Genomic DNA, 66,383 nt, shown 5'->3' on the forward strand with positions numbered 1-66,383 from the left:
CATGTTAGAATATGAAAGAAACTGTTGACAGTGTTACAAAGTTTACAGTTGCATGGCCTCTTGTCAGTAACATATCTGTTGATCTCACCCCCACGCTTTTCCTGGAAATGTTCAATCTTTGTCGCACAATAATACTGCTGCGTCAAAGTAAGAAAACAATAACCTCAAACATTGAAGACATTTTTTTTACATTTTCCCTGATCTTTCATTGATAGCTTCTTCTAGATTTTCCATCTGAATATCTTTAATAGGCTTCATTCCAATCTGCCTATTTCTCAGAAACAAGTAAATATAAAGTCCTAATGATTCCTTCAAACAGTTTGAACATATCTTACTACTACCTCACCTGGTCAGTGTGTGCTGAGTATCTACTCCCACACCTACCTGGGTGTGACAAGTGGCTGTATACTATATATAACTCCAGCACAAAAGTCACTAGTCACTAATACATGTAAGATATGAGAGGACATCAAACACATTTGCATCAAGTAGAACACAAGGTAAGAGAAATCTTTATGGAGTTTTTGAGAAGTTACACTTGTAAATCTCTGTCCAGACACAAAAAGTGCTACATATACAACAGCAGTGATTACATCTTAAATCAACACAGACTTTCTGCTCAACAGTCTCAGAGTTTGGTATGAAAATTGATCAGATTTGTTTTTCTCAGAAAAATATATATTGAAAAGTATTTTATGTATGAATGTAAAATTTCACACCAATCATTATATACATGTTTAAAAAAGTTGAAGATGCTTGAGCAGATTTTTTTGTAAAGATTTGATGATATGAGATGGAATGACCCTACAGTCAATCTGTGGTTAGACCTGGGAAAAACTGCTTGGACATAATGATTCCAGGTTTTAGAAGATTCCAAGGGCTTGTAAAAGTACAATACATAAAATATATTTAGTGGATGAAGATAACTTTAGGGGTCAGAATTACAAGTTTGATGTAGAAGTACTTATCTCCAAGTCTGCTTTATTTTCTAAAACACTTACTACATGCCAAATTTTAATTAACCCTTTAAACCAGGGGTCCCCAATCCCAGTCCATGAGGGCCGGTGTCCCTGCAGGTTTTAGATGTGTCCTTGATATAACACAGCTGATTTAAATGGCTTAATGACCTCCTCAACATGTCTTGAAGTTCTCCAGACGCCTGGTAATGAACTAATCATGTGATTCAGGTGTGTTGACTCAGGGTGAGATCTAAAACCTGCAGGGACACCGGCCCTCGAGGCCTGGAGTTTCCTACCCTTGCTAAAAATGCTAACCGTCACTGGTGATGGGTTAGGGTTTAAAGCAGGGGTCCCCAATCCGAGTCCACGAGGGCCGGTGTCCCTCCAGGTTTTAGATCTCACCCTGAGTCAACACACCTGAATCACATGATTAGTTCATTACCAGGCCTCTGGAGAACTTCAAGACATGTTGAGGAACTTCAAGACAGCTGTGTTATATCAAGGACACATCTAGAACCTGCAGGACACCGGCCCTTGAGGCCTGGAGTTGCCTACCCCTGGTTTAAAGGCTAAATTAGGTCAGCGTTTAAAGGGTTAAAACCAGTAATTGGAGATTATGTATCGGAATTTCAGGAGCAGGACCACGCCTCCAAACACGCTCCTTCCGGCTGTCATCTATATAGGTACCCCCCAGTACTGCAAGCTGATCCCTTGTTCTCCATTCTTTAACTTCTTCACTTCTATTTAGTACATGGGGATTTGCCCAGCCCGGGAGCCATCGCCAGTCCCCTTCAAGTCCTCCCCAAACCGCAGCTCAATTCATGTCAAAGCATTCACTTTTACCTACTAAAACGCTGTCAAACCTAAAATGAGGACGTGGGCCCAGCTAGTGAATAATAACAATCAAGAATAAAACTAACGCAGTAGGTATAATTTGATGAATGTAAAATCCTAACCCTTAGTAATGTACATTTCAAATGTGTGTGTGCTACTGCCATTTAGCCTCAGAGAACAGTTCAGACTAAAAATCTTTTCACACGTTTATTATGCTGCAGGACACTTAAAGCTAAAGATGGCAAATGGACCAGCATGGTCCACTAAGGAAGGGGAATTGCATATGGGAAGCCTCCCATTGTTGGATATTCTCCATGCAGATCAGTTTGAAGGAAAATATTCAGATGAAGATCTCCTGGAATGCACAAAAAAGGCTGAGGAAAACTTTTACAGAGGGGCCCCACCTGAGTGGTTAAATTTCTACATCAGTGAACAGGCAGAGTCCCTAAAGACTGGAACTACTTTTATCAAAAGAGATGGATATGAAGAACTCAGGGAACAAATTAAGAAAAATAGAAAATTCCCAGGGATATCAACTGTAAAACTGACACACCAACCAGGATGTGGAGGAACTACAATGGCCATGCAGGTGTTGTGGGACTTGAGAAAAACCTTCAGGTGTGCTGTTTTAACTGGCTCCACCTCAGATATTACAAAAGTTGCAATGGAGGTTGTCCAACTTTTCACAGCAGGCAGTCAAAACCACCAGAGAACTGTGTTGTTGTTGCTGAACAATGAGTCGATTCTGGAAGATCTCGAAGTCAGCATTATGAGGATAGTTGCTGAGCAGAAGATAGTTACTCATATGCCTTTGGTCATTTTCCTCAGCTGTGTGAGAAACAATGCACCTCAACAGAGTGACCACGTTGTCCTAAAGAACACACTCTCAGACAATGAGAAGAAAAATTTTGATAAGAAGAAGGAAGAGCTTAAAAAGAGGTACAAAGATAAATGTGAACAGTTTCATGGCTTTAACATAATGCAAAGTAATTTCTCTCAGGACTACGTCAGGGAGGCATGTGCTGCATTAGAAAAAAGGAAAAAAACAAATCAGTCACTGAAGCTTGCTGCCTTCCTGTGTCTGCTGAACGCCTACGTACCAGGGTCATATCTCCTGGAGTCTCAGTGCCTGGACTTCCTCAGACAAGACAAGTATGATGACCTTTCACTGGAGGATCAAATGCAGCCTTTAAATCATCTCATTATTACCTTCCAACAAAATGAAAGTTGTGAGAAAAAAGTCCGCATGGCTCACACTATGATAGCAGAATGTTGTACTAAACTGTTGGCAAAGACAGGTGTGACCAGAAGTGACACAACAAGAAACTTCTTGAACAGTTTTTGCAGATATGAGATTCCTCTGTGGTTGCTTGGTTTTGTCAAAGACATGCTAACCAAAAGAGAAATGAAAAAAGAAGTGGACCAAGTCAACAGCACAGAAATGAAACAGGAAAAGTTTTCTAGACTAATTCTAGACATCCAAACGATGGAGGGGAAATGTCAGTGTGCAACAGTTTTAGAGAAGGCCTCATGTAAAATCTTTCAAAATCCATTTTTTCCACAAGCTCTTGCTCGTTTTTATTATATAGAACTAAAAGACTACAATCGGGCAGAAATGTGGGCAGTCGAAGCACTAAAAAGAGATCCTCAAAATTCATTTGTTGCTGACACACTTGGCCAAGTCCATAAAAACCGCCTAATGAAGCAAAATGTTTCTGCCAAAACAAGAGAAATTTTGCAAATGGCTCAAAAAGCGATTAAAGCTTTTGAAGATGAAGAAAGATTAGCTGAGGATGAAGATGGACCAGACATGAAAGAACATGGCAAGAGGAATGTTTCAAGACTTTTTAATTCAAGAGGGCTTTTTGGTTACCTGCAGGTCTGCAATACTCTATATGACAAACTTGTTAGTCAAAATGAAACCTGGGAAAAGGTTCTCACAGAAAAAGTATCGGCGACCTCTTTCCTGAAATCACTTAGAGGCTACAAACTCCTCGGATTCATTGAACTACTAGAAAGCCTCCGAGATAAAGTTGAAAGAAAATGCTTTTTTTTGGAACAATATCTGACTTACTCAAAGCCTAACACAGAGAAAGATGATCCTGAATATATATCTGAAGACACCTCAGAGTGCTACCAGAAGTATGTTGGAGACACAACTGCAAAACAACTCATCCAGATGTTTCAGGAGGGAAACCTAGATGACCAGTCTGTGGAAGTGCTGTCATTTCTTGTCAAACAATACACTCAATCAGAGCTCGAATACATATCTACAAAGTGTAGAGAAATGCATCCAAGTGCAGATTCAGAAACGTCTCTTGTCAACAACATCCTCACACTATTTAGACGGAAAATGCCCCCAAGTGACACAGACCCACCTGAGCTGCACATGTTCACCCTTCTCTTGTACTGGCCTGAAAATGAAGGCCAGTGTGTTTATGACATCAGTCAAATAATTCAGCAAATGCAGAACACTTACGAAAATGCATATAAGAAGTACTTTCGTGCCAGGTATCTTCTTCCTGTGTTTTTCATTGGAAAAGGTGAAGGTGTGAAAAGAATTGTTCACAGAACAATTATTGAAAATCATCTGAAAGCAAAACCAGATTGGAGCGATAACTGGAAGAAAGAAGAAATCTTCAGAAGTCCTGATGTCCAAGAGCTCCTTCTTAGACTTGATGGAGTAGTAAGAGACTACGGAGTATATACAGGAGTTGGTGGTAAAGAGACTAAGATCAATGCCAATCTGCAAAACAGCCTTTGGAAAAAACGTCAAGTTACCTTCTACCTTGGATTTACTATCAGAGGTCCTGTGGCCTTTGGCATTCAGAATAAAACTGCAGACACAGGTAAGATAACATAACAGTAACATTGCAATGAAGTAAAATGCTCTGCAAACATTCACTACTAGTTAGTAGTTGTTTCATGCTTTGCCTCTCCAAAATGTGAAATGTACACACATGTAGAAGTTGCATTACCAGCAGGGCGAGATAACATATTAAGCCAAGAAGTCAGGATTGAACAAAAAAACATAGAGTACATTTCAGCTAGGTGTTAATAATGTCCATTTGAACACTTTCACTTGATTATTGTCATGTTAGCTTGAAATAAAATATCTCATTCTGCAGTTACTACAGCGTGCAACCTACTGCAACTTCTGCATGTGTGTCTTTTTCATGGTTTGGAAAGGGAAAGCGTGAAATGGACACGGTGCACTGGCAGGTCTATTACAAGTTTTGACATGATTCACGGTGCAATAATAACATAAAGTACATACACATAAATGCAATATTACAAAATTAAACAGTGCAAATGAGAATTTATTTGGCTACATTACAGTAATAGTTACTTATTGGACTTTTTAGATTTACACCATAGCATAATATTGTATTGTGTTTTTTAACCTGTATTATCCATTTTTCTGTTGTTTTACTTTATTTTTTGTTTGCTGATTACATCAGTTATTGCAGATCAGAATGGGAAAACTCTGACCAACAGTGTGAAAGAGACCAAAGCTGCCCCTTAAGCTTTAAACATCATACAAGATAATGGGGGACATCCAAGTTTCTGAATCCTGGTCAACATCCCCCCCAATAGGAAAGTGATTCTGAAGCTTCCTTTATAGTATTTATGTCTTTTTATATGTAGGGGCAAAAACTAAAAGGAGAAAATTGTGCTGTAGCGTTGATGTGATGCATGTGATCCAGCACTTTTAGTCATGTATGTATTGTCTATGCTAACACCTAAACAACAGACTTTCAGACTTTCTGATTCTTAGAGATGATTTACTTCCTAAAATTTGGCTTCTTTGCATAGTGTCTATTTAATATTTTGTTTATACATTTCTAAAGACTTTGCTAATCAACATCTGAAGAAAAATGTCTCCTCAAAGTATCGTTTTAAATTGTTGTTTTGCTTCCTGTCTTGTTACTCCTGTTTTTTTTCCTTCCTGTATTCCCAGCTGTCTTCACCTCCCTGATCACCCTCGCTGTGTATATACTGGCCAAATCTGCCCTTGTCTGGTGCTGGAACGTAGGTTCTTTCTCCATGCTAGTACTTTCCAGGTTATGTTTCCTGCAGGCAAAGTCTTAGTCTACGTTTGCCTTTTGTTTTGTATTTTGTGCAACCTCTATAAATGGCTTGCTTTTGTTAAGTCCCGTATACAGGCATCTGCATTTGGGTCTTCTCAATTAAAGGTTGCCTTTTTGTGTTTGTTTTATGTGTTAGATTCTAAAGTATAAAAGAGGATGTACATGCTGTTAAATAAAGGTTCGATAATGTTATGGATTTATCTAAGTTTAAATGTGAAAAAGATTTATATTCAGCTTTTTGTTTGTTTGTTTGTTTGTTTGTTTGTTTGTTTGTTTGTTTGTTTGTTTGTTTGTTTGTTTGTTTGTTTGTTTGTTTGTTTGTTTGTTTGTTTGTTTGTTTGTTTGTTTGTTTGTTTGTTTGTTTGTTTGTTTGTTTGTACCCCTGTCTAACCAGTGTTTGATTTCGTTTTACTTATTGTTCTTGTCTAGTTTTGGGGGGCTGTTTGTTTTATTATCCGAGTTTACTCAATAAAGTATTTAATTGCACATTTACACACATTTGGTACTGATTTCATAGACATATTTGAAAAATTATATTTCATCCATCTTCTTCCGCTTTATCCGGGGCCGGGTCGCGGGGGCAGCAGCCTAAGCAGAGAAGCCCAGACCTCGCCACCTCCTCTAGCTCATCCGGGGGAACACCAAGGCGTTCCCAGGCCAGCTGAGAGATATAATCTCTCCAGCGTGTCCTGGGTCTGCCCCGGGGCCTCCTCCCAGTGGGACATGCTCGGAACACCTCAGCCAGGAGGCGCCCAGGAGGCATCCTTGTCAGATGCCTGAACCACCTCAGCTGGCTCCTTTCAATGTGGAGCAGCAGCTGCTCTACTCTGAGCCCCTCCCGGATGGCCGAACTTCTCACCCTATCTCTAAGGAAGAGGCCAGCCACCCTAATTAGTAAATTATATTTACTATTAATTTAAAGTTTGTTTGCAGATTATTTAGTACATCTGAAACAGTTAGTTGTTTAACCTTCCTGCCTTCTTGGGACCTTTTTGTGCCACTGCTATGTGTTAAATGGCTGCCATTTCCACTGTGTTCAGTGGAATATAACCAAACTTGCCACAGGATAGTTTTTACCTGTCAATGTTAATATTCCAGTGTGAATTCCTTAAATCAGCCTAAAATGGCTGAGCAGCAGAAATCCCCACACCCATCACCCTGGGGACCATTTTCTGCCCATTGACTTCCATTATAAACGCTATTTTTCAACCCCAAATTATCATCATATGATTTTATTTTTTCTTCTTTTCTTGGATGTCAATGAAGACTCAGGGCCTTGAAGTTTTAATTTTTAAATTGCAAAAAAAATGCAAAAAAAATAATGGCAGGTCAAAATGTATGTTGGTGCCAATCTTTGGTCCATCTAAAGGCCTACTTATAATGACAATCACATATTACTTCAACTGGTTTTTTGTGGAAATATTTAGTTTCGTTTTTTGGTTTTTGGGGCTTATAACACAGGGCGCTCATGTAATAACACTGGGATTTGAAGGGTTAAAACAACGAAAATATAATTAAAACTTTACATGAATATTTCAGGGAGAAGTAGTTTTACAAGGTTGGCTAATTTAAAGTGGAATAAAATATGGATATATGGTCTTTTTATGGCGTGGCTGAGAATGGTCCCTAGGGTGATGGGTGTGAGTTTTTTAAAGGATGGCAGGAGGGTTAAAGCCCAGCCTAACAGTTTTGCACGTCTGGCCTTTAGTTTTGTGAAGTGCCACGTCTTATAAAATTATTTCAAAGTGAAATATTGGCATCATTTAATAACACACATAATACCATAAATTGTTAAACATGCTTTTAATTTATTTTGAGACATGATTAGTAGTGAAATAATATTAACATTAATTAATAATAAATCACTGACAATCCCCACTTTAAATGCCTGGGACTTTCCACCTTTTGGTTTAAGAATTGAAGAAGCCTCTTGGATACCAGGAAAAAAATACTCATGTAAAGTACAGTAACAAAGTGTTTGTACTTCATTGCTTCCCACCTCTGGATATAGCTGCATATTAAGCTCTATGGATTAAAAATAGGATCTCACTTAAGGCAAGCCGATTATTTTATATATAGCACCAAATCACAACAACAACATAAAGAAAACAGTGAACATATGTATGTGAAGGCAGACAAGGGAATACTTTTGCATATATATGTACATCTCTGGAGCAGGAGTCATAAGTTTGATTCCCACCTGGGGCACCTGATTCCCACCTGGGGCACCTGGGGCATCGGGTGGCTGTAGCTCAGATGGCAGAGCAGGTCAGCCACTAATCAGAAGGTCGGTGGTTCGATCCCAGGCTGCCTCCTGGCTGCATACCAAATATCCTTGGGCAAGATACTAACCCCATGTTTGCCTACTGGTGGTGGTCAGAGGGCCCGGTGGCGCCAGTGTCCGGCAGCCTCGCCTCTGTCAGTGCACCCCAGGGCAGCTGTGGCTACAATGTAGCTTGCCATCACCTGTGTGTGAATGACTGAATGTAGTGTGAAGCGCTTTGGGGTCCTTAGGGATTAGAAAAACGCTATACAAATGCAGGCCATTTACCATCTGTATCCAGTAAGAGTCCTAGGCTTATCAACAAAGTCCGAGACAGGTGTCTAGGTACCAGGGCACCCTGATGAGAAGTGGGGAAACCTGGATCCCCCGTAGCCAGTTACCAAGACTAGGTGAAGTACCCTCAGAAGATCTACTAGATGATGTGATTGCAGCACTAAGAATGATACCTGTATGCTAAGCGGAAAGGAGGAGGACGGGGACTGGTGAGTGTCAGTACCACGGTCCAGGATGAGACAACGAACATCCACAAATACATCAGGAAGATGGCAACACATAACAGCAGGGTGCAAGATGCTAGCAGGCAGGGCATACATGGAACGCCATAACCAAGTGGCCGGCATAGTGTACAGAAACATCTGTGCCAAATATGGCCTGGAAGTCCAGAGGTCAAAATGGGAGACATCCTCTAGGGTGGTGGAGAATGACTGAGCTAAGATCCTGTGGGACTTCCGGATGGAGGTGGCTAACCAACCGGATATAGTGGTGGTGGCCATAGACCACCAGTAGGGGTGAGAGGAGTTTTTTTTTATAGAGTGACCTCTATATAAGTCTGTCATGTCCTTTTACCCTTTTTAAGACCAGAACCAGGTTATGTACACATGATTTTATAAAACATAGGTCAGCATTCATTAAAGATAAAGTGTGTGTGTGTGTGTGTGTGTGTGTGTGTGTGTGTGTGTGTGTGTGTGTGTGTGTGTGTGTGTGTGAAAGAGAGTGAATGTGACAGAAAAAGAGAGTGAAAAACATTTTGGATAATAGAGAACTGTCTGTGATCAAGCCACATAAATATTCTTTTTTGATGCGCTTCCAAACACTCTTCATTGATTATTTACATTTGCTTACATCCTAACCTATTTTAATGCCCTCCTTTTATTTGTTTAAATGTTTCCAAATACTCAAGCACTGTTTAATTGCAAACTGAGACCTGAACAGCAGCCACATGAGTGAAATAGAGACAGAAAGAATTGTTATCTTTCATCATTAAACCGTTCATAGTAAAGCCTTAGTATTTCCTGTTGTGACAAGCATTTCCTAATCAAATGAAGTCACCCTGCCCTTTAAACAAATGTAGGTAATGTTTCAAAATAGGACAATATTAACATATATCACATATTTTATTATTTTGTTGGCCAAATTTGCAAATTTCCAATCTTTAGCGTCTGATTGTGCAATATTTTATGCCAGCTTCACGTGTTTATTGACTGAACACGTCAAGCGTAGCCTCTGCTTTTTTTAAAAACCAGGAAGAAAATGTGCTGTTAAATTGACTCATTCCTTTTTTTAAACTACTCTGAAACTGGAACTGCTCTAACATTCAAACTGTAGAGGTGTACATGTCTGTACCTGATTATCCCAACCTGCTTTGGGTGTGACGACTACCTTCCGGGTTACATGACACATTCACGGTCCCAGTGCTTGAACACACACATAATAGCAGGTCTTTAGAGCTGTCCGTGTAATTTGGGAGAAGGTAAGAAAAATCTCTTAAGATCTGCAAATGACAAATGGAAGTTTTAATTGAAGTTAGTGTCTGGTTCTTTACATGGAGAAGGCTATATTTATTTTATGTGATTGACCAGCAATGAAATGGCTATTTAAATGTATCACATTCCATAAAGTGAATGTAGGACCTAAATTACAAATAGTTTAAGCTAAGACATAAGACGGACTCATGTTTGTTTTGTTTAACATTCATTAGGGTGAAGCAAAGTGAAAGTGTGAAGATGGCAAACAGACCAGCCCTGCCCACTGCTGAAGGTGGACAAATACATGTAACGAGTAAAATCAGTGATTCCTTCTCATTTTTGGATGTCCTCTACACCAGACAGTTTGAAGGAGAGTTTGTTGAACCTCAACACGCTGAGCAAGTGGAGGAAAACTTTTACAGAGGGGCCCCACCGAACTGGTTAAACTTCTATATCAGTGAACAAGCAGTGTCAGATGGCAATGCAACTCCTTTTATCAAACGAGATGGATATGAAACCCTTAAAGAACAAATTCACCTGAGAAGAAAAGGCCCTGGGACATCAACAATTAAACTGTTTCATCAACAAGGATGTGGGGGAACCACACTGGCTATGCAGGTGCTGTGGGACTTGAGGAAAACCTTCAGATGTGCTGTTTTGACAGGCTCAACATTAGATATCACAAAAGTTGCGCAAGATGTGGTCAGCCTTTTTACAGCAGGTAGCCATGGCCACCAGAAAACGGTACTGTTGTTACTAAATGATGAGTTCATATTGGACATCCTCCAGGACAGGATTATGGAAGAGATTGCTGAACAGGATTTAGAAATTGATTTGCCTGTGGTAATTTTACTGAACTGTGTGAGAAGCAGTGACGGGATTATCCACCAAAAGGCGCGTTCTTATGAACTGAAACAAAAGTTCAAGAGGAAAATGAGAAAATCTATTATTCTCAAAAAATCTCTCTCAGACAGAGAGCAAGCAGACTTTGATATGAAAAAAGAGGAGCTTGGCAGAAGATTTGGTGATCGATGCAAGCAGTTTCATGGTTTTAACATTCTGCAGTCTAATTTCTCTCAAGCCTACATCAGGAACGCATGTGCTACATTAGAACATATCAAAAGAACAAATAAGCCACTGAAGATGCAGCTTGCTGCCTTCCTGTGTCTGCTGAACGCCTACGTACCAGGTTCATATCTCCTGGAGTCTCAGTGCCTGGACTTCCTCAGACATGAAGATGAAGATGACTTTTCACTAGAGGATCAAATGCAGCCTTTCAGTCATCTGATTGTCACCTTCCAACAAGACAGAAGAGCTGAAAAAAAGGTTTGCATGGCTCACAATATGATAGCTCAGTGTTGTACTGAACTGTTGGCTAATGCGGGTGTGACCAGAAGTGACACAACAAGACACTTCTTGAACAGTTTTTGCAGAAGTTATGTTCCTCCATATTTACTTCGGTTTATCAAAGACATGCTAAATAAAAGAGAAATTACGGTAATAGAGGACCCAACTCATGGCATTAAAGAATGGAAAGAAAAGTTTTCCAGACTGATTCAAGATATTACAAAGAGAGAAGATGAGGGCAACAGTCTGTCAGTTTTGATCATGGCCTCAAATAAGTTTTATGAAGTTTCACTTTTTCCACAGACTCTTGCTCGTTTTTATTATATTCAACTAGAAGACTACTACAATGCAGAAATTTGGGCAAAAGAAGCAAAGCGGAGGGCTCCTTGGAGTTCATTTGTTGCAGATACACTAGGCCAAGTCCATAAGAGCCACCTAAAGAAGATGCTCGTTTATACCAGACCAAGCGAAATTTTGCAACTGGCCCAAAAAGCCATTGAAGCTTTTGAAGATGAAGAAAAACTTGCTAAAAATGAACATGCAAAGGGTAAACAAGGAGATGGGAATGTAAAAGTCTTGCGTGCTTTAAACACCAGAGGGCTGTTTGGTTATCTGGAAGTTTGCAGCCTGTTGTATGACCATCTTATCAGACATGATGAACTTTGGAAGCAAGTTCTCACAAGAACCGTGTCACTGGACTCTGTCCTGAAATCCACCGGAGATAGGAACATTGTCAGGTTTAAGGAGCTAATAAACAGCCTCAGAGATTTGGTTGAGAAAAGATTTGAATTTTTTGACACGTTTTTAACTTATTCATATTCTGTTGTTAAAAGAGACGATTCATCCTACATGTCCAGAAAGACAATAGAATGCTACAAAAAGTATGTTGGAGTCACAGAACCAAATGATCAACTCCAGACAGCCTTCCACAAACTTAAACAAAAACTGGCTGTCACTTCTCCGGGAGTACTTTCATGTCTTGAAAGATGCACTAGATCAGACACCAAGGACATTGCTGTATGGTGGAGAGAAATCTGCCAACACAAACATTCTGCTACACATGCCTTACTCAACTACGTTCTGGCCAATATCATGCTGATAAATCTGAAAGAACCTCCGTCCAGCTCCGACTACCAAAGCAGCTTTAGAGAGAAAATGCCATTGGCTCCTGAGATGCAACCCGAGTTTCACATGTTAGCTCTGCTGTTGTGTTGGCCTACAGATGGTGAAGACGAATTGGCCTCTGACCTCCCTCATTTAATCCAAAATATTCTGCATTCCTATGAACAAGAATATAAGTCACTCTTTCGGTCAAGGTACCTTCGACCCATATTTTTTCTTGGACCGGGTCAGGGTCTGAACAGACTTGTTCACAGACGCAACCTTGAAATCTTGTGGACTCAAGATGCACTGAAAGCCTCAAACACAAACTGGAGGAACGACGATATTTTCACTGATCCGACAGTCCAAGGCAAACTCCTCAGAATTGAAGGTATAGTGCAAGATTACAGGCTGTATGCAACATTTGGTGACACAGAGATCGAGTTAGATGCCAACCGAAAAGACAGCCTCTGGAAAAAAGGCCATGTGTTCTTTTATCTTGGATTTACAATCGGAGGTCCTGTTGCTTACAACGTTCACAGAGCTGAGGGTAAGAGAATTAAGTTACTAAAGTCCTCATCTTTACAAATGTCATATGTGTTAATAATACACATTTTGTACTGTCATTATCAAAGTGAGTTAGTGCTGCGTACAAAGTTTTCCTGTACTAAACTGGTTTTATTGTTACACTTAAAGATTCTAACAATAGAAAATAGATATCTTATATGTACTTAATGTAATTTTGTTATGTAGAAATCTCACACAAGATAGCACTTGTGGTAAAGGGGAAAAAACCAATGTGTCTGAATGATATGTTGTTGGCCAGCTCTTTAAAATTTAACTTTGCTTTACAAGAACCATCAGAGAGACTTCTGAAGACTTTTGACAATGAAACAGTAAGTTTCTACTTCTCTGGGATTTTGTTTGTTTCTCATATATTGTATGTCACATAAAAATTCTAAAGTCATAATGTAAATGTATAATTATATTGTAAAAATATAATGAAAAAAATATCTTGTACAACAGGACTCCAGTCAGTGGACGAAGCTGAAACCTGAAGTTGAGATAATGGAGGAGGTTCATACTTACAGGTAAAGGTTATCGATAACTACAAGACAGAACATAAAGTAATTCATTACAAGTGCCTTTTTATATTATTTGCAGTTTTGCTGTTTCTGTTCGTGCATGTGAACAGAGCATAACAGAGCATTTTGTCTTGTCTATTCAAATTCAGCCTGCAGTCTGAAAGTGGCAAATATGAATGCAGCGAGTCTGCCTTGCGGTGGGTTTGTAAGGAAACCGTCAGCTTCAGATACCAGTTTAGCTCATGGGAGCGATTCATGAGGAAACCTGTATGCATGGACTACATACCAGCAGGACCCCTAATGGACATCAAAGTCACAGATGGGAAGCTAGAGGAAGTCCGTCTGCCGCACTGGATCTGTACAGGTGAGCAGTCGTAAAACACATATGATTGTTTTATTACAGTAATAAAGATATTTATGCACACATGACTGTTTGTGCTTTGCAGGTGAAAATGCAGCGATGTCAGACATATTTCGAGTTCTGCATGTGGACAGCAGTGGAGGTTATTTGGAGCAAGTGTCTGAAATGACATCATCCCATGTGAAGTTAAACAAGCCGGAGTTCTTTCTAAGAGGAGCCATGATCCTAAAGAAACTGGGCCTATATCTAAAAGTTTTTGCTGATGTCTTGATATACATGCAAATCACATCTGGCCTCACTCTGCACGTTTACCTGGTCCCACATGATCCTCTAATACAACAGGTAATACAATGCCACGTACTGGAGCAACAATATGAAGTAGAAGTGAGGAAAAATATCATCAAGGTGATATATAATAACACAGAGAAATAAAATGCTCTCATTGATAAATACAAAAACACAGTGACACTACAAGGCAGCAAATTAATAGAGTTTGGTCTCTAAATGTTTTGACAACCCAACTGACAACATTACTGACTTTCAGGCAGAGAAAACTGCATTAAAAGTTAAGAACTTACAGCCATCTTTATGCTAATGTAATTTAATCATTCTTTCAAAAGCTGTTTTTTGAACAGCTTTGAGCTTTTTTTAAACTTTGTAGTTGTTACTTGTGTTTGCTTGGCATTTTCCCTTTTCAGTTACATGGATTGCAGTAGTGCAAATCAATGTTCTCATCTTGATATAAACACAAACACATATGTTCATTAAAGACATGAATAGATGTGAACACGATTCCCAAAGATTTCCAACCATTACTTGTATGTGAAGAATGGTCCATTTTTCCATGTTTCAGGAAGTGGAGAAGAAGGAGAAATCTGACGGATTCAGAAAAATCCGAAAGACAAGTCCTGTTGACCCTGTACAGCCGGAGAGTTATTTCTACCTCTCAACAGACTGGGACACAGCACAAATCTGCCCTGAGGTTTGGACTAAGCTGTACTTCTGTTCATTGCACCATAACATAGAAACAGCAAAAATCCTCAAGTTTCCATAAAACGTTTTCTCTGCAGAAACAGCAGTTCATGTTGGAGTGGAGCGACACTAATTTCTTTGAGGTGGTCATTGGAAATGAAAAAAGCGACTTCGGAAACTTGAAACTGAAACTTGAAGTTGAGCGCAGGGGAGGAAAGGAAAAGGACACCGTGTGGACGTGCACTATCGGAACAGGTTAGTGTTTTATATGTTGTTACCCTAACGCAGCTCATCTAAACTATAAACAGCCACCATCTGACCAGCTTGAACCCTTTTATTCCAGATGACTATTAAACTCAAGCATTCACCAAGAACAGGGTAAGAGGTTCGTTTTAATCCATAATTATTAGATTATTATTGTTATCAAAGTAGATCCCTTTAAAAAAATAGTCATGAAAAAGAAGGTACACCACTTTTTTATTCTAAGGTTTTACTTATCCAGCTATAATTTGAAGGGAAAAAAAACATCTGGTTCCAATCGGATTCTGAAAGAATCTAAATACAAACCTGAGATGAGGAATGTGTTTATATTTATTCATTTAACAAAACTAGGCCAAAGTGCAGAAGTAGTGTGTGAAAAACTAAGCACAACACAAGATTTAGTGGCTTGTAAAACCACATTTAGCAACAATAAGAAGCAATCAGTGTTACTTTATCAGTCTCTCACATCATTGTGGAGGTATTTTGGTTCACACTTCTTTACAGCACCGCTTCAGTTCATTGAACTTTGCTGTCATTCATTTACACACAGCTGTCTGAAAAAGCATTTCAGTCCGGTTGAGGTCTGTACTTTGACTGCTCCATTCTCCTGTGCTTGGGATCATTGTCCTGCTGCATGATTTAATTTCAGCCAAGCTTTATCTGTCAGCAGATGCCCTTGCATTTTTCTCTTGAAAACTTTGGTATACCGAGAAGTTCAACTCAATGACTGCGGAGTGTTTAGTTCCTGTGGCTGCAAAACGAGAAGAGAACATGTGAAGAGACTTTCTTCAACATATAACATGCTAATTGAGGCCTTTAGGGTCTTTTGGGGTTTTTGTAGCTTCCCTGAGCATTGCACGGTCTGACATTTACTGGGTTGGTGACTCGTGTGAACACTGGAAGCCGTCCTTGAATGTTTTCTTTTTGTGAATAATAATTCTCACCAGACTGTTGGGCATCAACACTTGTTTCTTTAAAATTATTACTACTTTCTTCCCTGGAAATCTGTCAGCTGTGGTGATTTCTTGTAAAAGAAAAGAGAGCAGCTTCGTAGCTTTGTTTAGTTTGCAGCACCAGGCTGCCATTTACCTTCTCTATTAATGGAAGCATTAAAGTCTATTTAGTTTTTCAGCGTTTTGCCATAATTTTCATTAAAAAATGAGTGAGTTGATCTTTTACAACCTGATAAGGACAAAGCGATATTTATTATATTCTGGTAAGTAAAACCTTAGAACTGAAAAAAGGATTTACTTCTTTTCTCACAACTATAATCCTAATATAGATCATCACTGTCTAGTATTCAACAGTGATGATCTGAACACTAGACTTTTTTTTCTTTTTTTAAATTTTCACCAACTTCCTCTGCTCAGGATTTCGTGGTTTGCCATTGGACAGCTCTGATTGGCAGAGCGAGTGAGGCAGCAGCTGTTGTAGACGAGCTTCAGGAAAAGGATGTGATCTCTGAGGACAAACATGGTGATGAGAGAAGTTCAAATGCAACATGAGACCAAATGAGAGAGATTGTTTAGTCTGTGACGCTGACACAACAGAGCAGAGATGTCTATAAAATCCTGAGAGGGATGAAGTCTGAGGTTTCTCATGTATGAGCTTGAAGGATCTCAGTGAAAGAACATGACTGTAATGACTGCTTAGAAAATGGAGCCGATCTGTACATTTGATTAACATGCGGCCTTTCCGTACCTCCTGTGCAAGAATATGATGTGAAAGAATGATTAAACCTAATTTTATCTAGTTAGTGGCATAAAAATTAAGGGTTAAATCTATTGTTTAAGGTATATAAACCTATGAACATTGCAGAATCTTGTTTTCGCAACCAAATAATTGTTTTTTTCTTTTTTCAAAAATTTAAAAAATGCCTTTTTTAAATAATATTTTACCTTTTTTTGTCTTTGTAATTTTATGTGTTTTATGTTTTCTACAACATGGGAAATGGAAGTTAATCTTTATTCAGAAGATGAGAAAATATTTAAATAAACACACTTAATTATAATAACTCACATTTTATTATAACTACTTTGTTTTAATTAAAAGTGAAAAATGATATCGTGCCTACGTTTGGTGTTCAAACTTTTCAATGAAGCAGAATAATTTGTAGATTAAATAATAAAAAAAAGTTTTGAGCTGGAAAAAAAGTGAGTATGGTTTTATTTCCCCCAATAAGACAAATAGAAATGTGCACACGTTTGTTTTTCTTAAAGCAGAAAATCAGTTTTTACGGGATGTTATTGAGGAATGAGCAATGCGCTATAAATTAGTTGTCGTACAAGTACTGTAGTGTTGATACTCGGTGAAGGTTATTGGTTCATCTGAGCGATGAGCCCCTCCAGCTCTGGATGCGCCTTGAACCGTGCTTGGAAATCAGCTTCGGTGTGCTGAGAGGTACAGAGGGAGAGAAGTGGATTAGTTTTAAAAATTATGATATGACTAAAAACTACACATGCACATTGCTTTTAAGAGTAAGATGGAGTTTGGTTTGTTATAGTGAGCACTTCTAATGTTCTCCAACAGTTATGGACTAAAAGATGAAGATGCAACAGCTTACTCACACGGGACACAGCGCGGCGTTCAGAGTGCTCAGCTGGACACTGTTAACAGTTAGGTCTTTAAAACCTCTCAGTACACCTGCAGTTTGAGCTGAAAGCACAAACAAAACCCCAAAAAACACAACAAGCCAGGTCTTACCTGAACGACTCGGTGGTGAGTCTTGAGGACAGCATCGACGTACGTCTTGGTGCCTTGCTCCTGCATCAGCATGACCTCTGTGCTCTTTCTTGGTAAAGCATAGCTGTACTTGGGAAGCATTAAAGAGTATTAAAGCTAAATTTTCAGTCTACTACAAAGGAAAAAAAACCCAAAAAACAACAAACTTGTTGTAATATATTTGTCAGATGAGAATTGGGCAGGTTATCTGTATCCATGAATCTTTTCACATTTGTTTAGAAGCACTTACATTTTCAGAGCGCTTTCTTCTTCATCTCTATTTGTAAACAGAAAAATACCAGGGCTGTTTGTTCTCTTAACTTATGATGATGAATTTCTGAGGAGTGAAACATCATAAAAAAGCTCATTCAAGAGAACAAGAGTGGGATTTTTTTTAAGTTTTCATCTTACACACTGAGGCAATGCAGAGGAACTCTGCTGCCACCTAGTGACCAATGTCTGAAATATATCAAGGTTTAAAACTTGATCGCCTACCATCATTACTGTGGCTTTGACAGTTTAACGTTTTTGATAACTACGTCAGCGCCTTCATGTAAAACACATCTAAATTAATTTTTATTCCTCCCTTTAGAGGGAGAAAAACAACTTTTACAAACCTGCAGTTCATCCTGGCTAAATGTTTCTATCTGCTATAAACACACAGAACCTGCCCCATTCTGATCATCAGCTATCATTCTTGCATATTTTGTCTCTGTAAAAACAACAACAACAACCAATCAAAAAAGGCTAATGTGTTCAGCAACAACTAGTCAAAATCTGTGTGAGAGTGTGTGTGACTGGTATTCTGGGTATTCCCTTATGTAGTTTTGTTGGTATTGCTACGATAAGGTCTTTTGGTTGTAATGTGGTATCGAGGATATGATGCTGCTGCTAGTAGTGTGAACTTCATAATTCTTTTGTTAGGCCACCCACCCAGCTGCCACTGCTCTTAATTAATTTGTCTAAAAATGAAAGAGAAACCCTTCTGAAGTAAATATCAGACCAACATAATTTCATAAATATTTTTGTCCATAGTGATACTTAAGTGAAAATGTGATATATGACAGCATAACAAGCAACTGGAATTTGCCTACTTAGCCTGATGATTTGTATAAACAGAGCAGACTAAATAGGAATCAAACTCTTGGCCTGAATTATTTTTTTAGTGCCCATCTGCTGTCGACACTTACCGTAACGCTTGCAGGGATGTGTCTGAATAGAAATTTGGTGTCTATAAGGAGACAAATGCCACATTAGTAATTTCCACTTTTGGTGGTCATGGACAGTTCATGCAGAAGAAGTGAGCGTGATTCATCGAGCTATAGAATTCATTTAGGCTATTTGGCAATTAGACATCCGTGACCCATCATAGCAGAATGAGATCCCAGCAGTGGGAGGAGTGAGGATTACCCCCTGGAGTCTAGATGCTGGTGGTAGTGAAGATGAAGATGAGGAGGAGGTGGGAGGCATCAATGGAAGTCTGAAAGACAGAATAATGGAAAAGCACTAAGATTTCAAACACAGAGAACAGAAGACAGGCAGGAAAATGATTGGACCAGAGTAATGATGTCAGCACTGAGTTTGCAGGCCAATGAGTGATTACAGATGTTCCTTACTCAAGTTACACTTGAGCTTCATTATTACTGAAGACCAGAAATATGTGGAGCTCAACTCCCAGAGGACTGTGTGAAAAAAGACAGTTTTGCCACTGCGCTCACAGCTGTGAACATTACACCTGCATCAGTTGCACCGATCAAAATAAAAATAACAAAATAAACCTGTTGTTTTCAAAAGAAGAAATAAACAGCCTTAAAGAAGGTGCTGTTATTGGTTCACTGTAAATGTGGTCACATCCTGCCCTCTAGAGCCTACATCAAAAAACACTACATTAATATCATATATGAAACATTCTCTAACCCGACAGAGCCGCTGGTCCATTCAGTGGATGTCACGCTTTGCCTCTCCCAGGCGTGAAATTGACACGTGTACCAGCAGAGGTCTGTAATTTATTTAAAGCTAACAAGACACTTCTGAGAAAGGATGTTATGAAGTACACTCCAGGCTCCTTCTATGTCACATTATGATTAAGCTAAATGTCTGATATGTATTTACGTGTAAATGTGTTCGTAATGTTTCTTTAAGTTTTAAGTTTCCCCTGACTGTTTTCGTGATGCTTTAAATACATTTTTAACCTCTGCTGGTTCTGCAAAGTACTGTAGCTTAAGCATGCATAGGCGAGGCAAAGCATGACATCCACACAATAGTCCAGCTGGCCTATTACACACTTTGCAGTGACATTGGGTTGCATGCTCCTTATGAGGCACTATATTCACAAAGTGCAAAAAAAAGTCTTTTATATTACAGACAGTCTGGACCCATTGTGCAAACACAAACCAATGAAAGCAGAATAAACAGGCTTTAAGTGACTGTAACGTCACCACACAAATGTGATCAATACTGTATTGTAAGCCCCAAATGTGAGAAACTAAATAAATACATTTTTATGACATTAACTTCTTCATTAGTTTAATTATGTAGTGGAAATATCGGTCAATCCTAAATAAAATATGAATGTAACTCCAGTACCTCTGTGCTGTGCTGGTTATTTCCAACTGCTGCAGTCATTCCTCCTGTGTTGTTTTTATAATAAATGATCTAAATTTAAGAATTAATAAACATTTCTAGAAAAAATCTAAAAAGTTATCAATTAAATGATCTCATAATGAGTTAGATGATTTATGCTACATTCATGTGTTCAGAATGTTTTTATATCAGTTTCATTTGCTTTATATGTGTTAATATACAAACGTAATACCTTAGACATAATTTAAGTGTCTAAGGTTAAGATTAATCGTTATTAGATGCTTTGTGAAGTGATACAGGGCCATGAAATGAGTTACAACAGTGGAATGTGGCAGGTCTTGCAGAAGAATGCTATGTTGAGATGCCGGTGACGACAACGAGAATGTTGCAAATGTAGGAATGCTGAATGTGAGATGAGATGACGTGCAGCAATGTTGTTTGTTTTGTGTCTTTGAACTGTCAAAGGGAGGCTGAGTTGAATGAAATTGGACTTTCTTCAATGTTGTGTTTTGCTTCTGTACTTCATGTGATTGCATTTTTCTAGAGGTGCACAGCAAAAATATAAAATACAAAAGTACTTTTCATTGAGACCAATATTCCCATGCACACAAAAAGTCCCAATTAGATTTCGTTACAAACTGCTGGTGTGGAGGACCCATGTGTCATGACGTGTTTGACGATAAGGAATTTCTGGTGATGTTTGAAATGATCAAAGTTCATTTCTAGGCATGTATGTTTTGCTGTAGCAGGCAATAGAGGCATCTTTGAAACATTTTTAATATTAATGTTATCAGTCTTAGCGTATAGCAGCTATGGCGCCATAAGAATGGCGTCCTATGGCTTTGATTTTGCTTTCATAATAATGATATGTATTATTATAATAATACATATGAAAGCATTCTAAATAGAGTTAGCATGAAAGAACATGCACACTAGACAAGTGTTTTACTTGTTTCCAGCACTTGAAAAAAAATCTTATTCTGTTCAGTAACTGTGTGTTACTGTCTTTTGAGTCAGTCAGTGGGATGTTTTGTCTAATATTCATATGGCCTCTTATTTTTGTAAAGCACACAGTTCTTAAATAATGTGGCAGGTGTGGTTGTTTCATAGTTGATCCACCTCGTTATGTTTGTCAAGAATTGTTGCTCTTAAATAGATCAGATTACGAGTTACGCCTGTTATTGTGCACATGGTTAAATTTAGTTTGAGCCTGAAGTGAAGAGATTGAGCGCACTTGCCCTGAGGAATTAACCATTTTAGTTGCAACATTAACAACATGTTTTAGCACACTTACACAACATGTTGAGTCAGCCTGGATGTAGAACTCATGCATTGTTAATTTAGGCAAGAAGTATTTCTGGATTCATGATTTATTTTGGACTGACTCCAGCAAAATATCATGGATATTTAGACAAATATAAGGATTTGGCGTTTTGTCACAATTTAAATGAGACTGAACTAAAATTGTGTCACTTTTTCACTGTACTAAAATTACACATCAAAACACAGTCCGGCTCAAAAGTTGAAGACCACTTGAAAAATGGTCTTGAGCATGCAAGTTATTAAAAACAACACTTAAACTGAAACAGGCTGTTTTACAGCTGATCAAAAGTTTAGGACCTTTAAAAGGTCAAATCTGTGCAAAAATGTGGATTCATTGTCATTTTCTGTCAGGTAGCCAGATTGTAATGACGTTCTGATGGCAAAGGCAAACTAAAACGTGGTTCACGTTGTGAACGTGGTCGGTCTGTTGAACTGCATAAGCAGGCTCTCTTGCAACATGGCAGGACTAGAACATAAATAAAACATTTCCTTTGTTTTCTTCATATATAACTTTATTCTTTCAGTGGCAAAAGTAAAACTGCTCCTGCTTATTCCTCACTTAGAAGAAAAATATAAAATTTAAAAAAGGCACCAAAACCTATATCAACAGGGCTTCTTTCACATTTTTCTATATTACTGCTAATTAACCTCTGCAGATCTATGAGATCCATATTTAGCTGGACAGAGTGCATTTAATAGAAATAAAATTTAAACTCTTTCACTCCATTCATCTACATGACAGATGGGACTAAACTCGTAGAAAAGTACTCGACAGCTGCGGGATCCTTCTACATTTCCCCTTTTCAGCTGGTTGAAAAAATTGTCAGTTTAGTTCTCTGCACAGACACACATTATTTAAAAATCAAGCATTTCCACACGTTGTGCCAGACATTTTGTTTTTTGTTGTTCTGATTTTTGGCAGTGTTACTTGTACTGACAAGTCCAGGAAACTTCAAGCTGTGTGATGCAATGAACAGCTGTGCGTGTGTGGTACATGAAAGCTTGTGATCAGGCATCGTTTAGGGAGTACTTAATCTGCTTTTGCTTTGTTTTTTAAATAACAGATCATTTTCAAGATTGTGTTAATTTAATCGTGGGAAGCCAAAATTGTGATCAAGGTTACATTTCGTGGAGCCCTGTCATTTAGTTGTAATAACCAAAAGATCCTAAAAATGTCCTTATTAAGCATTATATGCACATCTGCAACCTTAAAAGTGCATTACACCGCACTCCAATGTCAGCATGACTATGTCATAACCTAAAAAACACTGTTAACATTTGACAGTCAGATAGTAAGAACAGAAAACATTGCAGTGTTACAAAGTTTACAGTTGCATGGCCTCTTGTCAGTAACATATCTGTTGATCTCACCCCCACGCTTTTCCTGGAAATGTTCAATCTTTGTCGCACAATAATACTGCTGCGTCAAAGTAAGAAAACAATAACCTCAAACATTGAAGACATTTTTTTTTTTACATTTTCCCTGATCTTTCATTGATAGCTTCTTCTAGATTTTCCATCTGAATATCTTTAATAGGCTTTATTCCAATCTGCCTTTTTCTCAGAAACAAGTAAATATAAAGTCCTAGTGATTCCTTCAAACATTTTGAACATATCTTACTACTACCTCATCTGGTCAGTGTGTGCTGAGTATCTACTCTCACACCTACCTGGGTGTGACAAGTGGCTGTATACTATATATAACTCCAGCACAAAAGTCACTAGTCACTAATACATGTAAGATATGAGAGGACATCAAACACATTTGCATCAAGTAGAACACAAGGTAAGAGAAATCTTTATGGAGTTTTTGAGAAGTTACACTTGTAAATCTCTGTCCTGACACAAAAAGTGCTACATATACAACAGCAGTGATTACATCTTAAATCAACACAGACTTTCTGTTCAACAGTCTCAGAGTTTGGTATGAAAATTGATCAGATTTGTTTTTCTCAGAAAAATATATATTGAAAAGTATTTTATGTATGAATGTAAAATTTCACACCAATCATTATATACATGTTTAAAAAAGTTGAAGATGCTTGAGCAGATTTTTTTGTAAAGATTTGATGATATGAGATGGAATGACCCTACAGTCAATCTGTGGTTAGACCTGGGAAAAACTGCTTGGACATAATGATTCCAGGTTTTAGAAGATTCCAAGGGCTTGTAAAAGTACAATACATAAAATATATTTAGTGGATGAAGATAACTTTAGGGGTCAGAATTACAAGTTTGATGTAGAAGTACTTATCTCCAAGTCTGCTTTATTTTCTAAAACACTACTACATGCCAAATTTTAATTAACCCTTTAAACCAAGGGTCCCCAATCCCAGTCCATGAGGGCCGGTGTCCCTGCAGGATTTAGATGTGTCCTTGATATAACACAGCTGATTTAAATGGCTTAATGACCTCCTCAACATGTCTTGAAGTTCTCCAGACGCCTGGTAATAAACTAATCATGTGATTCAGGTGTGTTGACTCAGGGTGAGATCTAAAACCTGCAGGGACACCGGCCCTCGAGGCCTGGAGTTTCCTACCCTTGCTAAAAATGCTAACCGTCACTGGTGATGGGTTAGGGTTTAAAGCAGGGGTCCCCAATCCGAGTTCACGAGGGCCAGTGTCCCTGCAGGTTTTAGATCTCACCCTGAGTCAACACACCTGAATCACATGATTAGTTCATTACCAGGCCTCTGGAGAACTTCAAGACATGTTGAGGAACTTCAAGACAGCTGTGTTATATCAAGGACACATCTAAAACCTGCAGGACACCGGCCCTTGAGGCCTGGAGTTGCCTACCCCTGGTTTAAAGGCTAAATTAGGTCAGCGTTTAAAGGGTTAAAACCAGTAATTGGAGATTATGTATCGGAATTTCAGGAGCAGGACCACACCTCCAAACACGCTCCTTCCGGCTGTCATCTATATAGGTACCCCCCAGTACTGCAAGCTGATCCCTTGTTCTCCATTCTTTAACTTCTTCACTTCTATTTAGTACATGGGGATTTGCCCAGCCCGGGAGCCATCGCCAGTCCCCTTCAAGTCCTCCCCCAAACCGCAGCTCAATTCATGTCAAAGCATTCACTTTTACCTACTAAAACGCTGTCAAACCTAAAATGAGGACGTGGGCCCAGCTAGTGAATAATAACAATCAAGAATAAAACTAACGCAGTAGGTATAATTTGATGAATGTAAAATCCTAATCCTTAGTAATGTACATTTCAAATGTGTGTGTGCTACTGCCATTTAGCCTCAGAGAACAGTTCAGACTAAAAATCTTTTCACACGTTTATTATGCTGCAGGACACTTAAAGCTAAAGATGGCAAATGGACCAGCATGGTCCACTAAGGAAGGGGAATTGCATATGGGAAGCCTCCCATTGTTGGATATTCTCCATGCAGATCAGTTTGAAGGAAAATATTCAGATGAAGATCTCCTGGAATGCACAAAAAAGGCTGAGGAAAACTTTTACAGAGGGGCTCCACCTGAGTGGTTAAATTTCTACATCAGTGAACAGGCAGAGTCCCTAAAGACTGGAACTACTTTTATCAAAAGAGATGGATACGAAGAACTCAGGGAACAAATTAAGAAAAATAGAAAATTTCCAGGGATATCAGCTGTAAAACTGTCACACCAACCAGGATGTGGGGGAACTACAATGGCCATGCAGGTGTTGTGGGACTTGAGAAAAACCTTCAGGTGTGCTGTTTTAACTGGCTCCACCTCAGATATTACAAAAGTTGCAATGGAGGTTGTCCAACTTTTCACAGCAGGCAGTCAAAACCACCAGGGAACTGTGTTGTTGTTGCTGAACAATGAGTCGATTCTGGAAGATCTCGAAGTCAGCATTATGAGGATAGTTGCTGAGCAGAAGATAGTTACTCATATGCCTTTGGTCATTTTCCTCAGCTGTGTGAGAAACAATGCACCTCAACAGAGTGACCACGTTGTCCTAAAGAACACACTCTCAGACAATGAGAAGAAAAATTTTGATAAGAAGAAGGAAGAGCTTAAAAAGAGGTACAAAGATAAATGTGAACAGTTTCATGGCTTTAACATAATGCAAAGTAATTTCTCTCAGGACTACGTCAGGGAGGCATGTGCTGCATTAGAAAAAAGGAAAAAAACAAATCAGTCACTGAAGCTTGCTGCCTTCCTGTGTCTGCTGAACGCCTACGTACCAGGGTCATATCTCCTGGAGTCTCAGTGCCTGGACTTCCTCAGACAAGACAAGTATGATGACCTTTCACTGGAGGATCAAATGCAGCCTTTAAATCATCTCATTATTACCTTCCAACAAAATGAAAGTTGTGAGAAAAAAGTCCGCATGGCTCACACTATGATAGCAGAATGTTGTACTAAACTGTTGGCAAAGACAGGTGTGACCAGAAGTGACACAACAAGAAACTTCTTGAACAGTTTTTGCAGATATGAGATTCCTCTGTGGTTGCTTGGTTTTGTCAAAGACATGCTAACCAAAAGAGAAATGAAAAAAGAAGTGGACCAAGTCAACAGCACAGAAATGAAACAGGAAAAGTTTTCTAGACTAATTCTAGACATCCAAACGATGGAGGGGAAATGTCAGTGTGCAACAGTTTTAGAGAAGGCCTCATGTAAAATCTTTCAAAATCCATTTTTTCCACAAGCTCTTGCTCGTTTTTATTATATAGAACTAAAAGACTACAATCGGGCAGAAATGTGGGCAGTCGAAGCACTAAAAAGAGATCCTCAAAATTCATTTGTTGCTGACACACTTGGCCAAGTCCATAAAAACCACCTAATGAAGCAAAATGTTTCTGCCAAAACAAGAGAAATTTTGCAAATGGCTCAAAAAGCGATTAAAGCTTTTGAAGATGAAGAAAGATTAGCTGAGGATGAAGATGGACCAGACATGAAAGAACATGGCAAGAGGAATGTTTCAAGACTTTTTAATTCAAGAGGGCTTTTTGGTTACCTGCAGGTCTGCAATACTCTATATGACAAACTTGTTAGTCAAAATGAAACCTGGGAAAAGGTTCTCACAAAAAAAGTATCGGCGACCTCTTTCCTGAAATCACTTAGAGGCTACAAACTCCTCGGATTCATTGAACTACTAGAAAGCCTCCGAGATAAAGTTGAAAGAAAATGCATTTTTTTGGAACAATATCTGACTTACTCAAAGCCTAACACAGAGAAAGATGATCCTGAATATATATCTGAAGACACCTCAGAGTGCTACCAGAAGTATGTTGGAGACACAACTGCAAAACAACTCATCCAGATGTTTCAGGAGGGAAACCTAGATGACCAGTCTGTGGAAGTGCTGTCATTTCTTGTCAAACAATACACTCAATCAGAGCTCGAATACATATCTACAAAGTGTAGAGAAATGCATCCAAGTGCAGATTCAGAAACGTCTCTTGTCAACAACATCCTCACACTATTTAGACGGAAAATGCCCCCAAGTGACACAGACCCACCTGAGCTGCACATGTTCACCCTTCTCTTGTACTGGCCTGAAAATGAAGGCCAGTGTGTTTATGGCATCAGTCAAATAATTCAGCAAATGCAGAACACTTACGAAAATGCATATAAGAAGTACTTTCGTGCCAGGTATCTTCTTCCTGTGTTTTTCATTGGAAAAGGTGAAGGTGTGAAAAGAATTGTTCACAGAACAATTATTGAAAATCATCTGAAAGCAAAACCAGATTGGAGCGATAACTGGAAGAAAGAAGAAATCTTCAGAAGTCCTGATGTCCAAGAGCTCCTTCTTAGACTTGATGGAGTAGTAAGAGACTACAGAGTATATACAGGAGTTGGTGGTAAAGAGACTAAGATCAATGCCAATCTGCAAAACAGCCTTTGGAAAAAACGTCAAGTTACCTTCTACCTTGGATTTACTATCAGAGGTCCTGTGGCCTTTGGCATTCAGAATAAAACTGCAGACACAGGTAAGATAACATAACAGTAACATTGCAATGAAGTAAAATGCTCTGCAAACATTCACTACTAGTTAGTAGTTGTTTCATGCTTTGCCTCTCCAAAATGTGAAATGTACACACATGTAGAAGTTGCATTACCAGCAGGGCGAGATAACATATTAAGCCAAGAAGTCAGGATTGAACAAAAAAACAGAGTACATTTCAGCTAGGTGTTAATAATGTCCATTTGAACACTTTCACTTGATTATTGTCATGTTAGCTTGAAATAAAATATCTCATTCTGCAGTTACTACAGCGTGCAACCTACTGCAACTTCTGCATGTGTGTCTTTTTCATGGTTTGGAAAGGGAAAGCGTGAAATGGACACGGTGCACCGGCAGGTCTATTACAAGTTTTGACATGATTCACGGTGCAATAATAACATAAAGTACATACACATAAATGCAATATTACAAAATTAAACAGTGCAAATGAGAATTTATTTGGCTACATTACAGTAATAGTTACTTATTGGACTTTTTAGATTTACACCATAGCATAATATTGTATTGTGTTTTTTAACCTGTATTATCCATTTTTCTGTTGTTTTACTTTATTTTTTGTTTGCTGATTACATCAGTTATTGCAGATCAGAATGGGAAAACTCTGACCAACAGTGTGAAAGAGACCAAAGCTGCCCCTTAAGCTTTAAACATCATACAAGATAATGGGGGACATCCAAGTTTGTGAATCCTGGTCAACATCCCCCCCAATAGGAAAGTGATTCTGAAGCTTCCTTTATAGTATTTATGTCTTTTTATATGTAGGGGCAAAAACTAAAAGGAGAAAATTGTGCTGTAGCGTTGATGTGATGCATGTGATCCAGCACTTTTAGTCATGTATGTATTGTCTATGCTAACACCTAAACAACAGACTTTCAGACTTTCTGATTCTTAGAGATGATTTACTTCCTAAAATTTGGCTTCTTTGCATAGTGTCTATTTAATATTTTGTTTATACATTTCTAAAGACTTTGCTAATCAACATCTGAAGAAAAATGTCTCCTCAAAGTATCGTTTTAAATTGTTGTTTTGCTTCCTGTCTTGTTACTCCTGTTTTTTTTCCTTCCTGTATTCCCAGCTGTCTTCACCTCCCTGATCACCCTCGCTGTGTATATACTGGCCAAATCTGCCCTTGTCTGGTGCTGGAACGTAGGTTCTTTCTCCATGCTAGTACTTTCCAGGTTATGTTTCCTGCAGGCAAAGTCTTAGTCTACGTTTGCCTTTTGTTTTGTATTTTGTGCAACCTCTATAAATGGCTTGCTTTTGTTAAGTCCCGTATACAGGCATCTGCATTTGGGTCTTCTCAATTAAAGGTTGCCTTTTTGTGTTTGTTTTATGTGTTAGATTCTAAAGTATAAAAGAGGATGTACATGCTGTTAAATAAAGGTTCGATAATGTTATGGATTTATCTAAGTTTAAATGTGAAAAAGATTTATATTCAGCTTTTTGTTTGTTTGTTTGTTTGTTTGTTTGTTTGTTTGTTTGTTTGTTTGTTTGTACCCCTGTCTAACCAGTGTTTGATTTCGTTTTACTTATTGTTCTTGTCTAGTTTTGGGGGGCTGTTTGTTTTATTATCCGAGTTTACTCAATAAAGTATTTAATTGCACATTTACACACATTTGGTACTGATTTCATAGACATATTTGAAAAATTATATTTCATCCATCTTCTTCCACTTTATCCGGGGCCGGGTCGCGGGGGCAGCAGCCTAAGCAGAGAAGCCCAGACCTCGCCACCTCCTCTAGCTCATCCGGGGGAACACCAAGGCGTTCCCAGGCCAGCTGAGAGATATAATCTCTCCAGCGTGTCCTGGGTCTGCCCCGGGGCCTCCTCCCAGTGGGACATGCTCGGAACACCTCAGCCAGGAGGCGCCCAGGAGGCATCCTTGTCAGATGCCTGAACCACCTCAGCTGGCTCCTTTCAATGTGGAGCAGCAGCTGCTCTACTCTGAGCCCCTCCCGGATGGCCGAACTTCTCACCCTATCTCTAAGGAAGAGGCCAGCCACCCTAATTAGTAAATTATATTTACTATTAATTTAAAGTTTGTTTGCAGATTATTTAGTACATCTGAAACAGTTAGTTGTTTAAAGCCCAGCCTAACAGTTTTGCACGTCTGGCCTTTAGTTTTGTGAAGTGCCACGTCTTATAAAATTATTTCAAAGTGAAATATTGGCATCATTTAATAACACACATAATACCATAAATTGTTAAACATGCTTTTAATTTATTTTGAGACATGATTAGTAGTGAAATAATATTAACATTAATTAATAATAAATCACTGACAATCCCCACTTTAAATGCCTGGGACTTTCCACCTTTTGGTTTAAGAATTGAAGAAGCCTCTTGGATACCAGGAAAAAAATACTCATGTAAAGTACAGTAACAAAGTGTTTGTACTTCATTGCTTCCCACCTCTGGATATAGCTGCATATTAAGCTCTATGGATTAAAAATAGGATCTCACTTAAGGCAAGCCGATTATTTTATATATAGCACCAAATCACAACAACAACATAAAGAAAACAGTGAACATATGTATGTGAAGGCAGACAAGGGAATACTTTTGCATATATATGTACATCTCTGGAGCAGGAGTCATAAGTTTGATTCCCACCTGGGGCATCTGATTCCCACCTGGGGCACCTGATTCCCACCTGGGGCACCTGGGGCATCGGGTGGCTGTAGCTCAGATGGCAGAGCAGGTCAGCCACTAATCAGAAGGTCGGTGGTTCGATCCCAGGCTGCCTCCTGGCTGCATACCAAATATCCTTGGGCAAGATACTAACCCCATGTTTGCCTACTGGTGGTGGTCAGAGGGCCCGGTGGCGCCAGTGTCCGGCAGCCTCGCCTCTGTCAGTGCACCCCAGGGCAGCTGTGGCTACAATGTAGCTGCCATCACCAGTGTGTGAATGTGTGTGTGAATGACTGAATGTAGTGTGAAGCGCTTTGGGGTCCTTAGGGATTAGAAAAACGCTATACAAATGCAGGCCATTTACCATCTGTATCCAGTAAGAGTCCTAGGCTTATCAACAAAGTCCGAGACAGGTGTCTAGGTACCAGGGCACCCTGATGAGAAGTGGGGAAACCTGGATCCCCCGTAGCCAGTTACCAAGACTAGGTGAAGTACCCTCAGAAGATCTACTAGATGATGTGATTGCAGCACTAAGAATGATACCTGTATGCTAAGCGGAAAGGAGGAGGACGGGGACTGGTGAGTGTCAGTACCACGGTCCAGGATGAGACAACGAACATCCACAAATACATCAGGAAGATGGCAACACATAACAGCAGGGTGCAAGATGCTAGCAGGCAGGGCATACATGGAACGCCATAACCAAGTGGCCGGCATAGTGTACAGAAACATCTGTGCCAAATATGGCCTGGAAGTCCAGAGGTCAAAATGGGAGACATCCTCTAGGGTGGTGGAGAATGACTGAGCTAAGATCCTGTGGGACTTCCGGATGGAGGTGGCTAACCAACCGGATATAGTGGTGGTGGCCATAGACCACCAGTAGGGGTGAGAGGAGTTTTTTTTTATAGAGTGACCTCTATATAAGTCTGTCATGTCCTTTTACCCTTTTTAAGACCAGAACCAGGTTATGTACACATGATTTTATAAAACATAGGTCAGCATTCATTAAAGATAAAGTGTGTGTGTGTGTGTGTGTGTGTGTGTGTGTGTGTGTGTGTGAAAGAGAGTGAATGTGACAGAAAAAGAGAGTGAAAAACATTTTGGATAATAGAGAACTGTCTGTGATCAAGCCACATAAATATTCTTTTTTGATGCGCTTCCAAACACTCTTCATTGATTATTTACATTTGCTTACATCCTAACCTATTTTAATGCCCTCCTTTTATTTGTTTAAATGTTTCCAAATACTCAAGCACTGTTTAATTGCAAACTGAGACCTGAACAGCAGCCACATGAGTGAAATAGAGACAGAAAGAATTGTTATCTTTCATCATTAAACCGTTCATAGTAAAGCCTTAGTATTTCCTGTTGTGACAAGCATTTCCTAATCAAATGAAGTCACCCTGCCCTTTAAACAAATGTAGGTAATGTTTCAAAATAGGACAATATTAACATATATCACATATTTTATTATTTTGTTGGCCAAATTTGCAAATTTCCAATCTTTAGCGTCTGATTGTGCAATATTTTATGCCAGCTTGACGTGTTTATTGACTGAACACGTCAAGCGTAGCCTCTGCTTTTTTTAAAAACCAGGAAGAAAATGTGCTGTTAAATTGACTCATTCCTTTTTTTAAACTACTCTGAAACTGGAACTGCTCTAACATTCAAACTGTAGAGGTGTACATGTCTGTACCTGATTATCCCAACCTGCTTTGGGTGTGACGACTACCTTCCGGGTTACATGACACATTCACGGTCCCAGTGCTTGAACACACACATAATAGCAGGTCTTTAGAGCTGTCCGTGTAATTTGGGAGAAGGTAAGAAAAATCTCTTAAGATCTGCAAATGACAAATGGAAGTTTTAATTGAAGTTAGTGTCTGGTTCTTTACATGGAGAAGGCTATATTTATTTTATGTGATTGACCAGCAATGAAATGGCTATTTAAATGTATCACATTCCATAAAGTGAATGTAGGACCTAAATTACAAATAGTTTAAGCTAAGACATAAGACGGACTCATGTTTGTTTTGTTTAACATTCATTAGGGTGAAGCAAAGTGAAAGTGTGAAGATGGCAAACAGACCAGCCCTGCCCACTGCTGAAGGTGGACAAATACATGTAATGAGTAAAATCAGTGATTCCTTCTCATTTTTGGATGTCCTCTACACCAGACAGTTTGAAGGAGAGTTTGTTGAACCTCAACACGCTGAGCAAGTGGAGGAAAACTTTTACAGAGGGGCCCCACCGAACTGGTTAAACTTCTATATCAGTGAACAAGCAGTGTCAGATGGCAATGCAACTCCTTTTATCAAACGAGATGGATATGAAACCCTTAAAGAACAAATTCACCTGAGAAGAAAAGGCCCTGGGACATCAACAATTAAACTGTTTCATCAACAAGGATGTGGGGGAACCACACTGGCTATGCAGGTGCTGTGGGACTTGAGGAAAACCTTCAGATGTGCTGTTTTGACAGGCTCAACATTAGATATCACAAAAGTTGCGCAAGATGTGGTCAGCCTTTTTACAGCAGGTAGCCATGGCCACCAGAAAACGGTACTGTTGTTACTAAATGATGAGTTCATATTGGACATCCTCCAGGACAGGATTATGGAAGAGATTGCTGAACAGGATTTAGAAATTGATTTGCCTGTGGTAATTTTACTGAACTGTGTGAGAAGCAGTGACGGGATTATCCACCAAAAGGAGCGTTCTTATGAACTGAGACAAAAGTTCAAGAGGAAAATGAGAAAATCTATTATTCTCAAAAAATCTCTCTCAGACAGAGAGCAAGCAGACTTTGATATGAAAAAAGAAGAGCTTGGCAGAAGATTTGGTGATCGATGCAAGCAGTTTCATGGTTTTAACATTCTGCAGTCTAATTTCTCTCAAGCCTACATCAGGAACGCATGTGCTACATTAGAACATATCAAAAGAACAAATAAGCCACTGAAGATGCAGCTTGCTGCCTTCCTGTGTCTGCTGAACGCCTACGTACCAGGTTCATATCTCCTGGAGTCTCAGTGCCTGGACTTCCTCAGACATGAAGATGAAGATGACCTTTCACTGGAGGATCAAATGCAGCCTTTCAGTCATCTGATCGTCACCTTCCAACAAGGTGAAAGATCTGAAAAAAAGGTTTGCATGGCTCACAATATGATAGCTCAGTGTTGTACTGAACTGTTGGGTGATGCAGGTGTGACCAGAAGTGACACAACAAGACACTTCTTGAACAGTTTTTGCAAAAGTTATGTTCCCCCATGTTTGCTTGGGTTTGTCAAAGACATGCTAAATAAAAGAGAAATTAAAATAATAGAGGACCCAACTGGTGTAATTAATGAGAAGAAAGAAAAGTTTTCCAGACTGATTCAAGATATTACAAAGACAGAAGATGATGACAAAAAGAAAGGCAAAAGTCAGAGTCTGTCAGTCTTGAAGGTGGCCTCAAAGAAATTTGATGACAACCCACTTTTTCCACAAACTCTTGCTCGTTTATATTATATAGAAATAGAAGACTACAATGAGGCAGAAATTTGGGCAAAAAAAGCAAAGCAGAGAGCACCTTGGAGTTCATATGTTGCAGATACACTAGGCCAAGTCCATAAGATCCACCTGAAGAACTTAAAACTTTCTGCCAAGCCAAGAGAAATTTTACAGCTGGCCCAAAAAGGCATTGAAGCTTTTGAAGATGAGGAACGACTTGCTGAGAATGAACACATGAAAGGCAAACAAGGAGATGGCAATAAAAAAGTCTTGCGTGCTTTAAACACCAGAGGGCTGTTTGGTTATCTGGAAGTTTGCACCCTGTTGTATGACCATCTTATCAGACATGATGAACTTTGGAAGCAAGTTCTCACAAAGACTGTGTCTCTGGGCTCTGTCCTGAAATCCCTCGGAGATGAGAAACTTTTCAGGTTTAAGGAGCTAATAAACAGCCTCAGAGATTTGGTTGAGAAAAGATCTGAATTTTTCGACACTTTTTTAACTTATTCATATTCTGTTGTAAAGAAAGAAGATCCATCCTACATTTCCAGAAAGACAATAGAATGCTACAAAAAGTATGTTGGAGACGCAGAACCAAATGATCAACTCCAGAAAACCTTCCACAAACTTAAACAAAAACTGGCTGTCACTTCTCCGGGAGTACTTTCATGTCTTGAAAGATGCACTAGATCAGACACCAAGGACATTGCTGTATGGTGGAGAGAAATCTGCCAACACAAACATTCTGCTACACATGCCTTACTCAACTACGTTCTGGCCAATATCATGCTGATAAATATGAAAGAACCTCCGTCCAGCTCCGACTACCAAAGCAGCTTTACAGAGAAAATGCCATTGGCTCCTGAGATGCAACCCGAGTTTCACATGTTAGCTCTGCTGTTGTGTTGGCCTACAGATGGTGAACACGAATTGGCCTCTGACCTCCCTCATTTAATCCAAAATATTCTGTATTCCTATGAACAAGAATATAAGTCACTCTTTCAGTCAAGGTACCTTCGACCCATATTTTTTCTTGGACCGGGTCAGGGTCTGAACAGATTTGTTCACAGACGCAACCTTGAAATCTTGTGGACCCAAGATGCACTGGAAGACCCAAAAACAAACTGGAGGAACGACGATGTTTTCAGAAATCCAACAGTCAAAGACAAACTTCTCAGGGTTAAAGGGGTGGTGAGAAATTACAGGCTGTATGCAACATTTGGCGGCACAGAGATCAAGTTGGATGTTAACCAAAAAGACAGCCTCTGGAAAGCAGGCCATGTGTTCTTTTATGTTGGATTTACAATCAGTGGTCCTGTTGCTTACAACGTTCACAGAAGAACTGAGGGTAAGAAAATGAAACTATTAAAATCCTTTCCCTCAACAAATTAAATGCTTTCCTCTTTGAGTATTACATTTTTTCATGTTATAATGACAATAGTTGTTTTAATACAGCTAGGTTGATAATTTTACATGACCAAATGGTGTTTCCTCCATTTTTCTGCTTTAAAGATGCTAAGATTAAAAAGCATGTTTTTTATGTACTTATATCATATAGAAATCTCGCACAAGTTAAAGTAACGTTAAAATTGTGCTAGAATTATTGGATTTTGTTAGCTAGCTCTTTAAACATTAACTTTGCTTTAAGAAGAACCTTCTGAGAGACTTCTGAAAGCTTTTGGCAATGAAATGGTAAGTCTCTGTTTCTGTGGATTTTTTTCTACTCATTTATTGCATCTTACAATAATTGTAAAGATTTTACAATTTCAATGACCATGACAATGTAAAAATATCTTGTACAACAGGACTCCAGTCCGTGGACGAAGCTGAAACCTGAAGTCCAGATAATGGACAAGGTTCATACTTACAGGTGAAGGTTATCACTAATTACAAGACACACAATGAAGTGGTTTGGGTTTAAAGTACCACTTTGTACTATTTGCAGTTTTGCTGTTTCTGTTCGTGCATGTGAACAGAGCATAACAGAGCATTTTGTCTTGTCTATTCAAATTCAGCCTGCAGTCTGAAAGTGGCAAATATGAATGCAGCGAGTCTGCCTTGCGGTGGGTTTGTAAGGAAACCGTCAGCTTCAGATACCAGTTTAGCTCATGGGAGCGATTCATGAGGAAACCTGTATGCATGGACTACATACCAGCAGGACCCCTAATGGACATCAAAGTCACAGATGGGAAGCTAGAGGAAGTCTGTCTGCCGCACTGGATCTGTACAGGTGAGCAGTCGTAAAACGCATATGATTGTTTTATTACAGTAATAAAGATATTTATGCACACATGACTGTTTGTGCTTTGCAGGTGAAAATGCAGCGATGTCAGACATATTTCGAGTTCTGCATGTGGACAGCAGTGGAGGTTATTTGGAGCAAGTGTCTGAAATGACATCATCCCATGTGAAGTTAAACAAGCCGGAGTTCTCTCTAAGAGGAGCCATGATCCTAAAGAAACTGGGCCTATATCTAAAAGTTTTTGCTGATGTCTTGATATACATGCAAATCACATCTGGCCTCACTCTGCATGTTTACCTGGTCCCACATGATCCTCTAATACAACAGGTAATACAATGCCACGTACTGGAGCAACAATATAAAGTAGAAGTGAGGAAAAATATATAATAACACAGAGAAATAAAATGCTCTCATTGATAAATACAAAAACACAGTGACACTACAAGGCAACAAATTAATAGAGTTTGGTCTCTAAATGTTTTGACAACCCAACTGACAACATTACTGACTTTCAGGCAGAGAAAACTGCATTAAAAGTTAAGAACTTACAGCCATCTTTATGCTAATGTAATTTAATCATTCTTTCAAAAGCTGTTTTTTGAACAGCTTTGAGCTTTTTTTAAACTTTGTAGTTGTTACTTGTGTTTTCTTAGCATTTTCCCTTTTCAGTTACATGGATTGCAGTAGTGCAAATCAATGTTCTCATCTTGATATAAACACAAACACATATGTTCATTAAAGACATGAATAGATGTGAACACGATTCCCAAAGATTTCCAATCATTACTTGTATGTGAAGAATGGTCCATTTTTCCATGTTTCAGGAAGTGGAGAAGAAGGAGAAATCTGACGGATTCAGAAAAATCCGAAAGACAAGTCCTGTTGACCCTGTACAGCTGGAGAGTTATTTCTACCTCTCAACAGACTGGGACACAGCACAAATCTGCCCTGAGGTTTGGACTAAGCTGCACTTCTGTTCATTGCACCATAACATAGAAACAGCAAAAATCCTCAAGTTTCCATAAAACGTTTTCTCTGCAGAAACAGCAGTTCATGTTGGAGTGGAGCGACACTAATTTCTTTGAGGTGGTCATTGGAAATGAAAAAAGCGACTTCGGAAACGTGAAACTGAAACTTGAAGTTGAGCGCAGGGGAGGAAAGGAAAAGGACACCGTGTGGACGTGCGCTATCGGAACAGGTTAGTGTTTTATATGTTGTTACCCTAACGCAGCTCATCTAAACTATAAACAGCCACCATCTGACCAGCTTGAACCCTTTTATTCCAGATGACTATTAAGCACAAGTATTCACCAAGAACAGGGTAAGAGGTTCGCTTTAATCCATGATTATTTTATAAAGTAAATTCCTTTTTCAAATCTTATGATTTGCTTATCAAGACATAATTTAAAAAGAAAACTGGGTTCTGAAACAACCTAAAAACAAACCTGAGAGAAACAAAAAGCAGTCTTTCTTTTTCACCCATTTGCTGTAAAGTTCTCGCTGTGGTCTGGATCACTGTCTCTTTGCACGATTTCCAGTTTGATCCCGTCGCTATAAAACAAAGCCCAAACCATCACCCTTCCACCGCCGTGCTCGACAGTTGGTTTGAGGTGTTTGTGCTGATATGCTGTTTGGTTTTCTCCAAAGGTAGTGCTGTGTATTTTGTTCAAACATGCCTACTTAGGTCTCACCTATCCAAAATATATTGCTTTTTTTTCCACATGCAGCATTGCTGCTGTTCTTTTTAGATAGAAGATATTTACCCTCTTTCCAAAAAAAGCCTGTTCAAAACTTGTTGTCTTTTTCTAATTGTACTCTCATTAACTTTAACATGCTGAGGCCTGCAGAGTCTCAGATGTAGCTCTTGGGTTTCTTGCAGTTTCTCTGAGCAGGGCATGGTCTGATACTGGGATGAATTTACTGGGATAGTGACTCCTGTGTTGACTGGAAGCCGTCTTGAATGTTTTCTGTTTGCGAATGATCTTTCTTCCCAGACTGAAGAACATCAGCAATTTCTTTTTAAAAACTATTATTGCTTTCCTATTTGGAATTGTGTTAACACACACTTGAATGCTCCAGACTAGGGAACTACTGAATGACTGCTTTCGTATGGGTTGCTCACACGTGCTGATTATCAATAATCAAGTGCATTTCTGTATCAGCACCTGGCTGTTACTTGCACAGGGAGCAGTGTGCTTAGTTATTTAGCATTTTGGTTTAATTTTCACTAAATAATGACGTCATGTTGCTGTTCATCTAAAGTTTCAGTAATTTTACAGTCTTGTAAAGACCAGGAGATTTTCATTAGGTGCTGATATGTAAAACCTTATAACTGAAAACAGCTTCTTTTTTCAGGACTATATATTTATGAAAAACTATATTGTAGAGCATTACAACTTACTGTGTTTTATTATGTTTTACATTTGCTTTTTATTTTTCTGGACAGCATTTCATGGATCGCCATTCAACGGCTCTGATGGACAGTGAGAGGGGCAGCAGCCGTTCTAGACAAACTCCAGGAAAAAGATTTGATCTCCAATGAGAAATTTGATGCTGTGAGAAATTTAAATGAGAGATTATTCAAAGATGAGCTCTATGAAGTCCAAGGGATAAAGTCTCTGAGGTTTCTCATCTATGAGCTTGAGTGAGCTCAATGTATTGTTTAGGGAATGTAAAAATATGAACCACATTTTAAGTTTTTTTTTTTTTATTTAACTCAACCAAATACATATTTTTCTCTTGTTTAAAAAAAACCTACCTTTATTTTTTTTTAATTGTTTATCTTGTTTTTATCTGTGTAATTTAATTTCTTTTATGTTTTTCTACAACATGGGATACAGATGTTAATGTTTACTCAGAATACAGGCAAATAAAATATTCTGAACTTTTATATTTAAATTAAAAAATACCTGATTGCTACAATTCTAACTTTTAGTCACAGAAATTTAAAATACTACATTTTGTGTCCAAAGGTTGAAAAAAGTACAGTGACATGATGTGTATTAAAGTGAACAAAGTTTACAATGAAGCAGAAGAACCAGAAAAATAAATATGAAAATATTTTAAGATGGAAAAATGAGCGTGGTTTTATTTCCCAAAGGTCACAAAATGAGACTAATGTGCACAGTTTTTTTTCCATTTCAGATAATCCATTTATACAGGATGCTACTGAGGAATGATGGGTAATAAATTAGATCAAACTGATACTTGTACATAATGAGGTGGAAAGTTATTGGTTCATCTGAGCGATGAGCCCCTCCAGCTCTGGACGCGCCTTGAACCGTGCTTGGAAATCAGCTTCGGTGTGCTGAGAGGTACAGAGGGAGAGAAGTGGATTAGTTTTAAAAATTATGATATGACCAAAAACTACACATGCACATTGCTTTTAAGAGTAAGATGGAGTTTGGTTTGTTATAGTGAGCACTTCTAATGTTCTCCAACAGTTATGGACTAAAAGATGAACATGCAACAGCTTACTCACCTCCGTCACAGAGAGCTGAACTCCCTCTGGTTGATTCTTTAAGAGGACGTCCATGAAGACGGGACACAGCGCGGCGTTCAGAGTGCTCAGCTGGACAAAAAGTAATAACACCGTTAACAGTTAGGTCTTTAAAACCTCTCAGTACACCTGCAGCACCTGCAGTTTGAGCACAAACAAAACCCCAAAAAACACAACAAGCCAGGTCTTACCTGAACGACTCGGTGGTGAGTCTTGAGGACAGCATCGACGTACGTCTTGGTGCCTTGCTCCTGCATCAGCATGACCTCTGTGCTCTTTCTTGGTAAAGCATAGCTGTACGTGGGAAGCATTAAAGAGCATTAAAGCTTAAGTCTACTACAAAGAAAAACAAAACAACTCACTGTAATATATTTGGCAGATGCAGAGGAACTCTGCTGCCATCTAGTGACCAAAGTCTGCTATATCAAGGTTTAAAACTTGATCATCTACCATCCTTACTGTTGCTTTGATAGTTTAACTGTGTCAGTCCCTTCATGTGAAACGCATATCTAAATAATTTTTATTCCATCCTTTACAAGGAAAAACAACTTATACAAACCTGCAGTTCATCCTAACTATGTTTCTATCTGCTGAGTGAATTGTTAATTACCCACACATAAGAGAGAAGACGGGGGACCTTTGATACCCGGTCTACCAATAAAATAAACCAAATCATATTTAATGTTGTTCGTATATGGAAAAGAATAAAAACAGTTTAACTTCAAACATCTAATCTTAATGAACAGGGGGCAGTTATAGCAGAAAATGGAAATGTTCCTATTGAACTTGACATGGTTTGCATCTCAGCTCCTTAAGTGACTCAGTTAAATGTTACCTGCTGACCTGCAGTGATCAGAAACCTCAGACCTGCCATCCAAACATCCTCACCTGTCAGCTACTTTGATGCCAAGCCGGTTGCAGAAGTTATGGATGTACTGGGAGTAATGTTCCACGACAGTCATGTCATATCCTGACACGTTCACATTCAGAGTGCCGTACGCTGTATCTGTCGCAGACATGATCCGTTTCATCTGGTGCTTGTCCTTCTTTTTCCTCGGCTAAAAGCAACAAAACAGCAAAGGGCCAGACAGTGTCTTCAGTTAACTCTATCCTGCAAACAATTTAAAATTCACTCTGGGAACCACAAGTAAGCCAGCAGTCTGACACTGAAGAGTTCTGTGAGGACACTCTGGTGGTATGAGGTCTTTAAGATGAAATGGGCGTGATTATTCTCCACTTGGAGTCTTACCGCTTGCTTAGGTAACAGATATTTCCACCTCCCAATGCCGTGGGTTGGCATGCCCTTGTACTGTCGTTCATTTACAGAGTGTGTGCCTAAGAAGAGAACAAACAACACTTTAAATATTCTGCAGCACCACGAGCAGTTTGCATTGAGTTTGCATACACAGGACACAAATACTTACACCAAACAGGATGCTGGATGGACGGTGCAGCCCTTTAAAGATTACAGAACACAGATTAATCATAAATAGTATCAGAAGGGGAGAAATCATCTCACCGCGATGTGTTTAGAAACATAAAACAAATTCTACGGTCTAACAATTGAGACTTGTTGTAAATGTCTGTGCTTCAATCTGTTTTAAAAACTGACAAACTTAACCTAATTGCTTAATTAAATTAAACATATAATGTCTACAACTGGGACAACCGAAAAAGCAAGGCAAAGACTTACCGGCAAGGTGTCAGCGCTTTATTCAGCAGGAGCGCCTGCTGTGCGACAGACGCCTGCACCTGGAGACAACATCACCTGTCAAATCCACTATTTATCACACTCATTTAAATTTAACAGTGTATCCCGGCAATTATGAAGCACAGCAGTATTTGGATATCCTCCTTCAGTATAACCATAAACACCCATTGCGGTCTTCCTCTTTTCCTCCTTGCCTGGCAGCTCCATCTACAACATCCTCTGTTTTTCCAGTTACCTCTACAGGAGCCAGAAAAGACAACGACACAAACACGGGGCTGGCTGACAGGAAGCTAACTTAGCTCCAGCACAGCTGTGACCTCTGTGAAGTCAGCAAACCTGTAGCAGAGAAAAAACAAATAAGCGGGACGTCACCTTCCGGAAGACAGGATTCATCACTGCGCCTCTCTCTGTCGATATTTAATGTCAGATATGCTCAGACGAAACTCCTCACAGAACTGCATCTGCTTAGGATGAATAACATGCAATACCACACGCACTGGTGCAGACGCCGGAAGTCCGTGCTGTTTTTTGTCCGTCGGTTAAACACGGGAGTACAACCGTTCCGGGTGTCGTGGCAAAACGTGATTACAGATGTTTCTGTGTGTTCTGTTTTTTTAATGCCTAATATAGTTCCTTATATTGGTAAATAACCTGTAGACAACATGATTTACAAAGCGGCTATATGTAGAATAAAGAATTGGCCTGTTTTAAAAGTATAAACTAAGACCACTGCACTACTTTCAAGCACTTCAACTCGTACTCGTCTTGATGTTGTTTTTTTATATTCTATATATTCTTCTTGATATTTATTCAGCTGTCTTAATTGCTTGTTTGTCCAAAACGTTTATTTTCTTTGAAGATATAATGATACAATAAATGTTTTATTTTAGTGGATATTTTGTTGACTCCATAAGGGATTTTCACATTCTTCCCATTCTGGACATCTTGCCCCTCTTTTACACCCTCATGATGTAAAGTTTTCTAGATCTGGCACTGCTGCTCTGTCCTCTGCATTAAAATGCACTCCCTTGGGGCAGTTAAAATGTATTTGTATTTGTAGAACTGTGATTCATGCTAATACAATCCATGCTTCCCTCTTGGCTCCACCTCTCGTGAAGAAGAGACTTTTGATGTCAGTGACACTTTCACCCAGATAAATATGGATATGCAAAAGTCACTTTGTGACAGGAATTTTCTTTCTGGCTCAGAATGAGCTTGACATGTTATAGGCCAATAATACACAACAGTTTAAATACTAGAGCAGGTGGTTGCTTCTCCTCTACAGTGTAGTGAAATATATTGGCGCCCCATGACTTGCGTGGTTGAACAGGCTACTCCTGTACTGAAAGCTGTCTCTAAACTATCCCACTTAAAGGCCTAAACTAAGATTTTATTATTATTAGTCTGCAGTGATGGACCGATGAGGTCAGGCTGGGGTGTCTGTGGACTATGTTTGCATATGATGTTGCGACGTGTAGTGAGAGCAGGTGGAAGAGAGAGAGCAATGGAGACTGAATTTAAATACCTATGGCCAACCAAAGCAACAGACAGTTAACAAAGAGGTGAACAAGACAGTGCAGGCAGGGAAGAGTGGGTGGAGAAGAGTATCTGAGTGAAAGAATAGCAGCTAGACTGAAAGGGAAGGTTTACAAGATGTTAGATGTGCGGTTTGGAGATGGCGACTGAGCTGGAGATGCTAAGATTTTCACTGGGAGTGACCAGAAAGGACAAGAATAGTAATGTGGATTTTGGAGGGACAGCTAAAGATGTTTAAGGTGGTGCTGCCAGGCAAAAAGGAAGAGCACAGATGAGGTTCATGGATTTAATGGAGGAGTACAAACAGAAGGTTGGTGTGACAGAAAAGGAGGATGCTAGGGATATGTGATATTTGTTTTATTTTCTTTCTTGCCCATTTTCCTGTGTTTAAAGTCTTCAGCCTGTTAGCTTTAAATGTCCTAATCAAACTGCAGTAATGCGTTTCCTGTACACAAAGCAAAAATATAAACTCTTACATCACATTTCTCCAGCAACATAAACAACACCGTGACAACCGTGCACATTCACCAGGCTTTTTATTATTATTTTTAATTTTTACAATTCCTGAAGTTTGGCCCCTCAAATAATTTTATCAAAATGGAAATCAGCTGTCGACATTCAAAGGTTTCAGGTGTACCACAGCATTAACAGTAGTAAAGTGCGAAAGTACACATCACCTAAAACTGGTATTTTAAGAAGAATGTATGAACTGTGCATAGGAACAATTATTTTTGTTTTTACATGTTTGTAAATGCATTAACTGCTTTTAAAGCACAAAAAGCAAAACGTCATTCTGCAGTAAACTTCTGTTAGCACATTTCTTTAAACATCATGCCAAGCAGACAAACATCTCCTAAAGTATGCATGCACACACACTCTCACTCACAACCTTTTCTCTTTGGCTTACAATGCTGAAACAATCACAAGCTCATACACAGGTTCTGTTCCAGCAGATTTCTCAGAGCCTTCAGCAGAAGTTCTGATCGAAGGGCTTTCTTTGGAGCTATTGTTGTATCAAACGTTTTGCAGAAAGTTCTTCAATCAAGCTAGAGCAAATCTAGCTAACAAGGTGAAAGAGTAAATTCTCACTTTCTAAAAAATCTTTTTGGCAAAGTGCTCGAAAATCTGGTGTCACAGACGTGCAAAGGTTTCCCAAACTGAGCCGTTATACATTCACATTCATGTACAGCGAATGATTCTAAAGGAAAGCACCTGAATTAGGTTTGCCAGTGTGCGACACATGTTTAGGGTGAGAGTCACTTCAGCACATTCTCAGCCCTTGATTTGTTTCAAGTCCAGCTGAACTGGAGGCTTTCACTGCCCAGCATGTGTCTGAATGCTGTGTGAGGGTTAGAGGCAAATTGTGGGGCTTCTTGAGTCTTAATCTTCACATTCTGCGAACATGAAGACGAGCGATTTGTCATGTGACTGTGCACTCGTCCACAGTCGAGGATCAACTTCAAAGTGCTTCATTAGGTGGAAAATAATGCTATTAAACTCCTCTTTCTTCGTCATCCTCTTCCTCATCCCCATCCTCTTCTTCTTCCTCTTCAAAATCCTCCTCCTCCTCCTCCTCCTCCGGGCTGTAATCATCATCATCATGCGGTCCCACCCCATCTTCCTCCTCATCGTCTTCCTCCTCCTCCCCCTCGCTTCTCATTTCCTCTTCGCTGCTGTCATCTAGGTCGTCTTCATCTTCATCGTCCTCCTCCTCGTCCTCCTCCGGAGCCTCTTCCTCATTCTCGTCCTGCTCCTCCTCAGGATCAGAAATGTAGCCTGATGGAGAAAATGAAACAGAAGTTTGAGCAGAGCTGAAACAGCACAAATCGTTACGCTGCCAGATGTTTTCGGGTTAGAGGCTTGTGAAGCCGTTTCAGACACAGTGACGAGTGTCAGCAAATGACTGAATATTTCTTACACAGGGAATTGATAGCATCGCTAATGTGAGGCCGGAGCTCCTCTTCCAGAAATTTTCTCATTTCCTCTTCCATCGTCATTCCCACACCCTCCGTCTCCATGTCGACATACTCTGGGTAAAACATGTTTTTCCTTAGCTGCCTGCGGTAACTAAAGTGCACAAAGACAAAAGAAGTGACAGTTTGCTTCCTTCATCCATGTATACACGTCTTAAATCGCTAATTGTTTGCAACCATGCTGACACATAACTAAGCACTTCGATCAGTCTATAATAATCAGTTTAAGTAAAACTACAATATGTACTGGTAAAAACTCCTTAAATATCATGCTTCTAATGGTTTTTCGTGATATACACACACAGCAGCCACTTTGTTAGGTACACCTGTTGAATTGCTGAATGAAAATATCTAATTAGCCAATCACATGGCAGCAACATACATGTCACAAAGGTTGAATCATCTCAATCTGGTTTCTTGAACATGACAGTGAGTTCACTGTCCTCCAACAATCTCCACAGTCAGCAGATCTCAATCTAATAGAGCAACGTTGGGACGTGGAGGAACCGGAGATTCACATCATGCATGTAAAGCCGGCAAATCTGCAGCCACTGTGTGATACAGTCATGTCAACATGGACCAAAATCTCTCAAACATTTCAAGCAACCTGTTCAAGTCGCTCTGTAGTTAAGAACCTGGCACCAATGAGATGTATTCAAAAAAAGTGGCTGCTGAGTGTTTATTTTTTCCTCCCCACAAAAAAATAAGCTAACAGATAATTTCAGCTGTGAGAAATATTAGGATGTTTAAACTTTATTTTGTCTGTATGATGTGAGAATAAAGCAAAGATGAACTGAGAAATTAAAAAAAAAAAAAAAAAAAAAAAAAAAACTTACTATTTTCCTTTTGTCCTGTATGCCTGAAAAAAACAAAACAGACATCAACACAAATAAATCAATTATTAAAACAAATCTATGCGTATCTCCACACACAGATTGTACTTTGGTGGGCAGCCCTGGAATATAAACCATCACATTTACATCATCCTAGCAGGATAGTCTGAGAGTTTGATGACAGCATTCTGTTGGTATTTTTACAGCTTTTAACTTCAGCAGGATAAACTTTCTTTTGGATCAGTTCAATAATGTCACAAGAAAATGTTCCGTGCTTTAAGAGTAAAATCGCGGCCGCAGTTTGACAGTGACGCGTTAGAGTCTCACCTCGATGAAGCGGAAAGGGTCGCTCTCGAGCATGAGACCTTCGATGCCGCAGCGGACTTCCTGTAAGCGCGCCTGGTCCTTGGTGATCTTGATGATGTTCATCTGAATGGTCGGGCTGTTGATGTCACAGTGAGCGCGTGCACAGTCTCGCAATCTGCCGATGAAGCTCTGCACTTTGGTCTTCATCTCGTCTCCCAGTCGGTTCAAGCACAGCTCGGTGTCGTCCATAAACTTCTAACGAGGGAAGCGACGGAAAGAAGAAAAAGTCAATCAGCTGGACGATGGTGCAAAAGTGCAAGAATTTAATTTACTCAACATGAATAAGTGATGTGTAAACGGTCTAGTGCTTTACACATTCACCTAACCAGATGAGACAGTCCCCTTTGGGGTTGCGTCGGGAAGGTATGGAAGCTCATTTCTGCCACAGATTTTTTTTTCCCAGGATCTGTAAATCCAAATTTTGTGTTACAATGTTAAAATTTCAAATTAATAACTCAAAAGTTTTATTTAGGCATCTTGAAATTTAGAGTTACTCAAGCTTGAGTCAGAGCATTGCCTAACTTTGTTTTTTTGAAGCAGAAACAAGTGCCCATAGCAAAGGCATCCTGGGTACTAAAAATAAATCAATCAGCAAGCCTAAGTGATTAAGGGAGCAGAAGAAAAGAAACAAAAACCCCTCCTTATTATACTCCTTACCATATTAAGCTTATTTATAATTATAATTTTTATATTTTTTTAAACCCATTCAAGTTCTCAACTTTGGCCATATTACTTCTTTTTTAGGATTCAAATTTTGTGTTAGTAAATTGTTAAACAGTGGTGGTGCTGGGCTATGCGCTTTGCCTGACTGCTGATGGGAAAGGTGGAGCTGGTTGATTCAGAGCGCAGTATCAGGTGAGGCAAGAGGCACACCTGTAGCAGAAGGGGAAGTCATACAAGGAGGACGTACACAGTGAGAAGGACTTTTAAAAAGCGCGTGCCCTGAGCGCCCTGTTTACAAAGCTGAACAAGCTGTTCTATGCAGAGGAGAACTGACAGTGGCTGAGCCTCTTGCCACAGTACTGTACAGTTGTGGTTATACAGTCATCATGGGCATGAATGTTGAAAAAGTCTCGAGATTGCTCTCCATGGTGCTGAACAGGTTCCCCTCCCCAATCACTGCATGGAATATACAAAACACTAAAACAAATGAAACTGCAAACTTCAAAGTGGTTTTCATGAACATCCTGTGAGCTGTAACGGTTTCTTCTGTTTAGAGGTCTCTGGCTCCATTTAACTCTAAAGTAACGTGCAGCAGAGCTTCGTAGAACATGATGACCCAGCACCTCTACAGGCGTCAATCTGCACCTTCAGAGGCCTGGGTGGACTTTATCTAGTTTTGGGATGACTGAGGCCTTACATTCATAAAACTTTGGTGTGGTTTAGACTAGAGATTAGAGCAGGGCGATATGGCCAAAAATATTTATCACGATATATATTTGAAAATTTGCGATAACGATATAACCGACGATATAATTGATGCGAGACAAAATACAACTCCACAACATTACTAGCGCAAAAAGACAACCTTCCATTTATTTTCACTTAAACAAGAAGCTGGTTTTTATGTACATTAAAGCTTTATAAAAATGTAACAGTGCAAATGCAAATTCCTTGCTGAAAGTTTAACCAAAAGGCATTTCCAGTAGAGCTGACATATCCTGAGCATAACCATGTATAATATCCACTGAAGTTAAAAAGAGGTGCTTTGCAACATTAAACTGCAGTGTGCAGTATGTATTTTTCGGACCATAAGGTGCACGGGATTATAAGGCACATTAAGCGAAACAAAGCAGTCAGATAAATCAAACTTTATTAAACTCATTCTTCTTGCTTCCTCCACTTCTGTACCATTGATTCATTAATGTTGAATTCTCTGGCAGCTGCTCTATTCCCATGTTGTTGCAGTCTATTAATGACTAACCTCATATTGTGGATGGATTATCTCAGTTGTTCTCCTGACTGAAGTTTGGTCCGTTTACAACATCCTGCCATGCGATTGCATTTGTCTCTAACCATGAAGAACCTTCACGTTAACTTTTATAAGTGGAAAAGTGTTAGTGTTCGTCCTCCAGCTTCACTGTTTATGTTATGCTAACATAGCTGTGTCGCTAGCGATCACGTAGCACATCATTATATACCAGCTAGCCCAACTTCAGTAACCCTACAAACGTCACTGCTGTTTAGTTTCCTGTCTTCATTTATGTTGGAAGTGATAGCAGAACTGTACGTTTGATTTTTTTCAGAAATCTCTCAGTCAGAACATGCTATATCATGCTTAGGTAACTAGCGAAACTAGCGAGCTAACTTCCGCTAGCTTCCTGCTAACGTCTAACTCCGTTAAATGTAATAACTTTAGTTTTCATGGATGCCTGGAAGTTAAACTTCATAGTTACACCTGGTAAAGCAGCAATGCTGATCGTTTTATTACAGATGAAAGAATTTAGACAGTTTTTAACTCTAAGTGATGCTGCAGTGTTGTTTGACCTGAAGAATACGGAGTTTAGGACCCAGATTACTCCCAGATTTAAGAGCATCTTAGTCCGACAAATATGACAATAACAACGGCCGCTTGCATGTTCTGCAAAAAAATGTGCTTTGTCGTGTATCTGACGGACAAACACCAAACCAGTTCCACATCACGGAAGTTGCACCATTTTTACAAACCAATTCTGGTTCATCTGTTTCACTCAACAATCGGCCATGTGCGTATGAAAACAAAGGCACTGCGCATGCGCGTTTTACTCCCATTCTATCGCGATATTTCATTTTCCTATCGTTGCCTAACATTATACCGGTATTACCGTGAACGGTATAATATGGCCCAGCCCTACTAGAGATGGCACGATACCACTTTTTTTTTTATGTCCGATACCGATATCATAAATTTGGATATCTGCAGATACCGATATGAAGCCGATAGTGTTTTTTAATCAATAGAACTGGGGTTTTTTTTATATCTTGCTGCATTTTGTATAAGTTCATACTGAAGTTTAAAACAAAAACACTAAAGCTATTGTGTTATACCTGTATGCAAAAAATACACTGCACCCAAATTATTTCATAGTTGAGCAAAAACTGATCAATCTAATAAACTTAAACCTACACCATCCTCCCTATTCTGGTATTTTACAGAGTACTTAGCGGAAATATTAAGCAACCTAACTAATAGGGTTCTAAAACTCCCAGCAAAACAAACAAAACAAAAAAAAGGGAACCACCCTCCACCTCATGAGGCTTAATTGACGTAATCAACTTTAATTTGATGCAGGGTGGGAAAGGGGGAAAAAAAAAAAAAAAAAAAAAAAAAAAAAAAAATGCACAGAAATCAATTATTTTTCCACAATTAAATAGATTAAACATTTTTCTTTAACAGAACTGCAGACTGCACAGATGGTACCTTTCCAAAGGAAAAAAGTACTATAGCTTACTAGGGTATATTAGACTTAACAGTTACTATATACAGTAATGGACTTCTATACATTTTACATCAGATTAAAACTTTGGGTGTAAGATTCAAATAATTATTTATTAAAAGCTCGACATTTAAAATGACAATAAGAAAGAAAAGTATGTCTTTGTGCCCCCTTTTCCCTGTTCATACCCTATCGGCCCCCCTGGCTAAACTTTGCTAGATCCGCCCCTGCACAGTTACCAGCCGTCAGCTGCATAGAAAAAGATCCTGGTGTAGAAAGTAATATTAAATAAATTCTAACAACAGCTTATAAAGCTTAAACGTGCTGCTGTTGTTCAGCCGCTGGTTTCCTCTTTCTGGCGCGAAGTGGGCGAAAAACAAGAGACGGGAGTCACGACAGAAAAGCTGATCAGCTGATCACTGATCAGTTTCATGATTGAAGTAGCAGCAGGAGAGGGAGGGGGAGAGAAGAGGCAGTCGCTCCATATATCAGTTGTTAAGCTTAACGCGGGAATGCTTTACAAACATTAAGAGATGAACTTACACACTTGCTTTACTTCTCTCTGGGATAACTTCCTCGGAGATGAAATGCTGGTTTGGTAGCGAGGCTCCAAAAACACACAGCCGCTCTATCACATGACGCATACTGCTCCGACGTGCTACGGTTATGAGCAGAGTTACGCCGTGTTGCAAGTTTTGTGAGGTGCTTTTTTTGATATTAAATGGATCGGATAACATTTTTTTATTTCTCTCCGATATCTGATCCAGTAATTTAGGTCAGTATCAGACCGATGCCGATACGAATATCGGATCAGTCCATCTCTAGTTTAGGCTAAAGGAAAAGGTGCTGTGTTAGCCTTATCTGAATAAATAAGGAGCTTTGGAAAAACTGTACCTGTGTCCTGATACCACACAGCCCTCACTAATAATTATTCCAGCCACCAGTGCGATCATCCCTGCTTTCCTCAGGAATGAGCTTTACAGAAGTCTCTTAAAGGCTTCATCTAGAACTAGAAGTAGTACTGGCACATGCTTATGCTGAGTCAGTATTTATGTTTAGGTACAGGCCTCCCAGAACTGGGATTGAAAAGACAAAAGTGCAAAATAATAGTAGTTTAAAAAAAAAAAAAAAAAAAAAAAAACCCCAGGACAAATGGTAACATACTAAAAAAAAAAATGTATCAGTTATGTTTAGATAGTGAAATGTGAGGCCTCTTACTTTACTGTGCCGCTCCTTCTCCTTCTGCTCCTGGAATTTTTTCTCAGCCATGCTGTACTTCCTTTCTATCCTGTACAGCTGCTTGTCCAGCACCCCCTGGCAAACAAGAGCAGCCGAGTAAGTTTAAAGCAAATGAAGGCACAAAACGGTTTCACGTTTAACATGAAGGGACTCCAAGATTGAGTGTAAAATAAGAAGTGCGTCCTGTCAATATGTTGTTGTTGCTGTTGGTGGTGTGTGAGACTGGGAGCTGCAAAGCTACAGCCAAGCAGTGTTGAAACAGCTGAGGGCATAAAGTATACGCTGGACAGCGCTAAAATGTGGACGGGTCTGCTGTGGTTCTTTCATTCAGCTTAAACAATTAAATAAATTCTCAGCTGCCACTCATAGGACATTTTGTCTTTTTCAGACCATTCCTACAAATCCTATAGACAGTTCTGTGGGAAAATCTCAGTTTCTGAAATACTCAGACAAGACCATGCGATGCCAACAACCATTCAAAATCACTTAAGTACCCTCTTCCTCATTCTGATGCTCAATTAGAATTTCAGCATTTCTACTTACCTAAATGAGTTAATGCCTGATTATGTTCACATTAACAAGCATTTGAACAGATGTATCTAATAGAGTGGCCAGTGCGTGTATATTCAGTGTTTAGCCATTAAAAAAAACAAAACCTCTTTATCATCATAACATTACAGACTGGAGAAACTCTAATTTTGGTAAAGAGTGTACCTTTAAATCCTTCATTGTATTTTTCAGAGTCTTGATCGTGTGTCCTGAGTGTCCTCCCTCTATGGTACAGGCGTTGCACACACATATCTTGTCATCAATGCAGTAATATCTGGAGTAAGAATAACAGGGCTCAGATAAAAATGAACACTAAAAGCTGATCAACAGAGCAAATCAGTAAAGCCTGGGGGAGGGGGCGACATCCTCACTAGTAAATAAATAAATGTTTTACAGGCACTCAGCTACTCTTCATGAAAAAGTCAAAAGGCCATCTCCTCCTCCTCCCTACCTGTAGATCTCATCATGATCACGGCACTTCCTCTTCCAGAAGTCATTCATCGGCTCGGTGAGAGGATGCATGCGGAATGCCGGCAGTTCCAGATGTGGCTTTAAATGCTCTTGGCACATCGACACCTCGCATTTCAAGCAGGTCTTTACTGCAAACATCGAAGCGGCAGCAGCAGGAGCTGCTGCTCCCTCGCTATCACCCCCTTGTTGAGAAACAGAAGCAGCAGAAGAGCAGTCCACAGCAGCACTGGCAGCCGGTGCCTCGGCAGAGCCTGAAGGGCAGTAGTCACATGGCACAGCGATCCCATTCCTGCAAGGTTGTAGCACGAGAGAGGACGACGGCAGATCCCTTGATTTTAAAGCTGTGGGAGGCATGGCGCGAACCCTGCGCCTGTGACGGTAGTCATCGGCGATATTGGCAAGTTTAAAGTTTTTCTGAAATTTGGTGCTACACTGGTGGCTGTTACGGCATTCTGGACAGCGGAAGTGACTCCGCTCTGCCTGCCGCTTCAGGCGATCGAGGCAAGTCTTGCAGAAGTTGTGCCCGCAAGGAAGCAAGTGAGGGTCCCGGTACAAGTCCAAGCACACCGGACAGGTGAGCTCATCCTGAAGGACACTGGACTGCGGTGACTCAGCCGAGGCCATGTCACTGGATGTGAGGGCAGGGGAAATGAGCCGGAGACAGATGGACGTTTCCCAAAATAGGAAAAAGATGCAATGATGAGGGGGGGACAGACGTGGAAACAGAGGGTGAGGTGGTCGGGATAGGAGAGAGTAAAAGGAAAAGAAACAGGAGGAAAAAAGGACTCCACGCGTTTCCTAAAGTGTGGTTTAATTTTCTGCAGGCTGCTGAAAACAGAAGAAACAAGTTTAAGTTTATTGCTAATGAATGTCTTCAAATATTATTCTGTCAAATTAATAGCTTAAAAACACAAAAATAAACATACAAGGCCTAGAGAAAAACAGTTTACTTGTTATGCTTTTCATAACAAATAAACCAGGCAAATGCAGTTTTTTGCAGCTGGTTTGCATAATTTCAATGTGCTGCCAGTCATTTACAGTCAGAAAAAAAAGAAATCACGAGTATTAATTATTCTTTGAGACTCAAATGTCAAAATGTGCTAACTTTTCCTTTTCTCGTGATGGCAAACTTGAGCAGATCTGGCTTTCACTGATAAAACAACAACAACGACAAAAAAAAAAAAAAAAAAACACCGCCAAAACAAACAAAGTTGAGCACTTCCACGGAGAGCAGGTGTTATAAACACTTGCAACGTTCTTAAATATTTATGTTATTGTTTTAAGTACGCTTGAGAGTGTCACGTGATCATTTTCGCTTCCTCCTAATTGTACATGCTGCATAATAAAGCCTGGAATTGAAAGTAAAACTTCCTGCTTGTCGAGACCACAGGGCAAAGTCACTTGTCCCGTCTTCCTCTGTTTATTGAACACGTTTAACAAAATCAGTCTGCTGTTTACATGACACACAAAAAAAAAAGTGCAGTTCCCAGTGGTCAGCACTGGTTTCCAGTGTCGCACCCGTCACACACACAGGCCTGGAAAGCTGCCATGAAAGCGTCCAGCCCTTGATTAAAACAGAGGGCCTTTAATGTGTCACGGATTTAAAAACCTGCGATCGCCTCTGTCCGTTAAAGTGTTAAACCGACAATTAGCTAACTTGGCTACACTAATCTCCCGCTCCCCGTCGAGATGCCGGGGAATAGGTTAAAAAACAAAACAAAAAACGGCACAAACAGACATTAAAGTCCCCTTACCTCGACAGAGTATCCAAGGTAGCTTTGTGAAGAGATGAAACGGTGATTTTTGCGGTTTGACAGCCTGTCAGTCGTGGCCGTGGTGCACCTGCCGTGGCTAACGTATTAACATTACCGCCCGTTAGCGCTGCCGCTTTCCCCCCCTTGTTCCCTCTGTGTCCGCACAGTCCAGGTTAGTCCGCGGGGAAATATTCCAGACAGCCGGCATTTAGATTCCCATCTGGAGTTTTCTGGATGTGACACAAAAGGACGAGTTGACACAAACCTGTGCGGAAGACAAACGGACAGCTGGCGGACTGAGACCGAGCAGGTTGATGCGGGGAAAATGCTGCCTTCACTGTGCCTGGGAAATCTGTATTTTATACGTACTGCGCGATTTGTTTGTGATTGCGCCGCTCGGGATCGCTGTTACATAGTGTGGGCTGTTGCAGAATGGTTGTTGAACCCTGTTATGAGTCATTCTATAATTAGAGGACAATTTAGGGTTCATGATCTTCTCTCATGTCTTTAAGAAAGACGATTAGCAAAATCATTTCAAAGATGTGGGACTGTCATGGCTGAGGCCGTGAAGACAGAAGGACTCAGAAGCGAAACTTACACAGACGCAAAAGTGAACGTGAAAACAAGCCTTTATTCTCTAAACATGGAATGCAACAACAATTAAACAATGAAAGCTGCAAGCAGTGTTGAGAGGGCGTGTTAAGCTACTCCCAACCAGGGGGGGATCTAGAGAAATTTTCTTAGAGTGGCATGAGGGTGGCAAAATCCAGGACACTATGCAATATATTCAGTTTTAGCATTTATATTCAATGTTGACTGTAACTACGCTCAAACTGTTAATGCTATCTTATTTTAATAAACAACATTGTCATATGCAAAACAGGGGTGGCACTTGGGGTGGCAAAGGATCATTTTAGGGTGGCACTTGCCACTCCATGCCACTCTTCTAGATCTGCCCCTGCTCCCAACACCTACACTCAGCAAGTCCGATCTGGTGTCACACTGATAGATTTTATTTCTCTTCCCACTGGGTGGGACTCTAACCATTGATTACAAATATCAATCTTTCCAAACGTGTCACGCCTTTTGACGAAAGGTGGCTTGGGTCATCCACCTCTATGCTATACCAGAAGTGTAAAACATGACATTTTCTGTTCCCACTAGTTGGCGCTGTTGCTGATGTTAAATATAGCAGTTAAATATGTTCAGCAAGGGAGCCTTATCACATGTGAGAAGTTTGGTCCAGCTTGAAGAATGTAAAATGGTAAATGGCCTGTATTTGTATGGCGCTTTACTAGTCCCTAAGGACCCCAAAGCGCTTTACACAACCAGTCATCCCCCCATTCACACACTGGTGATGGCAAGCTACACCCTGGGGCGCACTGACAGAGGCGAGGCTGCCAGACACTGGCGCCACCAGGTCCTCTGACCACCACCAGTAGGCAACGGGTGAAGTGTCTTGCCCAAGGACACAACGATCGAGACCAAGCCGGGGCTCGAACCGGCAACCTTCTAATTACCAGGTGAACACCCAACTCTTGAGCCACGATCAACGTAGGAATGATGCATGTAGGAAGGGAGAGCAATTAAGATTTTCATGGTGAATGATTGAAATTTGCTGTGGCGCCATGTCCACACCCTATGACAAAAACTCAGCGGTGTAGTTGACACTGACCAAATATGAAGGTGATCTGATCAAATCCCTAGGAGGAGCTCGCACAAGTTTAGGGCCTGGAAATGGCAAAATTAGCACCAAAATGTCACTTTCAATTCAAAACGGTGGACTTCCTGTTGGGTTTGCATCAATCGGTCTACTGACTTTTGTTTGTCTCGCCATGTTACACATGTTTACCAAATCTAATCTATGTGACTCAAACTATGTGTTTGTAGGACTTCATTAAACAATGCATAGGTGGTATTCTAGAGCAATTTTGCACCGCCTATATGTGAACCATTAAAATATGTAATTTTTCACCAGACCTGATACGTGTACAAAATTTAATGAGTTCAACATGTTAAAGGCCATTAATTTCACTGAAAAATAATAAACGGAACCAATAGGGCCTTTGCACTTCAGTGCTTGGGCCCTAATTAATTTTGAACTACGGGTTTACTAGATCTGTTGAATGATATCAATTTGACCTGTTAAATATTCTGTTTTGTTCAAATGAATATACTAACGTTATTACAATAAATAAATCACAGAAATCAGTCGATTCTGATCATTGTGAGGACCTTTCAGCGGATGAACTTTATTAATTTTAGTGATTTGCCATGCAGTCCATTCTTCTCCGTTTAAGAGACGCTGGTATTGGATCTTAATGATTTGATAATAAAACCAACAGCTTAATTATACTGCATGATATCACTGTAATTAGAAACCATTAAGACAAATTTCTGGTAAACTGACTATATACAGGAAAGCAGTACTTTTCATTTCATTTTCATTTCTGCTGAAATGAACGAAGCTATGATTGAAGGTATTTTACTAATGCACAAAGATTAATACAATTGTCTCACTAACATGCTTGATCCCCAGGAAGAGATGACATCACGCTCAGCACAATGGAACATATTACATAATACCAAAGACACAGGAATGTGCAGTATGCAGCAGGCGTGGCTGAGACTCTCCTGTCATCACACACCTGCTGCAGCTCTAACAGGTCTCCTAAAAGGTGAGTAAGCTAAAATATCTCTTGTGTTTTTGAAAGACAGAAAAACAGTTAAATTTTCTCTTTATTTAAAATTTGTAAGTTAAGAACCTAACAATCCAAGCTGTAATAAATCATAAATCTATTTGGTGATTTGATAATTTAATGTCCAGATGTGACAAAGCAATCAAAAGGGGTTATAATAAAAATAAAATGACAACGCTATCTAGGGGAATTCCATTCCAAGGAAATACAAAATCTTAAAAACCAGAAAAGATTGTAGAGATTCAAGGATGCTCCAATATTCGTATGTCTTTGTGTTGGTCAAAATAACACAAAGAATCAAACAATAAAGCTAACTGTGGCACAACCTGTCTTGGATTACATAAAACTGTACAATGGACAGGAGTTAAGCTGGCATGCACTGTGTCATTTTTTGTGTGTGATTCAGCTCCTGCTCAAACTGTACAATTGAAATGCAGAGGTTAGAAGTTTGTAGGTCATGATGCAGGTACTCACACCATACGGCCCAATGCTCTGATGCGACCTGAATGCTCACACTGTGCATCCATAACATGAAGTAGTCATATTAAGTGTTAAAAGAGTGACCCACCACTGAAGGTCCGACGGCTACTGGTGTGTCTTTAGTTTGCTGTTTTAAAAACAAAATCTGTCTCTCAAGTTAAAAACATGTTAAAAGTCAATGAAAAACTCTACAGGACACCAAGCACCAAGCTCGCGGCTCACAGTCTTGAGAAAGTGTACATTTTAATAAAACAAGAAACCACAAACGCGCATGCACACATACACTTAAAACAAAATACACGGACTGCTGAACTTGCACCATGCAAGTAAACAGTGGCCAGTACTGGTTATGGTTGTTAAAATATTGATCGTGGGCCCTCAGAAGAAGAGGAATATCCTGCACAGCTCCCTATGGAAACTGGAGCAAGCCAGCTGGATAGGTACAGGTATTGCAACCAACCAGCACTCGAGGGCAGTGTGGCCTAAATATAGGTAGCGAAAAAGCACCCCGGCAGGTAGGCTGTGCACCTGACTTGACCATATCAAGCATATCCACTCTCACTGACATCAGACTGAGCTATGTGAAAAAAAGCACAATGAAGAATGAGGTTTTGATTCAAAGGGTTTACCTGTACATTAGCTGAGCTGTCAAAATGTTATAGCAAATTATAACATCTGTGCTGCAACTATGGTTAGTGTTTTTGTTTTGATTTGTTTTTTGTTGTGTTTTGGGAGAGATGCAGCATCTAGTTTTGTTAGTCTTCATGTCAGAAAGCATAAACTAAGAAGGCAGTATGGGGTGAACACTATGCATGATAGTGTAATGATGTTATGTTTATCTGTCTAATCCACATCTCTTCAGGTATCTGTTTCTGCTTCAGAAACTAGTCCAGTGGGATTTAAAGAAAGACACAAAACATTCCTCTTCATTCTGAAGTCTAAGCTTAAAGCCATGGAACAAAATGAAAATGTAGCAGGAGTTTTGGAGACTGACATCACAGATAATCCTACTGTGTCCAGAACCAGGGAGCTGTTCTCTTTCTTGGCACTGATTAATGCTTACGTACCTGAGTTTCACCTCCCGATGCAACAGTGTCAACAAATCCTTAGACCACCTGATCCAATCCATGGAGGACCCCCATTTGAAGAACGAATGAAGCCTTTTATCTCCTTCATTAATAAGGTGTTTCAATGGACCAGGAGCTAGCACGGGAAGCTGTGGAGAAACTCAATGACTTTGGGTTTAACTGAAGTAAAACTGTGAAGAAATTAATGGATTCAGTTTGTGTTGCTCAAACTGAACCATGTGTATAAACAATTAATTAAAGATTTGTTAACAAAAGAGAGAAATGGGAAAAACAAACAAAAAAAGTTTTCAGGATTGATAACAGACATTTTGGAAAAAGAAAAGCTTCACCGTGCTGTCTCTGTATTGAAATCTGCAACATACAAATTCCAAGAAATTCTTGTTTCCCCCCCCAAAATTTCTCGTCTATATTGCACAAAAACCAAGAATTTAAGACTAGCTGAAAAATGGGTCAAGACAGTGGTTGCAAGAGCTCCAATTAACTCTTACGTGGCCGACACTCTTGGACAAGTTTATAAGAAACGCTTAATTCAAGCCAGTAAGGATAAAGATGACATTTTAAAAAGGGCAAAGGCAAATGGTATCTAACCTACTCCAAACCTGGCATGAGCAGCTTTGAGTCGCCTTTCTTCTGGGGGGGTTGTTGCACTCTGTTATGAGTACTACACAAAAAAACAGAGCAGCAGACTCCACCAGCTTTCCAGGCCTCGTTGATTTGCTCAATCACGGTCTTTTCATGTCAAAGAGAAGGCGTGCTAGATTTGAGGAGCCTGAAAAAACTGTGTCATCTGATGATGGCGAACAGAGGTGGCAGCCAATGATCTTTTGGGCTCTGCAATTACCCTCTGTGTATCCTTCCTGTTCTCAGTTGAGGCTCCTGTGTCCCAAACACCTGGACAGTAGGAGAGCCCTCCCTCCACTGAGGACTGGTAACAGGCCACCTGCAGCTTCTGGTTTTATATAAGTCTTATTCATACCAAGTGCATCAGTTCTTTTACTTTTGGTTTGATACAAAACTTTTTTTTTCACAGATTAAAATATTTATTATTATTTTATTTAATTACAATTCCATTTGTGAGTAACATGAACTTATTGCACACTGGGAATTATTAAGGTTCAGATATGATATTTGGAATTTTGAGTTTTCTAATTTTTTCTTGTCATTCTTTTTCTGCTCTTTTCAAACTAGATACCATAAGTAACAACACTGGTACAACTACAGCCTCACTGACATTTCCTATGCAAGGTATAACATATTATATAACATGTTAATTATTAGCCCCATGTGCATATTGCACATACAACACAATTAATGTAATAATTAATAATGTAGTAATTAATAACTTATTGGTTATTTGCTGTGAGAAGCAACAGCGTTCAATTTGTAAAGCTATGAAAAATCTGGCAATGCTTAATGACAAAGAATAGTCGATGTGTTTAATTTTCAAAAGATATTATGTAGAATATGAATAAACTTAAATAAGTCTTATTGTTGTTAGTCCATCAGTGCATTTCCTTTTGGTTTGATTAAAAAAAAATGGAAATCAACAAAAGGAAGGTACAGATCCTGAATAACGTACTTACAGTGAACACCATGTCACCAGTGACCCATATATGGTTATGTTTTATTTCATCCATATGTTAAAGAGAGAAATGTTCGGAAACTAGAAGAATTTCATGGCCAGTTTTATCCATCCATTCGCTTCCGCTTATCCTTTTCAGGGTCGCGGGGGGCGCTGGAGTCTATCCCAGCTGTCATAGTGCGAGAGGCAGGGTACACCCTGGACAGGTCGCCAGTCTGTCGCAGGGCTAACACACAGGGACAGACACTATTCACACTCACATTCACTCGCACATTCACACCTAGTGGCAATTTGGATTATCCAATTAACCTATCCCCACAAGCTGCATGTCTTTGGACCAGTTTTATGTTTTGATTAATTCAGTGTCTAATCTTCATTTTGAGCTACAGATCTGTTAAGAATGCACAAATATCCTATCTGACATTAACAAGTGATGATTAATCCTTGAGGCCAGGGAGAGGGGCCTTTTTACAGTTTTACAACCTATTTTAAGAGAAAAAAACATAAATAATCTCGTAATATCAGGTCCTGTTTTCTTTAAGATATAAAAACAAAACAGCTAAACAGTATGTAAGTTGTCTGGTCGAAATTAGAAGTTAGACTGTTTGGATTTCAGTGTATCTCTAACCAGGTTCACACATCTCTTTCTTCCTCTGGCAGACACATGTGTGGAGAACAGCAAATTACTCTAAAAGAGGACCAAAGAGAAGATTTGACCACAGTATAGTGTAAACTCATCACTATACTCATTAATCCCATGCACTGTTTGTGTGGCTTTTCTCAGATCTGACTGAAATCGAAATTCTTCTCACAGTGTGTAATGCAGGTATTGATGATCCTCAGAATAAAAATTAAGTGAAAAATATTATGGAGGTTGTTCTGAGCTGCTGCATAATTTTGGCTTAGAAATTAATTTTTGTCATACTGAAATATAATGATCGTGCAGGGTTTTGTGACAGTAGTAAAGAAGAGAAAAAAAGACTGTTATGATTTTCTACACCGGTGTTTCATTATTCACCACTAGATGGAGGCAGTCACCTGTGTGTGCGTGTGTGTGTGTGCGTGGTCCTTTTTACATGTATGAAAATGCATATCCAAGTGTGGTTATACATCAGCCTCTAAAGTGGTTTCAAGAACTCAGCTTGACTTTGCACACTGAAGAGTAACGACATGGGGGGAAAAAAGCAGAATAACAATAAAAACACTTTTGACAATCAAGTAATCTTAATAGTCACTTGCAATAAATCTAAATATTAAACTTTTGCATTTGCAAATAAGGACTTGCATGTAAATAAAAGTATTATCTTAAGCTTGATCATCCTCTTGCTGAAAGTTAAAACAGAAGATTAAGTTCAATTAAACATGTACCTCTAGTTTAAAAGGGGTTCACAAACTCACTTTGGTCTTTAATTGTTTATACACAGGGAAATGACAAGATGAAAGAAAGGCAGAATAACAACACACTAGAAACACTTTGGAGATTCTCGTAATCTTAAGCATTTTCAAATTTGCATTTGCAAATAAGGACTTACATGTAAATAAGTGCATTTTCTTGAGCTTTATCATTCTCTTACTTAAAGTTAAAACAGGAGAATAAAGTAAATATGGGTCAATTCCTTTTTTATTTCTATAGTGTCAGATCACAACAGTACTACAGTATTGGCCTCAATGCATCTAATAGACCCTATAATAATAGAGAGAAAACCCCAACAAACAAACAACCTCCTATGACCAAGCACTTTACGACAGTTGGAAGGAAAAAGTCCCTTTTAACGGGAAGAGGCCTCAGGCAGGAGCAGCGACTGGTTGGGGTGAGGGGAGGGAGTAAGGCCAAAAGGCACACAATGATTAAATGCAGAGTGTTGTATAAACACATATAGAGTGGAAGGTGTACTGCAGCTTAATTAAGGGAGGTCAGCTGATCCAACTCAAAATATATGTATTTTTAAAAAAAAGAAGTTTTGAGCCAAGTCTTAAAAGTAGAGAGGATGTCTATCTCCCAAATCCAAACTGGGAACTGGTTTGGCCTCCCATTCTACTTTTAAATACCCCAGAAACCACAAGTAATCCTGCAGTCTGAGAGCAAAGTGCTTCATTGGGTTCATATGGTACTATGAGGGGTTGAAAATACAGTACGCGGTAACGTGTTACTGTAATCTGATTACTTTTTTCAAGTAAGGAGTAAAGTTAGGGATTACTATTGCAAAAAAGGTAATTAAATTACCGTTACTTACCCGTAAGCATGCTGCATTACTACGTTACTAAAACCATGATTCTTTTGTGAGTGTCTCATGACAATGACGTAAGCAAGTGCGACGTGCGTGACAACAGCTGTGTGCAGATCAAAAATGGATCATATATCGAGTGCTAGAGAGAGTATGACCATGCCGCGTTTAAAGCGTGGAAGTACTGACCTTACTTTGAGTTTGATTTCGTAAAAAGTGACAAAAACATTAGCGTCCTGTAAAACTTCTTTTTACAGGACAAACCTCCGCCTGCTATACAGGTGAAAACAGAGCAACAGGACCGCTGAGTCTTTGATTTTATTTATTTTCTGCTGTGTTTTACTTGCATCTATTTGAAAGAGTGAGTGTAAACACAAAATAATATTTTATTTTATGTGCTGGAATGTGCAGAAAATAGGTTTAAATGTTAAAATAATTTCTTCCAGTTAGAGAATGTTGCATATAATTTGATTTTTTCTTGATGCATAAAGTTAAGATTTAAACTAATAAAACAAATTTTAGACTTTTTTTTCATTTGATTGCATTTTATATAATGGATTATGCAGAAAGTAGTAGAAAGTAGTAAAGTCGAATTGAGCTGAAAGATCTATCGCTTTATTACCTATTCAAGTAGTAAATCATGTTTTTAAAAAGTAACTAAGTAACTAATTACTTTTGAAAATAAGTAATCAGTAAATTAAAGGGATTACTTTTTGGGGAAGTAATCAGTAATTAGTTACTGATTACTTTTTCAAGTAACTTGACCAACACTGGTCACTACTAAATATTCCATAGTCAGTGAAATTTAATTAAATGAAATTCAGTTCAGTTTTATTTATATACCACCAACAGCCACCTAAAGCTGCTTTATATTTTAAGGTAAAACCCCTGTAGTTAGTAGTATTGTAATAAAGTGGAAGCAATTAGGAATGACAACAACTCGGCCAGGAAGTGGTAACCAAATTCCCTTAACTCTTCTCCATAATTGTTTTGCATTGCGTACGAATAAATGGACCTTTAGTTACACAGAAGGATTCACAGTCAAAACACAGCAGATGTACCACTAAACCTTTAGTTTAGTGGCTACCTGACAATGCACGTGCCAACAACATCACCTCACCAGACCAGAGTATGCAAATCCATCTCACTGTGATGGATTTCCATACGGTGTGAATGTTTTGGCACGTCGCACCACAGATGTTACAGGGAAGCCACAGGGTACACAACACATCAGATCAGGTACTTTCTAAACTTTGATTATAAATTCAAATTTTACATGTACAAATATTTATTTATTTCTATTAGTTGCTTTACTGGTAGTAATAGTTGTTTTTAGTTTTAATGTTTTACTTTAATTGTTGGCTTTCAAAATTGGAACGTATTCTCGTAAGGTTTTTAGAACATAAACCCACAATTATAATTATACTCAGAAGTACAAATACTTCAATACTTTCGACTTTTCAGGTACCTGTACTTTACTTGAGTATTTATTTTTCTGACAACTTTTTGCCTTTACTCCCTACACTTTTAAACAAGTATTTTTTTACTTCTTGTATTTTTAAAATCAACTTGTAACTTTAGGTTCGTTTATAACGTTTATATTTGGGACTCAAAGTGGGCCAGAAAGAGTGCAGGTATCTGTAAATTCAGAATCTAGCCCACCCTACAGAAGAGGAGGGCGCATATAGGGAGTCACCTTTTTTTTAAGTGTCAGGTCATTTCAAATGTAACATTTTAACAAATATTAGCAAACACACAAACTGTTGTGTGTAGTTTGTTGCACAGTGTGTTGTCAGCTTAAGGTCCAGCTGCTGTACACAGGGAGATTTGAGAAAAGACAGGATAGGAGAGAGAGGAAAGGACAGCTGAGTGACGCTTGATAAACTGCAAATTTAAACCTTATATGTAATGTCATCATTTTGACTGTTGGGTTTTTCTCTGTATGTATTATTTTGGTGAATTAGCGCTGTATAAATAAAGTGGAATTGAAATGAACTGATCACATAGTAGCTATTCCTGCAAATCAAATTCGGCTATAATATCTATGTGTTACTCAAATTCTGCCTGAAACTACTCGGTAGTTTGTACGGGTGGAAAGAGCTTAGCTTGTTGTACTGTGGTGAATTTATTGTAACAGTGACTGTGGTGCCCATGGTCAGTGGTGGTTTACATCAACTGTAGTAGATTAATTTGATGGTTACAGATATTATTACGGACATAAGTGGAATTCACTTTTATGCCAGCTGTATACTGTCTTTCTATACAGTATACTGTTAGAGTAATGGAAATCAGCCAAGATATCTATGAAACCTCCTGAATTCAGTTGTGTAAATCTACAAAGAGCAACCAGTCGCTGATCACAACATGTAAACAACGGAAATTTACTGAAGCTGGCTTCATTGTTTTTATGGTGCTTTTGTAAACCATTTGATTATCAAATAATAAATGACCACGTATTTTTGTGAATTTATTCATAGTTATATTTTTAAGTAAATATAGTAGGTGCAATGCATGACACAACAATTATCTGCCTGGTAGGCTTTGAGAGTAAACAAATAAGGATAATTTTCCATTCAAAGAAATTCTTGGATTTGACTTCAGCCATATTTAAATTCTTTCTGTGAATTGCAGGAATGTTCTTTGGGCTTTTGACTCCAGAGACCACGATGTCACATTCAACAGGTAACTGAGTACAGTTACACCCCCTATGGCCTTTAAGACTAAGTCTTTCAAAAATATAATGTGTTGATGACTCAGCTGAATATCATATGGCAGCAGACATTCAAGTTTAATGAAACCAAGCAGGGCAAATTAAGAATGACTGCTTGCTGGAAAAGTGTCACGAATGGCTAATGAGTAGCAAGGCTCCAATGATTGCAGGTAGTGACCCAATTCGGTACAGCCCAAGTTTTTTATTTGTTTTATTAATCAAAATCACTATAGTTAAAAAACAAGTTACTCTAGATAAGCAACAAAACACTTCTTTGTTTCCAGAAGAAAAAGTTCTTGGCAACTTGGCTTAGACTGATGCACCTGCAAACTGATTCAGATAAAATCCCAGTCATACAGGACGCACTTGGATTCTGGAATGCCTGGAAATGTACAAGAGCTTTAGGACACTAAGAGACTTCACCGGGAATTCCATGTGAAAGTGGAAAACAACATTAGAGGCCATCAAGGCAAGAAAAGTCCTTGGATGGTTTCATCCTAAATCCATTACCCTGAGACTATGCTCAGCAGAAGGAAGGAGGCCTAGGACTAGTGAGTGTCAGAACAGTATCCAGGATTAAATATCATGGCCACAACTGACCACATGCTTAATGAATACCTTGGAAGCAGTAAAAAAAGAAGAGGAGCAAGTAGAAGAACCATCATGGAATCCTAAAAATGGTGCTTAGAATTAGCTCTGAGCACAAGACAGATGGATGCTTTTGTCTATCACACCAGGCAAGCTCTTGTGTGCAGGCAGTGCAGAGATGTCGTTGAGATAATCCAGTATAACATAACAGCTGAGTGCAAGATAGATTAATTTAGACTATGGCTCCACAGCATAGATTGTCGTAAATCATTTAGAACGGTGCCGTATCAGTGCCAGACCATTTTATTAAATCATAGGGTGTACTTGGTTTGTCAAAGGACTTAAAGACTTAAATCCAAGTTATGTATGCATTAGTGTTGTCAGCATTAATCTCATTAAAATGACAACGCCATAACCGCATTAATGGTAAATCTCCGTTAATGGGTTAGCGCAGATCGCCCTGTGCATGGGGCTGCACAGTGTCAATGCGTTAGCACCTTTAGCTCACTAGCGTGTTAGCGAGCGAACCGCTAATGCATATATCTATTATACTGAGCATTGATACATTTTAAAGGCATTTTTATAGAAATGGACTTTTGTTGCATTACAGGTGGTCTAAGCATTGTGTATGTAAACTTTATATAGCAGGTTTAAGAATCCTAATGACTTTTGAATGTATAATTGAATGTACAATTACCCTCAGCCAAATAGTAGTAACATTTTCTTAATGTCTTACATTCCACTTAGACTCACCTGATGACTGTCAGTGGTTCTTTAAATCTCCTATGACGCACTTTTAACCAAATGCATTTCAGTTTCTCCAAAACTGCTTTGCATAATGTACAAGTAAATGGACCTTCAGATCTACAGTAGGTGCATAGATAAACTACACCAGATACAGTGGAACATATCAGGCACTGGTTTAACTCTATGTATCATTTTTTATATAATTTAGTAAAACCAATCTGTATGCCTTTATTTCAAAGTTGGTATATTGAAAAAAGTGCTTGTGTATTTCTTGTTTCCAGACTAATTTGTCTACATATACAAAATCTTGTATATGAAGAAGAAATTTAGTGAACTCAAAATCACTTTTTTTAAATTCATCCAAGAATAAATGAATCAATTGCAATTCGTATATTTAAATGACCTGTCAAAAAAAGCATCTTGGGAAACAACCTGGGAAACAAACAAGCAGGCATGAGTGGACGACAGAATTGATATGATAGTTTGCACTCAGGCAGATAATAAAGATAATACCAAAGCCTTAATACCATAACTATAGAAAAAATTATATAATGTCTGTTTCTATATTTTTCTTTTATGGAAATGTTAAAGTTGTCCAATTAACTGGCGTCATTAATATCAACAGAGAGTTATAGTTGTGTCATTGGGATGGAAGTTTACCTATTTTGCTTTTAAAATAATTTAGCCAGCTTCTACTGCTTCTGTAACTTTATAGTACACCTTATTATACATAACCAAAACATATGACATATTTGTGCATTCAGTGGATGACAGCAAGTTATTATTCTGCATGTTTTGGGCTGCAGGAAGTTTCCTAATGCTTTTGATGACTACCACCAGGATGGCACTGGTTTCAACAGGGTCCAGTAAAACAGGTAAATAAGCACACATGATCATTGTTTGTTTTTGGTGTTTTTGTTTGCTT

The 66,383-nt window shown here is 39.1% G+C and overlaps 5 protein-coding genes across 6 annotated transcripts; 3 read left to right on the forward strand and 2 right to left on the reverse strand.

Annotated features, from left to right (window-relative positions):
* Nucleotides 1-2,033: 2,033 nt before the first annotated feature.
* Nucleotides 2,034-6,097, forward strand: LOC308406428 (sterile alpha motif domain-containing protein 9-like). Its single transcript, XM_080897441.1, has 2 exons — nucleotides 2,034-4,642; nucleotides 5,255-6,097. The coding sequence occupies exons 1-2, from the start codon at nucleotides 2,077-2,079 to the stop codon at nucleotides 5,317-5,319; spliced, it is 2,631 nt and encodes an 876-aa protein (XP_080753567.1). The 5' UTR covers nucleotides 2,034-2,076; the 3' UTR covers nucleotides 5,320-6,097.
* A 6,045-nt stretch (nucleotides 6,098-12,142) lies between these two features.
* LOC308402870 (sterile alpha motif domain-containing protein 9-like) lies at nucleotides 12,143-29,048 on the forward strand. Its single transcript, XM_080891987.1, has 9 exons — nucleotides 12,143-12,911; nucleotides 13,217-13,257; nucleotides 13,388-13,452; nucleotides 13,596-13,810; nucleotides 13,893-14,149; nucleotides 14,661-14,789; nucleotides 14,878-15,034; nucleotides 24,968-27,595; nucleotides 28,206-29,048. The coding sequence occupies exons 1-9, from the start codon at nucleotides 12,353-12,355 to the stop codon at nucleotides 28,268-28,270; spliced, it is 4,116 nt and encodes a 1,371-aa protein (XP_080748113.1). The 5' UTR covers nucleotides 12,143-12,352; the 3' UTR covers nucleotides 28,271-29,048.
* Nucleotides 29,049-31,532: 2,484 nt separating this feature from the next.
* Nucleotides 31,533-38,906, forward strand: LOC308402939 (sterile alpha motif domain-containing protein 9-like). The gene is made up of 9 exons (XM_080892109.1): nucleotides 31,533-32,084; nucleotides 32,313-35,098; nucleotides 35,399-35,442; nucleotides 35,556-35,620; nucleotides 35,766-35,980; nucleotides 36,063-36,319; nucleotides 36,817-36,945; nucleotides 37,034-37,190; nucleotides 38,439-38,906. Exons 2-9 carry the CDS (start codon nucleotides 32,338-32,340, stop codon nucleotides 38,477-38,479), a joined length of 3,669 nt encoding a protein of 1,222 aa, XP_080748235.1. The 5' UTR covers nucleotides 31,533-32,084; nucleotides 32,313-32,337; the 3' UTR covers nucleotides 38,480-38,906.
* Nucleotides 38,907-39,052: 146 nt separating this feature from the next.
* Nucleotides 39,053-41,726, reverse strand: mrpl48 (mitochondrial ribosomal protein L48). Its single transcript, XM_080892227.1, has 8 exons — nucleotides 41,575-41,726; nucleotides 41,185-41,243; nucleotides 40,916-40,947; nucleotides 40,741-40,826; nucleotides 40,380-40,549; nucleotides 39,683-39,785; nucleotides 39,474-39,563; nucleotides 39,053-39,299 (listed from the first exon to the last, which is right to left on the reverse strand). Exons 1-8 carry the CDS (start codon nucleotides 41,593-41,595, stop codon nucleotides 39,222-39,224), a joined length of 639 nt encoding a protein of 212 aa, XP_080748353.1. The 5' UTR covers nucleotides 41,596-41,726; the 3' UTR covers nucleotides 39,053-39,221.
* Nucleotides 41,727-43,080: 1,354 nt separating this feature from the next.
* LOC308407380 (E3 ubiquitin/ISG15 ligase TRIM25) lies at nucleotides 43,081-53,660 on the reverse strand. Of its 2 annotated transcripts, none has more exons than XM_080898971.1 (8): nucleotides 53,340-53,660; nucleotides 51,566-52,410; nucleotides 51,280-51,388; nucleotides 50,545-50,640; nucleotides 45,872-46,105; nucleotides 45,548-45,570; nucleotides 44,657-44,805; nucleotides 43,081-44,514 (listed from the first exon to the last, which is right to left on the reverse strand). In XM_080898971.1, exons 2-8 carry the CDS (start codon nucleotides 52,207-52,209, stop codon nucleotides 44,231-44,233), a joined length of 1,539 nt encoding a protein of 512 aa, XP_080755097.1. In that variant the 5' UTR covers nucleotides 52,210-52,410; nucleotides 53,340-53,660; the 3' UTR covers nucleotides 43,081-44,230. The 2 variants fall into 2 exon arrangements, with proteins under 2 accessions (XP_080755097.1, XP_080755096.1); XM_080898970.1 differs by having other exon boundaries at nucleotides 51,566-52,413.
* Nucleotides 53,661-66,383: the final 12,723 nt, after the last annotated feature.

The sequence above is a fragment of the Rhamphochromis sp. 'chilingali' genome, assembly GCF_963969265.1.
Source record: "Rhamphochromis sp. 'chilingali' genome assembly, chromosome: 1".
Taxonomy (NCBI): domain Eukaryota; kingdom Metazoa; phylum Chordata; class Actinopteri; order Cichliformes; family Cichlidae; genus Rhamphochromis; species Rhamphochromis sp. 'chilingali'.

Bases quoted from the DNA above. Each gene is read 5' to 3' on its own strand.
- mrpl48 (XM_080892227.1), bottom strand. From the start codon at position 41,595: ATGAATCCTGTCTTCCGGAAG. The intron at 39,564-39,682 runs GTAAGACCTGGC...CTTTTTGTCCAG, and splicing joins CTCACCACCGAGTCGTTCAG to CTGAGCACTCTGAACGCCGC. The intron at 39,300-39,473 runs GTGAGTAAGCTG...TGTACCTCTCAG, and splicing joins TTCAGCTCTCTGTGACGGAG to CACACCGAAGCTGATTTCCA.
- LOC308407380 (XM_080898971.1), bottom strand. From the start codon at position 52,209: ATGGCCTCGGCTGAGTCACCGCAGTCCAGTGTCCTTCAGGATGAGCTC. The intron at 50,641-51,279 runs GTACACTCTTTA...CTTGTTTGCCAG, and splicing joins ATACAATGAAGGATTTAAAG to GGGGTGCTGGACAAGCAGCT. The intron at 46,106-50,544 runs GTAAGAGGCCTC...TTCCCTCGTTAG, and splicing joins AGAAGGAGCGGCACAGTAAA to AAGTTTATGGACGACACCGA.
- LOC308406428 (XM_080897441.1), top strand. From the start codon at position 2,077: ATGGGAAGCCTCCCATTGTTGGATATTCTCCATGCAGATCAGTTTGAA. The intron at 4,643-5,254 runs GTAAGATAACAT...TGATTACATCAG, and splicing joins GAATAAAACTGCAGACACAG to TTATTGCAGATCAGAATGGG.
- LOC308402870 (XM_080891987.1), top strand. From the start codon at position 12,353: ATGCTGATAAATCTGAAAGAACCTCCGTCCAGCTCCGACTACCAAAGC. The intron at 13,258-13,387 runs GTAAGTTTCTAC...CTTGTACAACAG, and splicing joins AGACTTTTGACAATGAAACA to GACTCCAGTCAGTGGACGAA. The intron at 14,150-14,660 runs GTAATACAATGC...TCCATGTTTCAG, and splicing joins ATGATCCTCTAATACAACAG to GAAGTGGAGAAGAAGGAGAA.
- LOC308402939 (XM_080892109.1), top strand. From the start codon at position 32,338: ATGGCAAACAGACCAGCCCTGCCCACTGCTGAAGGTGGACAAATACAT. The intron at 35,443-35,555 runs GTAAGTCTCTGT...CTTGTACAACAG, and splicing joins AAGCTTTTGGCAATGAAATG to GACTCCAGTCCGTGGACGAA. The intron at 35,621-35,765 runs GTGAAGGTTATC...ATTCAAATTCAG, and splicing joins GACAAGGTTCATACTTACAG to CCTGCAGTCTGAAAGTGGCA.